The sequence below is a fragment of the Esox lucius genome, chromosome 19, assembly GCF_011004845.1.
Source record: "Esox lucius isolate fEsoLuc1 chromosome 19, fEsoLuc1.pri, whole genome shotgun sequence".
Classification (NCBI taxonomy): Eukaryota; Metazoa; Chordata; class Actinopteri; order Esociformes; family Esocidae; genus Esox; species Esox lucius.
The window spans coordinates 4,640,701-4,712,789 of record NC_047587.1 but is presented as its reverse complement, the minus strand read 5'-3'; the positions used below and the strand labels follow the sequence as shown (position 1 = coordinate 4,712,789).

Below are 72,089 nucleotides of genomic sequence, written 5' to 3'. Positions count from 1 at the left end.
AATTTATGGTGCTGTTAAGAGCAAAACATCACCATCGCATGCACCACATTCAGGTGTGTCAAATGGGGTGAATACTTATGCAATCCAAAAAAAAAAAAAAGATTCACAATTGTAATGAATTCAGAACGATTGACAGATATTTTTTTTCCACTTTGACTTTATGGCCTTTTGTGTGTTGATCAGTGGCAAAATCTCAATGAAATCAATGTTGTAAAGCAATAAAATGTGGAAAAGTTCAGGGGGGGGTGAATACTTTTGAGAGCCACTGTATGAGTGCAGGATTCAAACCCACAACATTTGGTGTTGCAAACATCCCGCTCAACCAACCGTACCACACAAGACCGTACGCAACTGTTCAACTGCCGTTTACAATGATCACCTCAGTCCTACGGAGATTCTGTTTCTATGACCGTCATCCCCAATACCTCTTGAACGTGTGAGGGGTAATCAGCACTAGTGAAGAGCGACGGGTAAGGACCAAGCTATGAGCGATTTATTTCAGACAAAGCCCTGTTCTCAGCAGCCAGGCTGCCACCCACTTAAACTGGATATCTGAAGTGTAAAATCTCCAGCTCCTGGACGTGGCACTAACACATCCGGTTATTGATTCCTGAAAAATTTTGTTAGCAGGCGAGGAAATGGCTGGGGCATTTTAGCTCCATCTGCTGAGAGTGAAAGCCACATTTTCACCAATGACTCCTAGGACTTATACACAGGAAGCTCCAGGATACAATTGCCTCACGTCAATTCCCCCACCAGGCACTGAGAGTGTAGACACAGGCCAAGAAGAATAACCTCTGCATCAGATTGATCCAGGTGAATAAACTCTAGACAGTCTAGATGGCAGGGAAGATCACCTCTATGTCCTTCAACACTTCCTCATGGTAAGTGAGAAATAATAAAAATGTCCGAATAACAACAGAGCAATTCCTGGGTAACAAAAGGTATGCTTTTGGCTTTTTAAATCTTTGCCAAATAAAAAAAGACATTTCAACATTAACCATAAAACCCATACCAAAATCTCCCTGTAATGTTTATGCATGGTCTCTTTAGCAACAAATAAAAATCCAGGTGCATCCTGAAGTGGAAGATGCAACACACCACCCAAGCAAAGCCAAGAAAAGACTGTCCCTCAAAACTCAGCACTCAAACATGAAAGTGACTTGTCAGAGAACCCACAGAGGCGAAAAATGACTTTACAGAAGCACTTGGCTGGGAGTGGAGCACCGGTAAACCACATTAACAGCACTGCATGAAATTGGCCTGTATTGGAGGGTGGCAAGAAAGAAGCTGTTACTCAAACTGTCATCTTAATGTACGAGTGACCCAGCTGCAATGATGGAAAAAATGTTGTGGTCAGATGAGTCCAAGATACAGCTTTTTACGCAAACCTCAGTTCTATGTGTGACAGGGAGATAACACTACAACTGCCTCAACGCACACCATCGCTAGACTGAAATATGGTGGTGGCAGCATCAAGATGTGGGGAAGCTTTTCATCAGCAGAGCCAAGAAAGAATGGATGGGAGAGAGAACAGAACCTTCAGTTTGCCCAAAAATGAAAGCTTGGGAAGAAATTCACCATACATCAGGACAATGGCACTAAGCACAATGATAGGTCAGCATAGGAGTGGTGCGATAACCTGATAAAGGTTGTAGAGGGGGCCGGTCGAAGTCCTGATCTCAAACAAAATGAGAATCTGTGGCACAATTTGAAAAGTGTCATGCAACAAACCTGAACCTGGAGCCAATCTGTCAAGAAGAATGGCCTAAATCACTCTGACATTATGTACATACCGTGGCGTGGGCACGTACAGGCCAGCACCACATTTCACTCTGAATCAGCATCACATTAAAAAGCCCCAGTGGAGAAACCCGTCAGGTTCCGGAATCTTTCGGAGGCAGCCAGCAGCACCAGCCTCGCCCCGTCCCTACACAGCTGCCCCCCACCAGGACCTGGTCAGTGGAGCGCCATGACCAGCTCATTGCTGAGGCCAAAACAGAAGTAGAAGCTGGCGAAAGACGCTGTTCATGACAATGAAGCAGATGGGACTGAAAGAAGGGGAAGACACTGAGCCAAGTAACGACAACCAGGAGGAGAAGGGTGGAGGAGCCAACGGAGCAACCCATTCCTTCCAAACTGCCACTGGGAGGCCACCCCAGAGACGATGCAGCCACCCCAGGAGAGTGGTTAGTGTCGTGATTTTGATTTCCCCCTCACTTCCTTTGTCACTTCATTTAATAAAACACCCAAGGGCCCCAAGCAGCTGATATGTATCGGTTCTCTCTTCCACCCCATTACAATATCAAAAGATTTAAAACTATTTCACAAAATAAAGGCAATGTCACATTGAAGTAATTCATTTTGAGATTGTGTTTTAAAATAGATTAGCAAACAGAATGAAACAATGTAATGTTTGCAGGCGTAATTCTGTAAAGGTTGAGAATTGGTTAGGATTTTTGCAAGTATGTATATATATAGGTAGAGACATACAAAAAAGGCATAGCCAATTGTGATGCTGGGTGGCTACAATGTTCTTATGGCTTTACACCTTCAGAATGTGGATGAATCAAAGGCATAGAAAATGCAAAATGGCATACTAGTTCTTAATCACAAACGGGCAAAACAATTCTGATGAAAAACACACATTTATTTTTCTATTAAATTATATTAAAATTCCCTGTTTCATCAACTTATCAGGTCCAAGAAAACTGTCCCGTCTTCAGCAGTCAACTTGTTGAATTAATGAAAGATTCATGACATACAGAGGTGGAACATGGAAATGCATTTGTGGTGAAGACAAATCCCTAAGAAAATAAAGGAAAGCTACAAAGGTATAGGCTGCACACCTGTCTTATGGCTCACACAAAGAGTGAACTTTACTCAGTATTAAAATCCTTTGGTTGAGCACTATATGTTGAAATATATATACACACACACACACACACACACACACACACACACACACACATTTTATTTTTAATAGCCAACAATAGAAAAGGCAACACAATATCTTCAATTAAAACATGATGAAATGGTCAAAAATAAAACTTTTCATGCTAGTAGTAAAGTAAGAAAAACAAAGGTAAAGTAAAAAGGAATGTCACTATAGCTTGTGAGAATAAGGCCCCTCATAAAGTGAAAGCACAAAAAGGAGAGAGACAGAGAAAAGGTTACAGCAACTGCAGTGACTCAGCTCGGCAGGGAGAACAGTCCATATCACCAAGGGCAAAAGCAGCCCAAAACTACTATCTTCCATTAAAAAGCTTGCCGAGGGTACATTACTAGCACCAGGAAGCAAACAGAAAAAGTCAAATTAAAATGGAAAAACTTTGCTTTAGAGAATGTCCCAAGTGGAGGACAAATATCCTGATCACATCGCGAACAGGGATTTTGAGACCAAAGTTGTTTCTTTTACAGCAAAAGAAAAATAACTTCTACTAGCATAAACCTGTAGTCAAGATCAGTGACTTCCCGAGAAGAGTATTGAGTCCCCCCCAATGAGCTGGCAGGCAGTGTTAAAACATCTGCGTGCTGTGGTAATTCTCTGGGTGCAGAGGGAGTCATGAGTGTTGTTGTGGGAGCATGCACCGAGGACGGCCTGCTAGGCCCTAAAGGCAGAGAGTCAGTCGTCTCAAAAACAGAACCAATCAGAGAGATGCAGTGTAGCCACCCCCCCCCCCCAGCTGTCACCGCCACTTCTTGCCACCAGGCACTGGCTCTGAGGTGTGTATCAACCCTGTGCTGGGTTCTTGGATCCGGAACCCTGCCAAAGATCCATGTGGTGGCAAAACCCCCGGTGCAGGCCAGACATGAGTCTTAATACGCGGTCAGTGGTGCTGGGTTAGGCATCAATCACTGAATGTCTGGCTGCCAGGTAGCGTTCAACTTTTCAACACACACCGCATTCAAAATGAACATCACCGAAACATAGTGAAAATGTTCTTTGCCCGGTTCTCAAAAAAAGTGACCAAACATGGAACAAATACAAAGCAATTAAATCGTCTTAATCTTTTCTTGGCCGTCTTCTCCCCACCCCCCCCCCCCCCCACACCATCTACAGTAAAGACAACATTCTCATTCAGTCCACTCATATTTCAGAAACAACATTACACACAAAGACAGGTAGGGCAGCCCCAGGTCACATGATACAAGACTGATGTGTAGACACTCACTGATCAGAGCTAAGAGCCCTCCAAGGAAAGTAACTACAAAACAACTTTGCTGGGTTCCTCCAGGCCCCGTCCACACGGTCAACGGAAACAACGAGCGCGAGGCTCACAACGGCACCGCCAGTCCTTTCCTCAGTCAGACTTGTCCTTCTTCTTGCCCCCTCCAATAGGAACTTTACTGGCCACCGCAGAGCCTACTGCGGACACGCCTCCAGCTACAGCACACACCCCCCCTTTCACCAGACCCACACCGATGCCTGGTGCAGCAGCCACCGAGGTGACGGCGGATTTGGTCAGGTCGAAGCTTTTCCCTCCTATCCAAGCCACGCCCCCCACAGTGGCCCCCACAGCACCTTTAGTGACACTGTAGAGGCCCCCGGTCACTCTGGAGAACATGCCTGGCTGGGGGGCTGGGTGGTCCTTGCTGCTGTCTGAGGAGAGACAATAGGTTCAGTTGGTTAAGCACAGGAAGATAGTGGTAGATTCTCAATTGGGCTAAAGTCCATCCTCTCCTCAGCGTCTATATATATATATATATATATATATATATATATATATATATATATATATATATATATATATATATATATATATATATATATATATATATATATATATATATATATATATATATATATATATCTCTCTCTCTCCTCTCTTCTGAAATCAAGAAAAGGTTGAGTGATTCAGAAGTATACATTTGTGGGAAAATGGAGGAGTCTGCACCAATCCTTGATAACCTCCCTCAGACACACACACAGAGAAGGGTTTTAAAATGTACCACAGCCCCTTTGAATCAGCTGTTGTGTCCTCAAAAGTTCACATTTAAAATGGCTCCGCTTGTCTCACTACACCTTCACCAATGCAAACACAACTTCCCTTCTGATCCGTGAGTGATCCCGATTATTTCCACTGCTTAATTACCTTTGAACGTTTCCAAAAAAACATGATGATAGAATTGAAAAGACGCAAATCAACTGATTCTCCCTTTTTTAATTTCCCCAGCTTAGGGAAAATGCATTCCATTCCATTCCGACAGTGCAGCCATAGAACAATCTATGGAGCCATTGAAAAATAATCTAGGCTACTAGATGAACATTAGATTCAAATCATGCCGTCTGTTTGAAATTATTCATTATGACCACATCATAGTATCCCCGCTAGTAAGATAAAGCTAAATATAGTATCAACGGCCCTCAATAGTTCTCATTGTTTCTAAAGACAAATGATTCAGTGTGTGACAGGCTGGACTGTCTAGCCAACAAGAAGTGAATGGAACTGTAATGCCACCTAGTGGTGCAAAGAAACAATGCTGCAAACATAAAGCATTTTTTAATTGTTCAAGCTAACTTTGCAATCTTTAGTAATAGGCTGGCATTTAATTTCTTAGTACAAAAAAAACAACATATCATCAAAAAATATATTTTTTAAACCCCATCTGACATAAATGTGTAAAAAAAATCTGTGTTTCACCTGGAAAGACCACAGGTTTGTATGTGACCTCAGTGGGGTTCAAACCCACAACCTTGGGGGGGCCACAAAAGACCACTGCTTTGCCAATGTACAATACAATACTGTCAAAAACAAGACATGGCTGCTATACATCGTAGTAACCACAACTGGTAACCATACAAACACTGGTAATGTCTTTCAGAATGGTCCAGGATAGACTGCAAGACACAACCATGTGTGCAGCCATACTGTATCCGAAGATGGGGAGGTAGGACATGAGCCCTTCTTGGATCTTACAACGCTGGAGCTGCACACCTCATTGAGGTCCTCAATAAAATCGTGTGGGATAATGTTATATTCCACCCTAGTTTTGGGACCAACCCCGATTCCTGACTCCAGACCTAGCCCCATAATCACATTTTCATTATGGAGGTTGAAGGTCTATGACGGCCATCCTTGTGAACGTCACCCTCCTGCAGTAAATGAAAAATTAAGGTATAGCCTTTATCACGGCCAAATGCCAAAGGCAGAATTGAAACAAATTAGGGTAGTGTTTGCTAAACATTGGCGTTTCTGTGATTTCTTTCTGATAGTCATTGTTAAAACTGATTAGACCAAAAAAATATATGTTTTGCAACAATGCATCAATTGTAAATTGTCTTCATTGATCACACTTTGGATAATGGGATAGAAATTATTTTCATTTTGAAACAGAAGTTTTATATTGTTTGGTTGTGGACCAACTGACTGTTAAAATGGCTAAACTGAGAAAATTGGACCATTGTGTTTTGATGACTTACAGTCATTAAATTTCACCAAAACATCAACAGTTGAAGCAATGATCGTGCGATTAAAAAAAACAAAAACTGTAAAATGGACAAAACAATATGTTCTGTAACAATTAACAGAAAACACGATGCAGATGTAACTTTATAGGAGGAAAAAACATTTATATTCATGTAAATGCCATTGTCTTTTCTTTTATGCCATAAATAAAAATAATGATACTGGTATTGTCACAGCCCTGCAGCTTGTCAGTGTACAACCATTAAGAACATCACTGACCATTCAATGTTAATCAGCTTGTAACTGGCCACTAGGGAGACGGAACTGACCTGCTGGAGGCTCGTCTTTGAGGTAAGCTGGGATTTCATCATGAGGCTGCTCGCTTTGACTCATCTTCCCTACAGGCAGGAGAGGAAAAAGGAGAAGTCAACCAATTGGTCAGCTCATCAGGTTATTTCTTTACTTTCCAAATGAAGCAACAGAGTTTTCAAAGGACTAATGCCCAACTGCCATCTAGCAGTTGGACATTATATAGGCCAGCACATTAAAAACAAGGTGTAAAAGATTTTCTCATGGGCCAGAACATTCCTGTCTTAGACTAAGGGTGTGCAACCTGTTTTGACAGTAAACAAGGAAGACCAGTTTACTATGGAACTGTAGAGCATCAGAAAAAGTAGAACAGTCAGAGGAAGAATACCAATTTTGATTCAGACAGACATTGTTGACTAGTCTCTGTTTATTTGACAGACTTGTGTCTGTCAAACACTCATCAAGACCAGATTAGCAAATCATATAACTACACCAAAGAGAAGAGAAGCATATTAATGCAAGGCATTATATTGGCATAGCATTATTCTTAGAAGAGCAGAATATACATTATTAACATAGCCTACTGGCTGAGGTCCTTTGAACATTCTCTTCGGCTGTTCTGACAGGCAGCTTTTATGTTTTATATGAAGACAAAAACAAAAGGGATCAAGCACTTTTTTCTAAACCAAGCGTGTGTACCGATCAGACTTTTTCATACCAAACAACAAGCAAAAAGGGTCAGATCTTTTTGGTCTGAAGATGGACTAACTATCCAGAAAAGGCAGAATCCTCAGCCAAACCCCCAAAGGTAGCCAGCCTTTAGTCAATCCCTGGATACAATGTTTTTTTTTTAATAACACAATTGTTTCCAATAGGGCATTAGAATGAGGACAACATTCTGCGGTTCAAAATACAGTTTAGTACGTGTTAGGATGGTTTTCCGTTAAGGGTATCAGACTGAAAAGTAAATTGTAATATGCAACTTTTATTGGCTTGAAACCTATTATGGGTGAATGTTTGTTAAGTGTCAGACCGTCTCTGTCCACAACTACACCTTTTGGTCAACAATCTCCAGTACTGGGCGTTGGGCCAACTGTTGTTGGCTGAAGGCCTTGGCTGGGTATGCATTCAGGTGTGACATCTGATGATTATTCATTATACATGACTCAACACAATATGATTGCTTGTATCACTGTATAAAAGAGCTGATTTTAGGACACATGGCTATGCAGGCTAAGGCACTATCCTGAAGAGAAGTAAATACCATTAGGCCACTAAAACCTTGATAGCTGGTAATTCATCAATCACATTTTTCATTCAATCACTTTCAATTAAGAAATGCTGAGGCACAACATTTTGAAATTCTAGTCTATATTGTATGTTGAACTATTCTGGTTTATGTAGGTTCAACCCACCAAACTATTACACAGTGGGGAATTGATCAAAGTGTTATAAAAAAAAAAAGGGGGTGTGGGGCCAGTTGCTCTTCGCCTCAGTAGAGGATCAGAGAATTGCAAAAGAGATTGACAATTCAAAAACATTCTTTCTGATCTGGTGGGTCACTTTGATCGGCTTATTGCATCCCGTCCTGGGGAAGGGGTGACCCAGAGAACGACATGGTCATTTTTGTTACGAACATAGCATTAGCCCTAATTAGTTTTTGTAAAAATATATCTGCATCTCAACAGCCCTATAGGTAAATAAGCATCAATCTGTATTCTATACAAGTCAACCTGACACATTTATATGAAATTCTTCGTGGAAAGCAAAGTTAAATAAAAAAATAAAGTTTGTCACGATTCTATGTCCAGTAACGGCAATTTGTGGTAGACTGCAACACCACTCAGGCTCTCGTTCTTTACGTTGTAGATTGAGTCAAATCTGTAAATTAGCTTAATGTCTGCATACTTTGCTACGTTTAAGGGCTAACGGTACCAAATGAAAAATAGTTTTGTAAGCAAATAAACATTAAAAAAAGAGGTTCTATCTATACCCAGTCGTTAGCTAGCTACTATACTGGGTATGGATGGATTACTGACGTGGCAACCGCTGCCCATGATTCGGTTTAAAAGGACATGTAGTAGATTTGAAAGCAATAACTACTGCACAGCAGTACGGTAGTAAAATGTCCCATTTGAGAGAAAAAAAAACATGAGATGACTATAGATTAGGTACAGTATTTGATGAATACAAAACATATTTCAACAAACAGTACCTATAGCTATAATACATACAGTAATATTTCAACTGCACTAAAGTACAGTAGTAGTTTTACGTTTTAACAGTAATTGTGGACTAGCATGCTAGCTAGTAACTACAAGTTAGGCCAGCACGTAGGATGTCAATCCTGTTCCCTTACTATAAACTCGATTAATATTTTTTTATAGCCACATAGTTTAATTTGATCTACAATGGCAAGAACAAAAGCAAAATTACGAAACTTCCGGAAAAATCGCCAATCTTGACTGAAGTTGAAGATAAACAAATGGTTTTCTAACTTTGTGTAGCCACAAATATACAACAAGCAAACTTTGCGTATTCAGTTCTACTGTACAGTACTTTCTTTGTCGTGGCACAACCTCGTGGCTAACAACTTTAGAATTGACACGTGATGAATGTCTTCTTTCCATTTCAATAATCCTAAACGAAACAGTTTCAGTTGTACCCAGCGACATCGACTGAAAAGCTACAGAAATAATTTTTGGCGTAACCCAAACAATTCACATAGCTACCTTTTCGGCTTCCCTGTTCTGACGTTGCAGCTATCCAGCTGTCAGCAACTTCTTTCTTAGTACTGCTAGTCGATTGCTTCGGTACAGTAGCCAGTACAATAACAGCTAACTATTTTGTCTCCACCCCCAGACAGGATCCTCACGAAGTGCATTTATATTTGCCAAAATATACCTATTTTGGTTTATTTATATGAATGTTGTTCAGAGGCGTTGCTAGGATCACAATTCATTCGGGGCTCAGCCCCTTCCGACTACGACCGAACGACCCCCCCCCCCCCCCCCCCCCATATTTTAACTCGGTCTGAATGGGGTCGATTCAGACAGAGTTAAAATAATGGTTTGTATTCCTTGGGGAGATAGGGTGTGCATAATGAATTTAGACTGATTTAGACCCTCGCTGAAGCTGACCCATACTCCAACGCAGTAGTTGGCGCCAATGCCCCAATAGTGTTGGATGCCAACTGCATGTAAAACCCACAGAAGATGAACCTCTTCGCACGGCTATGATTTCAAATGCCCACACTGTAACAACAATGACAATAACAAGTTAATCGATGTTATTGTTTGCGATACGTCGATTATTTACAGGCATCAACAGGGACATAAAGGGTAGAACGAAACTTCGAAATATATGGGGAAACAAGACGGGAGAGTGTGATTATTGCCAGGAGAGGGAGTCGGCGTGACATTATCATAAGGAGAGGGATGGGGTGCAAAAGATCAAGGGTAGTCACGGCCAAACGCAATCATTAGCGTTATTTTAGCCGCAGGATATTAGGATGGCAGCACTCATATTTTGTTCATCACAATAAAAGTTATCTTTGAAATGTATACGGCAATATGGCTAACAATATAGTCAGTAAAAAAGACAGACACGAACAATATTGGAACGGACATTAAACATAACATGTACAGACTAGATTGCTAACTATATTGCCTTATATAGTTCAATGGTGGCTTTTATTTTGAAAAAATAATCAGAGTTAACGCTGCTAGCATAATATCCGGCTGCATAATATTTTTTATCGCACTGTTATGGTTGAGTGTGATGCTCTATTTTTAGGGTAGTGTGCAACTAACCCCAGAGTATTAGGGTTTGAATCCAGTAGTAATCAATATATATTAGGTAACTTTTGGAAAAATCCCTATTGATTTGTTGAGTGCAAACTTTTCCATTGGCTGACAGAAATTGTGTCCCTTTTTTATTAAATTGAACTACTTTAGAATGACATGTAACTGCTAAATGGATTGGTGAGCAACAGAAACAAAACAGTGTAAGTTGAGTAATGTTTGGATGAATCAATGTTGATTGGCAGTTGGCTGCCAGAATCCATGGCCCCCATAACATTCAATAAAAATCTACTCTATTTCTTCACACCTCCTCGAGACTGTGCAGTTCAGTTTGTTGTCCCGAGAGTTACTCCCAGCGGTTGCATGTTCAAATCACACAGGGGTCTGCATAAGTTCATTTGAAAAAAAATACCTTTTGATTAATTGTAGTGCACATATTGTGCAAATGGCTGACAGAAATGGTGTCCCTTTTTTATTAAATTAAACTACTCTAGAATGAAATTAGACTTTGGTTTTGGTTAGGGGGTGTAAGTTGATCAATTTCTGGATAAACCACTGTTGATCAATAGGGACACAGATATGGTCAGCTGGCTGCTGGAATCTGTCCTCAGTTAAATTGAAGGAATATCTTCCCAGTACATTTCAGGCAGGGTAACTGTCACCTGTGTAGCTCAGTTTGTAGATTGGTGTGCTCCTACTTATAGCAGTTGAGGGATACAATCCCCAATGGAGGATTAGTTTCTTTCTGAATAATCCATTTTGATTTACTGTAGATCATAAATATTGCCAGCGGATGAAATAAAAAGGGTGTACGTTTTTTAAATAAATTCAACTCTACTCTAGAATAAAATGATACTCTTGAAAGTGTTGGTTAGGGAGTGAAACAAACTAGTATTAGAAATGTCAGGAAGAAAACACAATTGATTGACAGGGGACATGGATTTTGTCAATAGACCAATTACTGGTTGGCTTAGTATTTAAAGCAGCATTATTTTACTGCGACATGTTGGTTCAAATTCTGCATGAGGCTGTTGAACATTTCCCTCAATAGGCAGGCAAAGTCATTCCCTGTTGTTGACAGGCTTAGTAAACCTTTTTTAGTTTATTAAAATATAATCTAAAAAGAAAGTACCCAGATGATTGTGTTGGTGAGAGAGCGACAAAATCTAAGAAGTTTTTCTTGGGAAAAAACTGTCGATTGAATGGGGACACAGATTCCGTGTCTCATATTTCCCCCGTATATTCGTCATATACTGTAATAACAAAATATTAAATGATGTCTGGATAGCTCAGTTTGTAAAGCCATGTTCTTTTACTGCCACATGTTCTTGGTTCAAATCCCACATGAGGCAGTCCATTTCTAGTTAACCTGTTGATTGTGTTGGGAGGGAGACGCAGATAGTGCAAGACATTTTCCGTGCCCCCTATGTTCTGTTGACTGAATGGGGACACAGATACGGCGGTCAGTGGTTGCCTTATTCCGTGCCCCCTATGTTCTATTGACTGAATGGGGACACAGATACAGCGGTCAGTGGTTGCCTTATTCCGTGCCCCCTATGTTCTATTGACTGAATGGGGACACAGATACGGCGGTCAGTGGTTGCCTTATTCCGTGCCACCTATGTTCTATTGACTGAATGGGGACACAGATACGGCGGTCAGTGGTTGCCTTATTCCGTGCCCCCTATGTTCTATTGACTGAATGGGGACACAGATACGGCGGTCAGTGGTTGCCTTATTCCGTGCCCCCTATGTTCTATTGACTGAATGGGGACACAGATACGGCGGTCAGTGGTTGCCTTATTCCGTGCCCCCTATGTTCTATTGACTGAATGGGGACACAGTTACGGCGGTCAGTGGTTGCCTTATTCCGTGCCCCCTATGTTCTCCATATAAAAGCCATATATTGCCTGCTCCTTTGACTTTGACAGGTAGCTGACCGGGTTAAGCTGTGTGCGTGTGTGATGGAGGTTGACAGCAATCTCCCCGATCAGGAGAAATATGAAGAGGACGGACGTGGTTGATGGGACGAAATGCTGCCAAGTTAATTTCACGGACACGGTTAAATCACTACCAGAATCGGTAAGGTTTTATACAAACAGAGCGTGCAAGTTATTTCCAGGTAGTCCACAGCAATCAGGTGAAGGTCTGTAGGCTATGTATCCAACCGGGGAACCTCTTGAAAGAGTGCCCATTGTTTACATGCAACAGATGTGCTCAACAACGATATTATGCCAGAGAGTTTGAGCGTGGGCGCTGTGTGGGGCAGCCCAAAGAAGATGCACCTGTGGAATGGACTGAGATGGGGAATGCTTCTAGGTGCTCACTCCGATCCCAACTTCTGAAGAGGGTGAGGGGAATGTGGTGGTGGAGGAGAGCGACATGGAGAGTGCTGAGCAGATACTGGAGAGCTGGAAGGTGGAAGAAATGACATTAGCGCTGGGCATATTTCTGTAAATAGTTACAATGATTAAGATCGCATCCTTTAATGGAAACGGTCTGAGGAACATGAGGAAATTTGAACAGGTGTTAGTGTTCATTAGGGCAGACATATATTGTTTACAAGAGATGCATTGGCCAGTTGCTAAATTGCAGGATGTTATGGGCAAATGGCCATGAAGGACGAGATACAACATGTGGTGTGGCTATTTTGGTAAACACTGATGTGGTGCTAAATGTAAGGCAGATATATACAGACAGGCAAGGTAGGATTATTGTTTCGCTTGATTAATGTTTATGCACCATGCAGTGAAAAGGAAAGGAGGGATATGTTCTGCACCTCAGTCTTTGTGCACAGATACCTGTTTAATGGTGTAGGTTTTAATGTGTGGTGTAGTCGACTTGATTTTTCTACACGTTCTAAATTCAGGTGGGACTCTTCTATGACTAAATTATGGAAACTTATGGAAGAAGATCTAGTGGATGTATGGAGGGCGGGCCATCGGGACAGTAGGGAGTTTAAACGATCGGTGGTTTGGAATAAGTTGAAACAAAGTAGAACTGAGTCATGCTTGGCGAAAGTGGGAGTTTTAAAATACATAAAGTTGACATATACATCTACAGCATACAGTGATCGTACTGGAATGTCGTTTCAAGTGGGGTTTGGGGTGGACCCACGGGGTGGGGGTGCCTGGTGATTGAATGCTGGTCGGTTAAAGGAAGAGAATTATAGACAGGTTATTGATAAGTGCATTACTGAAGAAATGTCGAATGACTTGTTTAAGGAAAATGTGTGTTTATGGTGGGAAGGGGTGAAGGTCAAAGTTAAAATGAAGAGTAGTAGACATGCAAAGCACTGGGCTTTTCTGGTCCAGCAAAAAGAAAAGCTGCTAAGACGCAAAATGTTGTTGGAACTGCAAAAGGCGAATGATGATTATGATGAGTCACATTATTTCAATACATGTGGAGCTGGGGTGTTACGAGAAAAACACATTTTTGGGTGTGATTGTTAGAAGTAGGGCACAGTATGCATTGGAGGGGGAGAAGTGCACATCTTTTTTTTGGGGGGTGGAGAACAGGAAGTAAAGTCGGGAGTAGATTGTGGAACTAAAGAATGAAAGGGGTGTGAAGGTAACAGATTTTGTAGAAATTCTGGACACAGTTGAGTTGAAAGCTTTATAAAAAGAGGGATGCTGATCAAGTGTGTGTATTGACATGGTGTTGAATGGGGTCAGTGCTAGGCTGTCACCAGAGGATGGCCTTGTGTGTGATGGGGAGATTGCCCTATAAATAGAAGAATTTGAAGACACGATTGGGAAAACGCAGGGTAATAGGAGTCCAGGTTTAGATGACAATGGAATTTCATAAAAGCTTGGTAGATATTTTGGCACACATTTTATTGAAGGTTATTCACTACATGGAAGAGCACAGGGTATTACCAGAGTCTATGTCGACTGGCATGATTAAAATATTGTTCAGAAATAAGGGTAGTAGGTTGGAGTTTGCTAATTACAGGCCAATTAGTCTTCTGAATTCTGATTATAAGATTCTCACAAAAGTTCTGGCAAATAGGATGAAAAGGGTGGTATTACTACATCAACACAAGCCTATGGTGTTCAGCGGAAGGATATTGCAGATGTTATTTGTACGATTAGAGATGTGGTTCATCACATGACCGGCGTGGGAGGTGTGGTGTTGAGTTTGGATTTTAATAAAGCCTTCGATAGGGTGTGGCAAGGCTACCTGTTGCAGACTATGAAGCAGTTTGGGTTTGGGCGGAAGTTTGTGGAGTGGATTAACCTTCTGTATAGTGGGGCTAAAAGCTGTGTCAAATGTAGTGGGATCTTGACTGATATGTTTCCTGTATAGCGGTCGGTGAGGCAGGGATGTCCATTTTCGGCACTATTGTATAGTGTTTCAACAGAACCATTGGCCGCACTACAAGAGGATACTGAAGGGACGAAGGGGCTTGAATTACCAGCAGAGGGTGTCAGTATTCTACATCAGTGTGCTGATGACACGACTTGTACCGTGAAGTGATGTAGAAAGCATTGGAAGAAAATGATTTACATACCGAATAAGTATATAAGGGTTACAACAAGATGTCTTAGCGAGCCAAGGTCATGGCCTACGATAATACAGCAGGATCGCACCCAACAAACCTCTCACGCTCACACCCTTACGAACAAAGACAACCTCTCTCCAGAACCACCTTGCACACACCACCATCTCTCTCTCTCTACCGCCATCGTTGCAGTTTTATATACCCCCCCGAAGCTTCGACCGATCGGCTGCTGGACGGGAGCGGTTTAGGGAGTGGCTGGGCCTGTAACCAAAACGTAGGTCACCCGCAGTGGGGATAGGCGGGGAACAAGAGAACATGCATACATAACCCAAACCGCCCTGGCGTCAGCCCGAGGACAGAGCAGACACAGGAAGAGAATTCTGAAGATGTTGTGAAGAAGCAGAGATTGTGATGAAGGGTCCAAGGCGATTGGAAGGACAGGCACATCCAGCGGCGGGAAAAGGAAAGGCAAGAAGACAGCTATGGAGAGGATGTTGAAAAGGAGAACTGTAACGGTAACAGTCTGACCCATGATCCTGCTTCTTTATTCATTGGTACGCATTGCATCATTGAATGTGAATGGGCTACAAAGCATCTAATGTATCTGATATTCTGGCGATAGGAGAGATGTTTTTGATGCTTGGACCCCTGTGTACAGAGTTGTATTCTTGTCGGGGACTTTAATGTATAGTGTGATAGACTGGATGCTACAAGCAGTGCTAGGTTTAAGCCTGATGGGTCTAGAACAGTGCTTTTACAGATGATGATGACATCTTGGTGGATGCATGCACGGATCTTACCAGCCAAATCAGTCAGTTCTTCAGAGTTATCAGGCAGAGTTATCAGGCAGAGTTATCAGGCAGAGTTATCAGGCAGAGTTATCAGGCAAGTTATCAGGTACAACACAGTTCCTATCACTGCACAGGATTCCCCCGAGCTGACAACAGGTAATCAAGAGCAAGTCTATTTTGCATTGCCAAAGTATGAAGGGCAACAATTTCAACTGACTGCAATTTCAGACTTCCAGAGGTCATATTAGCCAAATCGTCCAAATAGCTAGTCACACTAATAACGTCTCTCGCCATCATGGCGGTGCGGATGTCATCCACAAAAACATTCAGTTTCAGTAATGGCTCAAGTATGTCATGTCTTAAAGGGAGAATCTGTAAAGGGAGTTTCACATGCGGGATTACATAAACCAAATAACATGATCCTCGCCATTAAGGTGGGAGCCATGGATAGGCATTGGGGCCAGAAATGAAGTGTGTTCCATTAGGAGCAATCATGCCTGTAGTTATTAGGTGGCCTAAGGTGTAAGCATAAAATAGTTTCAGTGCCATTACTGAGGGATATATTGGCATACATCAAACACTCAGGGATAGTAGTACCATCTCAAATAGAGAGGTCTGCTGTTTGGTTGCAATAACTTCGGCCTAAAAACACAGAATATTGTTTTGTCAGACTTTTGGGTTGGTCTCTCTGAATACACAACCTAGGTGGATTAGGAACGACTATATGTGGCGGACGAATCCATAAATCAGGGCTAGTCCTATTGAAGGGTGGCATATAACTATGACGCCATGATTTCACAGGCACACCTAAAGATGTTACATGATCCTGGGCGTAAAATGCATCCAGATCGATTAGGTTCCCTCCAGCAGGGATCAAAAGCATTTGGTCCGCGAGAGTGCAAGTAGCTGTCATTAACACTCCAATTATAGCATGTAGAACATTTGACGCAATTGAGGTCTCTCCAGACCTCTAACATCTCAGACTGATTGAATAGAATGACTCCTAAGGGAATACCTCCGTTATCGGCACAAATCCAACAACCACTCTGGTTAATCATCCTGGCAAATTGTAGGGAGGGCCAAAAATGTATTTATACCATGATGACCATCCTCGTGTCTATCTGCGTCTATGTTTGTGACTAGAGCACCACCACACTATACCAGCAGGAAGCACACAGAAACAAGTACCATGAACATAGTGATATATATACACTCACCTAAAGGATTATTAGGAACACCTGTAAAATTTCTCATTAATGCAATTATCTAATCAACCAATCACATGGCAGTTGCTTCAATGCATTTAGGGGTGTGGTCCTGGTCAAGACAATCTCCTGAACTCCAAACTAAATGTCAGAATGGGAAAGAAAGGTGATTTAAGCTATTTTGAACATGGCATGGTTGTTGGTGCCAGACGGGCCGGTCTGAGTACTTCACAATCTGCTCAAATCCTGGGATTTTCACGCGCAACCATTTCTAGGGTTTACAAAGAATGGTGTGAAAAGGGAAAAACTTCCAGTAAGCGGCAGTCCTGTGGGCGAAAATGCCTTGTTGATGCTAGAGGTCAGAGGAGAACCGGGCCGACTGATTCAAGCTGATAGAAGAGCAACTTTGACTGAAATAACCACTCGTTACAGCCGAAGTATGCATCAAAGCATTTGTGAAGCCACAACACGCACAACCTTGAGGCAGAAGACCCCACCGGGTACCACTCATCTCCACTACAAATAGGAAAAAGAGGCTACAATTTGCACGAGCTCACCAAAATTGGACAGAAGAATGTTGCCTGGTCTGATGAGTCTCGATATCTGTTGAGACATTCAGATGGTAGAGTCAGAATTTGGCGTAAACAGATTGAGAACATGGATCCGTCATGCCTTGTTACCACTGTGCAGGCTGGTGGTGGTGGTGTAATGGTGTGGGGGATGTTTTCTTGGCACAATTTAGACCCCTTAGTGCCAATTGGGCATCGTTTAAATGCCACGGCCTACCTGAGCATTGTTTCTGACCATGTCCATCCCTTTTTGACCACCATGTACCCATCCTCTGATGGCTACTTCCAGCAGGATAATGCACCATGTCACAAAGCTCGAATCATTTCAAATTGGTTTCTTGAACATGACAATGAGTTCACTGTACTGAAATGGCCCCCACAGTCACCAGATCTCAACCCAATAGAGCATCTTTGGGATGTGGTGGAACGGGAGCTTCGTGCCATGGATGTGCATCCTACAAATCTCCATCAACTGCAAGATGCCATCCGATCAATATGGGCCAACATTTCTAAAGAATGCTTTCAGCACCTTGTTGAATCAATGCCACGTAGAATGAAGGCAGTTCTGAAGGTGAAAGGGGGTCAAACACAGTATTAGTAATAATCCTTTAGGTGAGTGTATGTCTCAACATTGTAAGAATCTACCATCCCAGTGGCTAACTATTTCTTAATTGGTATTTAGTCCAACACAAATAATCATAACTGACAAAAATAGTGAAGAACTCGTCTTCCTGTTCAATGGCCAATTAGGTTGGTCTTGACGCTGGTCCTGTACGTCACTTTATATTTGTTCAGTCAAAAAGACCAGGATACAGTTTGTGTTGTCATAGTGTCGGGGACGATCTGCATGACCTGCAACAAAAATAGAGTAAGTGAGAGTATGGGTGTTTATATTTAAAGGTAGATACACTGCCTCAATTTTGCTAAATGACGATTGCAGTGGTTGCATAAAAATGTATCAGATTCTGATCCCTTTCTATGCATCTTCACCCGAGATGGGCCCCCGGTTGCCAATTCCGACCGGTTCTGTAGTCTCAAGGCTCTGCTCTTCGTCATGTTGTACCACTTTGCAATGAGTAACATGTATCCACCTTGGTTTACCCTGTACCTTCACTGCTGATCTAGTGACAAGTAAAACGTGGTAAGGGCCTCCTCATTTTGTCTCCTAATGTCTATGTAGCGTGTTTCTTTATCATTACATGTTGTCCTGGCACTACATCATGTCCCCCCTCGGGGGTTGTTCCCCACGCTTCCTTGACCTGTCTGCGTCTGCTACTGATTCTGACAGTTGCATACAGTAATTAAGCATAGTATCACTCACAGTGTGTATATCTGCTTTTTCTCAGGTCTAGCGTGCCTGGTAGTGACATAGGCCTGCCTGTGACAACCTCAAATGCACTTAACCCTGTAGTCTTGTGTGCAGTTCTTATACTGTATAAGACTGTGTGCAGTGCATCAGGCCATCCTATACTTTTTTGCTAATCTGCTCTTCACAACCTGGTTTTGGCATTCCACATAAGCATTTGATCGGGGATGGTAAGGGCACTGTAGTTGCCAATCTATACCCAGTAGACGAGCTACCTCCCGAAACACTTTCCCAGTAAAGTGGGTTCCTTGATCAGAGTCCAATTGTTCCGGTAATCCCATTCTGGGAATTATTTCACAAATCAAAACTTTCACTGTGTGCTGTGCTGTCCCTTTCTTTGTAGGATAAGCCTCCACCCATTGTGAGAAACGATCAACAATTACCAACACGTCTTCAAATCCTTTACTCTTAGGAGGAGTGATGTAGTCAAGCTGTAAGTGTCTGAAGGTTCCTGGCGGGGAAGCGGATGAGGGACAAATATGTAAGAATAAAGAAGAAATTGAAGAGTAAAAGTGGAGATGCAGGAGGGAAAAAAGTACCTCAGTTTTATATAATGCTTTCTTAGCTGTCCGGGCACATAAAACACAGTGAAACCAACTTCAGATTCGTATTAGCAACACGAAACAAAAACAAAACTCAGTTGAAGTTTTTCTCAATAAACTTGAGTTATCCCTATGGACTTGGAGTAAACAAAAATGTTTGTCTCGTTGTCTGAAAAACTAAACTTCATCCTAAAATGCAAGTCCTAAAAGTGTATACTCCAGTGATTCTGTTGCTTTCATTTTACCAGTTGTTTGTTTGGATGGCTGCGTTAATTAGCTAACTACTCAGTTAAATGTAGTTAATATTTACTATCAATATTGCTGCCAAAATTGTATCTGTAGAAACAGATGTTTTATGTAAAGCAAGTTTAGCTAGCTAACAATAATAGAACTAAATGGACATGCTACCCAGTAGTTCATCCAACATTAAATGCAAAGTAAATGTGTAAATTTTTCTTCAGATTAGTAAATAGTTTACTTTAAAGGTGCTTGACATTTGAACCTGAATAACCTTAGTAATTATGAGAAAATGATTACTACCATCTTGTAAAGGTTATACTTCATGCTTTTTATAAGTGTATGCATTACATCCATAGACTGTAAAAATAATGGACGACGCCCTTTCGCTCTTTTCCATTGGTGAAAAATGAAGCCACCAGTGTCCTGATACGGCGCTGACATCTTGGACTTGCGTCTGCGCAGATAGCGATCTTGGGACCAGTTCTGCGCAGTAGTTATGTGCAGTAGCGAGAAGGAAGTAAAGCCGTAAAGCCGCAAAATCAACGGCCCCACCCCTGTGCCCCGCCCTCACTCTCCCTCGCAGAATGCGCATACCGTAATCAATCGCAAGTCCAAGTACAGTACAACCTTTGCTTGTTAAACCTAGACGATATGTTATAGCCTAACTTACATCATGTTTAACCTTAATTTAGAATAGGCCTAATACAAAAATAATTGGTAACTTCTAGCTAACGATCACCTGCTAGCTATTAACATGGCTATTAACGAGGCTTGTTGTCTTTTAGCTAACGTTAGCTAGCCCATTACATTTATTTACTAATTAAATAGCTTATAAATTTAACTTACCGAAAAAAATTCAAAGATCGATTGGAAATGCCAGATCGGTGAGCACAATGTACTGCAGAACAACCCATTATGTCCATGTGAAATTATATCAATTATAGAAATTTAGAGATTAAATGTAAAGTTCCAATCTCCTCAGTCCTCCGAAGATTCAGTGGCTCCTCGGCTCAGATAGCTGTCAATCACAGCTGTGAATCACGATGTCACACCACCGTTTTTAGAGCATTAAATAACTAACTAAAAACAAACTTATTTTAAAAACAAACTCTTGAATTTACATTAGCGTGATACAAACTACAGTAAATGACAGAAACCAGCTTCGGAAAAAATATATTTGAAGGGTAATTTAATTGTTTAGTTGGTCTCGCGTCCCATTGAATAACATGGGGAGGGCGGGGTTTATGACCTATACTGGGACCACTCACCAGGGGGCGATCGAGACGTTTTGGCTTCACTTTTCAGGGCTTGTGCGACACTCTTGATTACATCAGTAGGCAGGGAAGAGACGAGTGTTGATAGTGAGGGACAGAATGGTACAGAGAGCCAACAGGGGACGTGGAAGGAGGAGAGAGTAGACCACAGTGGAACCGAGTACAGGAGACAGCAGCAAGAAGAGATGGAGAAAATGATAAATAAAAAAAAGAGATTACTTTTAGGATTACTGTCAGTGACAGTGATATTGTGGCATGTACTGCAGGCTCATGTTATGCCCCTCTCCCCACTTCAGGTTGAGTAGCCCTGTTCAATAGCAAAATGTTTTGTCATTGCAGATGGAGTAAAGCAGCAGCTCATCAATCCTACAGTCACCAGCTGCATCAGTTGATCCCAGGACGATGACCTGACAGCTCAATTTAACCTTCTTATAAACTTATAAAATAAAAAAGAACGCAAGTTAACAAAAATACATAAAATGCCCGGATGTGTACTTGATCCGCCTCTTATCGAGGATGCTTGGGTTGGTGACTTGTTCAGCGAGAACGCATCTGATATCCCAGAAGTCATTGCAAGATGTCAGGAGAGCAGGAAAAACTCCACAACTGTAATAAGTTTTAACTTCTCATATTTCAGGTAAACAGTACCTGTAAATCAGCATCTGAAAAAAAAAATGAAACGAGCAATGGGCATTGTAGTGGCTGAATATTTGCTTATTTTATTTTAAAAAATGGCTAATTTATAAATTTGCTCCGACTTTTCGATCAGCTAGCTAACTTTATTCAGTGCAGTGGAGTTAGTTAACGTTAGCTAAGTTAAGTAATTACAGTACCGGTAGAGAGGGGCAGCTTTTTTAGAATTGCAGTTGATTTTCACTTTCAAAAAAGATTAATATACAAATGTCATATCATATGATTATGGCTATAGTCTCCATACAACCTTCTGCCGTTCATCTTAACATTCATATTTTATTCAGGGCCTACTGAGCAGGTTACAGCCCTCATAGAGTGGAGGGGTATTGCGCAATAGCCAAGTACACATGCATCTCAATCCAGATAGGCGCGTTCTCTGTCCTCGCGATCTTGCAAGACCGTTCTCGCAAGGAAGTTTGGCAAGAACGTTCTTCTCAAGGACACAAGTACGTTCTTATAGCGTACCTCGAATTGATAAACAGCCATACTTCTGTTTCGTCACTCCTCGCAATTTCAAACTGTTGAACCTTGAGTAACCTTTGGACAGTTCCACTGTTGTCTACTTTCATAATGTCCTTTATACCTAACTCTTGCTAAAAGTAGCATGTTAAAACCATTATACCTTACATACGGCGGCACGATTAAGCTAATTATAATTGAATATGCGATACTGGCAAATTCCAATTTACTCTGATTTCAGCTCCAAAAAAATTAATGAGATGCGTTTCACGCGAGGCAATGGGCACGAATTTTACCCACCTAAACATGTATTCTGCTGGTGCTGTAGGTTTTTTGGAGATAATTTAAATACTTATGCTTGATGGCTTTTCAATGTTAGTTGGAGTTAACACTGCAACTACTGGTAAAGACGTATGCTTCAAGCTAACGAGTGGCACAAATAGCGTGGTTCTATGTAGGCACTATGATCTCTATTTCAAATATGTTTAAATATTCTAAAAACACCTGACACTTTGACAGTTTATTTCACAAACATCCTGATCCTTTTTCAGAATACCTGTAAGGCCTCAATCAAGTAAAGATGCCATTAATTCAGTCCCCTAATGACAATCCCATGATTAAGAGTATTATGTATAGGGTATTTTTTTGGGTAATCAATGCTATTTTAAGTGTGAAATCACTACTGCAATAATTTTGCTCAAAGCTAACGTAAACCTGTAACTACCTACATAACCTTTGTTATAAACAATGTATAGCGACAGTACAATAGGTAGCTACAATAGCTATAGCTACTGTATAGCTACAGTAGCATACTTGAAGAAGTGGCCAGGTTTACAAGTGACCTGACACAGTACCTTGAAAACAAAGTGCTACTAACTAGCTAGCTAGCTATTTTGACAGATAGAACATGTTTATGTATTTGAATACTTAGACCAGGGGCGTAGGTTTCATTATACATGAGTGGGACATGTCCCCCCCCACTTTTTGAACAAGGCATTTGCCCCCCCCCCCCCCCCCCCCCCAAAGTTTGGTAACCTAGCTGCCATTACCTCTAACTAATTACCTCCCGTAATGTATGAATTAGGTAAATATTTATCTTATCAGAGTGTTTTTCTAAAACCGGTAAGGTATAGTTAGGCTAATGTTATATATGAATGATATTGATAGGTGCAAAATATACAGGTCTGGAAAAAATTAAGCCACCACTGCACCTTTACCGGTTTTAGAAAAACACTCTGATAAGATAAATATTTTTTCCGCACCAGTATATTAGCTTGCCAGCTAACATTATGTTGCTAGCTAGCAAACAGTCTACATTACACTACTGTAGGTTCACCTCACTCACAGCTAGCACCGAATGACACCAGCAAAGAAAAGACTGAAGTTAGACAAACAGGTGTTTTTTTTATGCAAAGACAAAGTGAGTGGTACAGCTAGCTAGCTATGAGACATTAGAAGATCTAGCTAACGAACTAATTTAATAGTTGATCTCTAAAAAAGTTGGCTAACAATGCAGTTCCCTACATAAGTGGCTGCATTTGAAATTTCAACCTAATGTGGGTCTTATAGATCAAACGTTGTCATCTGGTTCTGCAGGTGTCAATGTAGCTCAAATTGTTCATGTCATATTATGTCCTGAATTTTAGCAGGATCAGATGGTGACCGTGAGAAGGTTGAAAAAAGTCATATTAGGATCAGACAGCCAGGGAGAAAAGGTCAACTGTGGAGCTTAGGTGAAATGTTGTCTTTATAGGTGGACAACTTAAATAAAATCAGTAATGTGTAGCCCATATCTTGAATGTTCATATTGATTAGCAGAACCAGAAGGATGTTGAGTCAACCAGTGTAGTCATGTATAAGAGCTTGGGAGGTGAGGTTGTGAAATTCAAGTACAGTACTGGCAAAATGTACAAGTAGATCACATCGACCACACACACTGAAATACAGAGGTCTGTAGTAGCTCTTCACTAAAAGCACAAATCATAGAAAATATGTCAACTAAGGAATATTAAATGAAATGGCTGAAGGCTGTGTTTGCGTGTTTGTTGTAAGCAGAATCAATGAGATGTTGTGTCTATCCCGTTCCAAAACCATGGGCCTTTGAAAAAACATTTGTCCCCACTGGCGTAGCGATCCTGGGTGCAGTTGCACCAGGGCTCGCAGTGGGTGAGGGGCCCATGCTTGACCTCCATAAAAATGTTTTTTGTAATTCTATTTTATATTGTGTTTCTATGTGGTTATCATAGTCAGACCTGAGGATCAGCTCTCCATGCATCTATACCGCTTCACAATTTTTCATCCCGGGGGTGTCCATGTAGGACAGATTGCAGGACAGATTTTGTTGTCTCCGCCTGGCCTCTGTTTCTTTCAGTGTGTCTGTTTCTGTCTGTCTAAATCGTTGTCTCTGTCCATCTGTCTCTGTGTCTCTTTTGAATGTGTCTTGGTTTCCTCTCCGTCTGTCTGTGTGGTGAGCCTCTCCATGTGTCGTCTCTGTCTCTGCCCTATGTACATATCAAAAAGAAAATTTGGGTGGCTGATAGATAGGAAGATAATATCTCATGAAATACCTCATTGCGATATTACAGTGTGAGACAAGTTCTCACACTTAGACCCTTATAATCTTATCTCTTAGTAAATTACATTTTAAATATCTATACCTCTTACCATAATTAAAACCAATTATCCAACATTGTTAATATCTGATTTATTTTTTATTCATAGACACGCTTACAGATGTAAGGACGGACCCTCCATTCTATCATACATGTTTACATTCACTTTGATGACAATCATTAGAGTAAAACAAGCTGATTGGTGGAATCCTACAAGTCCCCTCATTGCAATACATTTTCCTGAACACTGGTAAATATCTCGGAAAACTGTAATGACACAGTCCACCACCTGAGAGAGCCAAACTGATTCCTATGTGACAGAGAAGCATCTGCTGCACATGGACTCATCTATTATAATATATTACTTCTGCAATATAACACAGTATTGTCCTTAAGCGTTAAGAGATTTGACTAACCACCTAAAGAAAGATGTGTTAGCCCACCACAAAAACTAAAAGTCTACAGGTGCTGGTCATAAAATTAGAATATCATCAAAAAGTTGATTTATTTCAGTAAATCCATTCAAAAAGTGAAACTTGTATAATGTATACATTCATTCCACACAGACTGATATATTTCAAATGTTTATTTCTTTTAATTTTGGTGATTATAACTGACAACTTGTGAAAATCCCTAATTCAGTATCTCAGAAAATTAGAATTGTGAAAAGGTTCAATATAGAAGACACCTGGTACCACACTCTAATCAGCTAATTAACCCAAAACACCTGCAAAGGCCTTTAAATGGTCTCTCAGTCTAGTTCTGTAGGCAACACAATCATGGGAAAGACTGCTGACTTGACAGCTGTCCAAAAGACGACCATTGACACCTTGCACAAGGAGGGAAAGACACAAAAGGTCATAGCTAAAGAGGCTGGCTGTTCACAGAGCTCTGTGTCCAAGCACATTAATAGAGAGTTGAAGGGAAGGAAAAGATGTGGTAGAAAAAAGTGCACAAGCAATAGGGATAACCACACCCTGGAGAGGATTGTGAAACAAAACCCATTCAAAAATGTGGGGGAGATTCACAAAGCAGCTGGAGTCAGTGCTTCAAGAACCACAACGCACAGAAGTACGCAGGACATGGGTTTCAGCTGTCGCATTCCTTGTGTCAAGCCACTTTTGAACAAGACACAGCATCAGAAGTGTCTCACCTGGGCTTAAGACAAAAAGGACTGGACTGCTGCTGGGTTATGTTCTCTGATGAAAGTACATTTTGCATTTCCTTCGGAAATCAAGGTCCCAGAGTCTGGAGGAAGAGAGGAGAGGCACAGAATCCACATTGCTTGAAGTCCAGTGTAAAGTTTCCACAGTCAGTGATGGTTTGGGGTGCAATGTCATCTGCTGGTGTTGGTCCATTGTGTTTTCTGAGGTCCAAGGTCAACGCAGCCGTCTACCAGGAAGTTTTAGAGCACTTCATGCTTCCTGCTTCTGACCAACTTTATGGAGATGCCGATTTTTGTGCGCGCACGTGCACATGTGTGTTTGTTTGTGTGTGCGCGCGCGCAAGGTGGAATTCAGTAAACATTTCAAATATCACTACTTTTTCTTCTTACATTACAAAATGCACAGTTTTGTACTGTAATGGCAGTGAGATAAAAAAGTGTTTTTAATGGAAGTCAATGGGACATTTTTGTCCACGAAGGTGTCAAGAGGGTGCAAAATTCATAAAGAGTATGAAAGACATGTAAGATTTAAAGACATTGGATTTAAAAAATTTAACTCTGCCAAAAAAATCATGCCCTAAGTTGCAACACAGACAAAATGATCACCAAATCAACAAAACAAAATGGAGCAAAAAGGACAGTGTCAGAGGGTGGCATAAGGGTTAAAGACCATGGTATCCCTGTTCTTAATTGGCCAGCAAACTCGCCTGACCTTAACCCTATGGAAAATCTATGGGGTATTGTGAAGAGGAAGATGCGATACGCCAGACCCAACAATGCAGAAGAGCTGAAGGCCACTATCAGAGCAATCTGGGCTCTCACAACACCTGAGCAGTGCCAAAGACTGATCGACTCCATGCCACACCGCATTGCTGCAGTAATTCAGGCAAAAGGAGCCCCGACTAAGTATTGAGTGATGTACATGCTCATACTTTATGTTCATACTTTTCCTTTTTTTGTATTGGTCTTAAGTAATATTCATATTTTCTGAGATACTGAATTTGGGATTTTCATAAGTTGTCAGTTATAATCATCACAATTAAAAGAAATAAACATTTGAAATATCAGTCTGTGTGTAATGAATGAATACAATATAATATATAAGTTTCACTTTTTGAATGGAATTACTGAAATAAACAACTTTTTGATGATATTCTAATTATATGACCAGCACCTGTATCAAGGTTATTATAGTTTTGCATTTTTTTATTAGTTTTTATTTTTATTTCGTTTTGACTTTTTGTTTTCAAATTCAGTTTAGTTTTAATTCGTTTTTAAAGTGGGTTTGCTAGTTTAGTTTTTAGTTTTTGTAAATGCTTAGTATATGGGCTATTTGTCAGGGGCAAGATTCAAAAAGGTCAGAAAAAGTATTGTGTAATAATAACTCAACAAAAACTATGTTGTTAAGTGTTATATGTATATTTGGAGCAAGGCACAGATTCACAGATGTTAGCACTCAAAACCTGTGATAACCATTGATCATCATACATTTATATGTCTAGCACTAGTTTTGTTATGACCTTTGCCAACAGCATAAATAGATAGAACTCAAAATGCAGATGAAGTTTTTAGCCATCTGATCGCTATTTAATAGATTTGCTTTAATGTTTTGAAAAAAGTATCTGAAAGGGATAGTTAAAATAATTCCTTTGTTCATAATGTTACACAGAACTTTATTATATTAAATATGATTCACGCTTTCACAAAATATACACATTTAACACCCTAGAGGCCTACCAAATTCACACCCCATGGAAATTCCTTTAACGTTACCTCTTACAAAATCCACACGCCGTACCAAAAATCTAACGTTACACAACTTCTAAACAGAATTCACACTCTATACAAATACCACAGCTGTACAATTTTCACATCCTATTCTAAATTTATACAATAGCCTTCTGCCTACTCATCTGGATTGAAGCAGCAAACATTCAGTGTAAAAGTAAAAAAAAATAATATTTGAATCACAGCTTATAGTGTTTTGACATCGACAACCCAAGTGCATTTTACCTCAAACTTGCGACTTAACTTTCTAAAGAAGGAGCAATCGCTTCTCGGGTAGACATTAACACACTGACGAAATTATATTCAGAATGTAAAATATGTTTATACCACTTTTTAATGTGTGATTGTGTTCATGAGATACCAACCTTTCGCGAACTTCAACGTCGAACACTCGTTCTCATGGAGACGCGGTGTGCACGGAGGGGAAGTGTGTGTGTGTGTGTGTGTGTGTGTGTGTGTGTGTGTGTGTGTGTGTGTGTGTGTGTGTGTGTGTGTGTGTGTGTGTGTGTGACAGAGAGAGAGCAGGGAAGGGAAACACAGCTGAGCGAATACTCTGCGTATTTTAAATAGCGTTAAAAAAGGAAAGACATTGACCAAGACGAAAACTAAGAACATTTACTCTATCATTTTATCTTAGTTAGTTTTGTCAACCACACATTACAGTTTTAGTTATCGTTTTTTTGTAATGCCTCGTTTTAATTTTTATTTCAGTTAACGACAATGTTTTTTCACCACCTAGTTTTCGTTCGTTTTCGTTAACGATTATACCCTTGACCTGTATATGCTAGTCTCAGGTTCTAGTGTTGATTGCTCTGCCAGATGTCTGATTCTGGTCTGTGGTTCTCATCTTTGTGAATAAACGTAACTAGAGGGAGCTACGTAATGCAGATCTCCTGCAATTAAACCCTAATTGCGTTTGCATAGTATACCACAAATGTCTGTTTAGCCTTAGAAGTAAATTATGTGGAGGACTACATTTTACTTGGTCTTGTAGTAAATCCAAGCTTTAAGGAAACTGAGTGAATCTGGTGCAGAGTTCCTTGATTGACAGAGTCCTACGCACAGAGCAAAGATGGAGGAATGAGGAGAAGGTACATTAAGGGTACAAAAGTATTGAAGACAGAAGGCTACTACTGCATCTCTGGTAGTAAATAGGAAGTGTATGTATGAATGTTCCAAAAATATCTGAGTGTCAGATGTCATCGATAACCCTTTTTTCACAAATCCAGTTAAGTTTTGTCTCACAATTGAAGTCATTCCATGTCTCTACAAGGTCACGTTGTATATAGTAGATCTCAGCACAATCCTCATGCTCATAATCATTATCAGGCTGTTGGTTATACCAGTACCTAGAGGGTTAACACACAGAACCAGACAGACACTGGTGGTGAACAAATACAAAATGATTCCTCTCAAGGTATTTCCGTATGTTAATTATATATGGTTGCTATAGATACATGTCTAGAGCATATGGAACGAAAGGAAACATTTTAAAGAACATGATTTAAAGAAACACATTTGTTATTATAAAAAGTTTCCTTATAACATATGCATCATCTCTCACCCTCTGGTCAGTATTGTACCATCTACCCATTTCCAGGTCCCCTCTTCATCTTTGTCAGTCAGACCAATCCAGGATCTCTTTTGAAGGCCACTGAGAAATTTCTGTGGAGAAACATATGTGTTACATCTTAAGGGAGGCGGAGGCAAATGCAGGGTCAAAGGCGCTTTCGATATGAACAAAAAGAGAACCAACATGGAACGCTTCAAACACAATGACTGACAAGGACGGGGAGAATTAAATACACGGACTAACAAGGTTAACAGAAACAGGTGGGGGCTAAACACTGGTGAAAGGAATAAACCGATTAACTGAAATGAGAACAGGAAAGACCAAACAAGAACATGACAAACCAAGGACACACAGAAAACACGTAGGGGAACAGTCCTGTCCGGCCGGGACCGGCACAATTTGTATTTATTTACCTTAATTTATACAGTAATTTACCATATTTCTTTTAACACAGCCTATGTACAATACATATTAAGTCATACAATTATGCAATTGTTGATTTTTCTGTACTTAAATGTATTTTATTTTAGCCTTTTTTTAATCTGTCATTAAAGGTTTATTGTTACCAATTCCATATGTTGGTTTGAAAGAAATCATGTGTGTAGTGGAAAAACTAATTGATAAGGAATTACTGCAGGAGCAAAAATAAGAACCTATTTATTCAATAGCTTGTGGCACCTCCACTTGCAACAGTAAACATCTCCTATAGCCACTAATCAGCCTCAGACTGATTAGTACCTCAGACTGATCTTTTTTTTTGAATGGTTTTGTCCATTCCTCCTTACAGAACTCAGCCAATTGAATAATGTTTGAGGGGTGTTAACGTGTACTGCCACGGCATCTCCTGTTGGAATAAGGTCAGGACTCAAACATGGTCAATCCAAAACACAAATCTTTTTTCTGAGTGGTTGTCTTTCGGCCCAGCTCCAGGTCCTTGACTGATGGCCTGCGTTCTGTTCAAGAATTTCCTGGTATACCTCAAAATTCAAGGTTCCTGTAATGATGTGCAGTCGACAAGGTAGGCAGCATCATGATTTCACCAAACATACGGATTGTGATCAAAATGCAAATTTTTGACTCAACTGTAGAGAAATGGACCTGACATTTTCAAGTTTGTCCAAGTGGTTTCTGGTGAAGTTAAGAGTAGGATGGGCTAGAAAAGCTTCTCAGTAACATACTTTTAAGAACTGTACAATAATAAACCTTCTGACATCAAGGTATCAACTCCAAAACCCCTGACCAAAAACAAAAAACAAGGTGTACAATTTCTTGTGCCTGAAACCAACCAGCAGTACCACAAAAAAGCAATGAAAAAGAGACTACAAGTATAATGTAACACTCTTACTGCAACTACATTGTTGCAGTGGTTCCCTTGCAAGCTAGCTGTGGTTGTTTGTGAATCATGGCAACGATGCTCTGCTCTGCACCAATGACAATGATGCTCTGCTCTGCACCAATGACAACGATGCTCTGCTCTGCACCAATGACAACGATGCTCTGCTCTGCACCAATGACAACGATGCTCTGCTCTGCACCAATGACAACGATGACAGGGAATGTCTAAGGAATTAACTAAGAAGTACATGTATTTTACTGGGTATTTAGTTAAGAACACCTTGTTTTTACCGCAACAACATGGAAGAAATGATGGTCTATTGTCTTGCCCAAGGACAGAACCGAGGGATTTCATTGCGCATGTCTGCTGTAGTTTGTTTTGAGGAGAGTTGATCACATGACTTATTGACGTCAACAGAGGAGGAGGGTGCAGTATTTCCAGAGAGAATTGATGCAAATATGTTAAGAAATGTCACTTGGGCATTACATAATTATCAAAAAGATGAGGTGGGGAAATTATAAACTTAAAACACAGACCTTATCTGAAGTGGATCTAAACATTCCCTGTTTTTCTCTCTCTCTCTTTGATCCTCCCCCATCTCTCCCTCTCACCTGTTCCTCTTCACTGTTGATGATCACCAGGTCGGCTTCTGTCTTCTGACAGTCCTCTCTGCTCTCCTTCCAAGATTTCTTCTCAGTAGAGAGAAAGTACAAACTGGATCCAAAGTATCTCCATCCCAAATGTTGCAAATGTTTCTCTGTCGAAGAGTAAATGTGAAAACATTGAGATAAGTAGCCAGTATCGTAAAACTTTTAATCTTATGTCTTCCTTGAATTCCTAAATGTATACCAAAGCTCAACTATTTCTTTGACATCTCTATCTGGCACTCGCAAGACCCAAAAATAGAGTAGTGGTTGGAGATCCAATCTGAAATATGTTTAAGGTGAGAGGTAATCAAATCTAAACTGTCAAATGTGTCTGAACTACACAAAATGGCTGCTGGTAGCGTGAATCTGCCAAAAGGCTTTGAGTTGTCTGTCAGTAAATTATAAAAATCCCCATGCATTTTCTGCAGAGGCAGAGCTTCAATGGGTGGGAAGAGTGGGCACACATGGCAGCCAATCAGAGGGCCCCGCAACAAGTTTAGCTTTTGACAAAAAAAATTTTTGCAAGCAGAATAAAATGATATTATGTTTTTTTGCTAGACACAATTTAGTTGATATGGAAGTAATAAACACCTATACTTGTTTTGTTTTTCCATAATGTATTTGTATGATCGACCAGAATGTGACCGTGGGGCTGTAACAAGTATTGCCAGATTCAAAGCTTTCCAGATAGGGTTGTGTAGAAGAAATAGCATTTGTACTGGTTTTATGTGGAGTTCGCAGGTGATTGGGTAGTATCATGTCAGTTAGATATGGGCATTCTGACTCATTTCAGTAAGCCAGCTCATTCGGGTCAGCTCACCAAAAAGAGCAGGCCCTTTTGGCTCCCAAACGCCTCTTTAAAAAAATATGTTTTGTATTTTTTCAAGTCATACACTTTGACTGTGATTGGTGTTCAAACAATTCTAAGTGAATTATCAAATGAATCTACCTTAACCACAGTGTATTTAAAAATGCACTTGTTTGTTATTCAAAATAATGCCATTAAAACATTAAAGTATAACGTTTTAATGTATATAAATAAAGTGCATATAAATGTAACCATTCAAAACGAATACAATCTGAACAGCATAATCTGAATGCTTTTGTATCTTTGAACTGTGTGATTGTGGGTGTGGTGCCCCATAAAGGATAGACCTTTTGGTGAGGCAACTTGGACTTTAGGGAGCACATATTGAACAGTATGGTCATTTTATGCATATAGTACATTCAACGGTACGCACAATATACACTCAATCAGGCCTATTTATCTATGAGAATAAAATTGACCGCTGATTCATTACAAACCCGTCAGTGAGTGAACTTTCCTCCATGATTTTTGACAGTGTGTAATTGGTTATTGAAGCATTTTGCCCAGCTGCTTTAGATAAGTGCCCAACAGCCTGTACAAATGATGTCCGTGGTTGTTTGTGTTTTTTTTTTTTCCAGAAACGAATTAATTCAAACATTTTATTGAAGACTGATTGATATCAGCCTGCGTGGTCAGCCCTTAGTACTTTTAAACTACAACAACTTTGTCTGTTTTGTGCCAAATGTCACTTTTGTTTTGCTGTTTTGAACACCACTTGATTACCTTCTATAAATTAGGATGTATTGCAATGAATTTCTTTATTTTCTGTGAAGTTTAAACAAATGACTAATGATAATGAGACCTCTGCTCTCTGTCCGTGATGCTGAAATATGCGCCAAAATAGATACAATGAAAGGTGTTTTCACCACTCTCTCTAAGTTGCGCATTACATGCATTAGGCATTGTGAATGTGACAGAGCATTGTAGGTCCTTGACATCATGTCACTGTACTATACCTTGGCTTTTGCTGGAAAAACAACCTTGAATGTATGTACGAGTCGTAATTTTTGAGTCGGAAAATTTGGTTTATATATGGGTGCAGGTAATACTTGGGTTTTTATACATACAAAGCTACAGCTCCGGAAAGAATTGCGACCACTGCACCATTTTGAGAATTGCAACCATTTTCATACACAGTCCCCTTATCTCAGGGTCTCAAATGTAATTGGACTAATTTTCACAATCATGAATACAATTTTCATTTTTAATACTTTTTCGAGAATCCTTTGCAGGCAATGACTGGTTGGAGTCTGGAATGGATGGACATCACCAAATGCAGGATGGCCTGTTTCACTTGTATTGAGAGCTCCTTTGACCGCATGTTGTGGGTTCACACCAACAGCTTAAAAATGCAAAAGCCCCATCTGGAATCAACTCTAGACCTTTCACCTGCTTAATTGATGAAGAAATACAAAGGAATAGCCCACATCTTTTGAGTCAATTATCCAATTACATTTTGTCCCTTGAAAAAAAGGGGTCTACATATTAAAGAGCTGTAATTCCTAAACCCTTCCTCCAATTTGGATGTGAATACCCTCAAATTAAAGGTGAGAGACTGCACCTTCATGAGCTCATATGAATTAGTTAACTGTGACTTGAATATGTTTTGGTAAACAGACAAAATAACAAAACTTGCATCAATGTCCAATAATTTCCTGTAGCCTATTCTATTGGCTACCTACAACAATACTTCTCTGGCGCAAAGCAGTTGGCCTGTGTTAGTTCAATGAAATTGTATCTCCCAGCAGACAAAGAGAGGTTAACAGGCAGAGGAGAAAGATACGTGTTGAAATAACCTGTCTTAAACCAACTGGAATGAGTTGCCCATACTACTTTTATTACTTTTTTATTACACTTAATATCTCACCAAACACAAAGAGTTTTGCCTGTAGCTGGTCTCTCTCTTTACTCAGGTTGTTGTAGCTACTCTGTAGCTGGTCTCTCTCTTTAGTCAGGTTGTTATTGCAGGTCTGTAGCTGGTCTCTCTCTGCAGTTGCGTTTTTCGACTCAGAATCTTTGATGGTTTTATTATCTGCAAAGTATAAACACATTGTTACCAACTAAAACACCAGGTACATTGTCCTGTAAAACCACATTTTAAAACTTGGTGATAATCAATGACCATATGACAGGAACTCACAGTACACAGACAGGACTATGATCCCAGTCAGTAGAACACAAAGCAGCGCCAGACACACTGTAGTAACTCTGAATATCTTCACTGATGTGTGAGACTCTGTGGACACATAAAATTATGTTTATTCATATTGTGAATTCATACTGAGGACCCGAATAGACTATAGTTATGCCCCATTTAGCAACACTTCAGCAATCATATTAGCCATCCGGGCTAATACCGTTGCTATGCAAACAAAATTACCAAAATGTCAGTTACCGCCATTGAGTTTTACACCTGCTGTTTGTAGGCTGGACAATAGAAATTCACCCTAGTCTCAAAAACGGCAAAAAAACGCTGGCAGAGATGGCAAGTGAATTGAATCGAACCTTCGTTGAGCCTCTTCTGACCTGAATGAAGCTTAAAATTCCATTGCCTCAAAATGGTACCAAAACAGGTCTCCTCTTTTATTTTACTACTTTAACCTCATTTCACAGCTCAACACCCCAGTTGTCCCCTTAGTTCTTAGCTGCACTGAGCTGCATAGTTAGTCTGTACATGGATATAAATCATACATTTTTAAAGATACCATCACGCATGCACAACATCAGTGTCTAAACAATTCTCCCATTTCATTTAAATAGGGTGTGAAACCGGGCCAAGTAGACAAAATGACCATCATCTCAACCAAACTAAAACAGAAAACAATGGCTGATGGAATAAAGTAAGAGCTGAAATAGAAATCACACAGAAACAACAGCTAGTGGAAAATATTTCATTAATATTACTAATTACGTTTTACATAGTAGCACACTATACAAAAGACTCCAAGAAGAACTTCCCAATCTTTCCATTCTGTGTATCTCTGAGATTAACAAGGACATTCCAATTGAAATGGCATCATTGATTACCACAATGGGTATCACCAGCGAGGGCCCTTTGGTTGACTCTGCTTTTGGGAAAGTCCAGTCAGGAAGTCCCCTGTCATTTCGGCAACCTGTGGCAGTAAGCAGCCACATTGTATCCCACCCATCACAATGCCCCTCCTTGGATGATTACCGATTGGAACTATCCCCCTTTTGCCGCCAAAACAGCCCTTATCCGTCGAGGCATGGGCTCCACTTGACCTCTGAAGGTGTGGTATCTGGATAGTCCTGTAAGTTGCGAGGTAGGGCCTCCATGGATCGGACTTTGTCCTGCACATCCCACAGATGCTCGATTGGATTGAGATCTGGGGAATTTGGAGGCCAAGTCAACACCTTGAACTCGTTGTTGTGTTCCTCAAACCATTCTTGAACCATTTTTGCTTTGTGGCAGGGTGCATTATCCTGCTGAAAGAGGCCAATGCTATCAGGGAATCCCATTGGCTTGAAAGGGTGCATATGGTCTGCAACAATGCTTAGTTAGGTGGTACATGTCAAAGTAACATCGGCATTAATGGCAGGACCCACGGTTTCCCAGCAGAACATTGCCCAAAGCATCAAACTGCCACAGCCAGCTTGCTTTCTTCCCACAGTGCATCCTGGTGCCATGTGTTCTCCAGGTAAGCAATGCACACACACCTGGCCATCCACTTGATGGAAATGAATGTGTGCTTCATCAGACCAAGTGTTATTCACTTCACCTGTCAGTGGTCATAATGTTATGGCTGATCGGTGTATATTTGAGCAGCTCGGGCTAGCTAACCATTCACAACGTTCTTGATGAAATAACCGATTTGTGTCAAATTTGGTGAGTTTTATATTTCTCCACACCAGAAAAGCTGAGGCATTTAAATGCATTACAATATCCATTCCAAATGTACAGTATCAGTCAAAAGTCTCTCAACCAGCTACACGATACACTGGAACAGTTGTTTTAATTTAGGCATTGTAAAAGGCTATGAAAAACAGTGAAAACTTCAATTTATTTAGAAATAAAACACTTATAAAATTTTGGAATTAATGAATTTTTCATTAAAGCAAGTGTGACACTGACTGTAAAGTGTAAACCATACGAATAATAATGGATAATTAACATTTATAGAGTCTTACAAACATATATAGTCATACAGATTACACATTACAATATGGGTCATAAATGCCTTTAATTAATGCTTTACAGTATTCAGTAATGCAAATGAAGACTCTACCAACTTAAATATGCAAGTAAGTTAAATCCGCATAGTATTTGACCTAGCTTTTTGCAGACTATCATTAACAAATGTTTACTTAAACATGAACAATAACTTATTAAATGTAGTAAATGTTAATACATTTTAACTAATACATTTACCTACATATATAACAGCTTTAGTTAATATTAACAAAAACATATTTATTATGGTCTATAATTCATGTTTGTTCATATTTAATACATCACTGACTAATGTCAATGAATGTACCCTAACGTACATTGTACATTAACGGAAAAGACATGGTGGTCACAAATAATCAGTTCCAGATAAAGTACAGTATTTCGGTCTTTCTTAGGTTTAAGTGTGGAATTGAAAATTAGTTTTGAGTTTAGGGTTAGGGATGGGATTTTATGACTACAGTTTCAGTTATGTGTAAGAGAGAATTTTTAAATGAAAATTGGTTGTTGATTCCCAAAAAAGGTCCTCACAACTATTAAGCTGTGTGTTACCTGAGTGCTGGTGTCCTGGTCCATTATGTGGGTCAGTGTCTCCTTTCTTGTGTGTTTGGGTTCTGGTGTCTCTATCTCTCTGGTGTTCTGTGTTGCTGTAGGTATTCACCATCTTCTCCATCTTTCTTCTGTCAATCCTAACCTTCTTGTTAATATGTGTGTTGGTATAAATGGGCTCCGACATTTTCAATGATGCCTGATGCTTTCTTTTTAATGTAGGTAGTGTAGTGTTTCTGTCTAACTGCTGTAGGTGTTAACCATACAGGAAGCTGAGAAAATACTTTCCGTTGTGGCTGCAGTGTTTTATCTTTTTTAAATGTGTGTGTTGCTTAATATGTATATGGACTCTACTGTACTAATACAATGGTGTGTCTGATTTTCTGGGAAACAGGTACATAGAATAGTAACAAATTGTAAAATGGCACACTACATCTACGCAGCAAGCATTAAGAAATATATAAAGCAAAAATATACATAATGTAAACTAGCAGCAATTCCAAAGAGTGTAGAATGGGAACTATGGAAAGTATGGCTAGAAATATGAAATATTATAAACAGAAGTGTAATATGTCAAACCATTAAATACATTTGACATGGTTAAAATTATGTATATAGACTCCACTGACCCTCCAGACTCCAGCCACCTAGAACACAAACAGATGGAGGTTCAAAAACCCTTCTAAAATCGCTTTGATTCAACCAGTAAAACCCCTGGTCAACAGTTAGGACAATTAGGCAGAACTGTAACACAGGTGCGTCTTCAAGTTTGTTAACCACGCATGGAGTAGATGCATGGTCAACCTTTACAATGTAACAATATTAAACAGTATAGGAAATTATACTTATACAAAAAAACGGATTTAATAAGAACGTAGTTCAGTAGTTTAGAGACAGCACTGAAACCCCTTCTATCCTCACCCACACATCCAGTAACAGCCCCCACAACCTCTTCACACACACCTTACACAGAAGATACACCACCGCACGAGAAATACACGACACAACACCAACCAATACACAACACTACACCAAATGTCAGGTTTTATGATTCTGAGGAACCTAACAAACCTCTTCAATTCGAGCTGTGGTTTTACCCACACAGGTTATAGTCACAGATGTTGAGGGGTTTGCATGGTGACAATACTGGAACTTCAGCTACCAGCAAACATAGAAAAAAACAACAATGTGTGTCATCTGGCAGGCCTAAGTTTTAATTACAAAGAAATAAGGCTTAAAGTTATTAGTAAGTGGAATTGTTGAATTATATTAGTCCTACTCAAATGGCCTTGACATCTGTTCACTCACCACCAACGTTTGTCAACACTGTTTCCACTATATGTGTCTTTCACTGTGTTTCTCATGAATGAAAGTTGAAACGTTTTATTCAAGTCCTTTATGGAGCATTACTTATGGTGATATTATTGTTACTGTTATATTTGTAATTAATATAAATGCTTTTTTATGGGCCAGCATTCTGTCACTTGCAGACCAATGTCTAATCTAATCTGTAGTTAAATCATGGTCTTTCCCTGTTCTGTCTGTCTGCCGTCTCTGTCTCTCTCTGTGTTGAATGGGTCTTTGTTTCGTCTGTCTCTGTCTGAGTGGTTAACTCTAGCCTGTCTTTATGTTTGCACAACACATATATCGAAAGAGGAGGCTGACCAACAACTGGATTTCTCAGAAAATTGCTATCAGAAATTGGTCACCCAAAATGTTACAAGCATTCCCATTTTAACTTTTGGGTCCTTTGTCTCCTAATAAATTGTGTATATTTGGTATATACTACTTTAACAATTATTCAACTTAGTTTTATTCGATATCAGCTCGAATAAAATGCTTATTGCAGTTTCACGTCTGGAATAATGGAATGTCGATATAAACATAACTGAATAAAAGTGCAATACAAATTAAAGCTGCAAGTAGCATTTAGCGGGTATCAACATTAAAGGGATAGTTCATCCAAAAACCACATTTGTTTTACAATTCACTGGCCAAAAGGTATTCCCGGAAGGCACAAAGTCATTTTTTCCAACCATGCACTATTCTGCTCTGTCCCAGGCTGTAATTAGCATTCTTAGCATTGTCCAAATTAATTAATGGAAACGGTTTGTCCCAATACAGCAAAGCTGCATTGCAAGCGGAAAACTACTCCAAAACACAAACTACGTTCAGTTATCTGTCACAGTAGCACAGACTGACCAAAGAACTGTTGGAATTTGGTACAAACTGGCACTAGCAGACAATTTCCTGTAGCCACTGAACACAGCTTCTGTCCTACAGCAGTGACATCATCAGGGTGGGAGTGAACTTTAACCTCCAGAAGCTACGTTAGGTGAGAGTTTCCCTGGCTGGCTCCTTATCTTGAATATCGTTGGTGGAAAATGCCGCAATCGTGTTTTGTGTGCAAAGAAAGTTAAGAGCCTCCCATTGGTCCTGACGAGAGGCCGGTGTAAAAGGGTGGTGCTTTGCTTTTCCTGCTGCCTCTCGCTGGGTCCTTCTGACCTCCGTTCTCTGCTCGGTGGTCCTCTCCTGGAGGTTGCTGACCAAGGTGCTGTTCTTCCGGGGCCCACAGCTGCTGGTTTCCTCACACTATGTAAATGTAAACCATAGACATGCCTGTAGATGTAAAGGACCACCCATTATATTATATATGTTAACATTTACTGTTCTGACAAACACTGGATTAGAACTAGGTGACATTTTGTATACTGATTAGAAACAGCAGTTCCTCCAATTATCCTCCAAGAATCTGTCGATAGATATAATAGAGTTATTTATCCATTGATGCATACAGCAACTCCAATAAAGAGTTTTCATTATTTATTGCAAAATGTATTAGTGTATTTACAACTGTCTCAATGCCGCCTCATTGCGATCCTTACAACAAGCACCGCCCACTGGAAAGTTTAAATCTGAAGCCTGTAATGACGTAGTCGACCACCTGAGGGAGACAAAGTGATGCCTCTGATGCACACAAAACTGGTATATTGCACTTTGTACCTTTTGTATTTTAACTCTCTAGGTACTGGTATTAACCACAGACAGACATTAATGAAGATGGTGGGAAGGAGGAGGTCCATGTCGACATCTACTGTGGAATATAAAACATAGAACGATTTCAATTATGAGACAAAACTTTGTTGGATTTGCAGTGAAGCGGTGTAATAATAACCTTTCTTGTGTTTTTGTTACAAACATATTAAGGAATAAATACACTTCCTGTGTACTTCCATGAGATGCAGTAGTAGCCTCCAGTGTTCAGTAGTTATCATTGCTGTACATCACCAGACACAGACAACACTCAAACATAGATCTCTTTGAGCCCTGCAGCAACAACCAGACATGGTCAGGAGGAAGAGGAATCCCAAAGGAACCAGTAAACTCCTCTACTGAGAGGCCAAGGAAAAGCTGGGAGTCTGGAAATGGAATTACAAGTGTTTGGATTCAGGTTGGAGAAGTAGTTCACCAGTAACAATGCCTCTTTTGTTAATAAAGGTGTTAGGCAGATGGCCAATCAACAATCTTGGCCCCCTGATGTTGCTGTGGATCCAGCTCAGGCAAAACGAGTAAATGGTACATCAGACACTAAAAGTCTGTCAGATTTTCTGTCAAACAAAACCCAAAATGTAGGGACGTATTCTGTTATTTGTGATTTTTAAAAAACATTGCTGAAAACAAATTCTCTATGAAGGTATTTACATAAAAAGACAAAGATATCTGTGTTTTCACACGTTTCCAAATTTGCATGTGTGATGTTTTGCCACACAACCATCAGCATTGTTAAAGGCTTGCCGAAACCACTGTCACAAGCATGCACATGCGTAAACATGGACTCAAATACGTACGATTTACCTGCGCAAATGTCACCTACGTTTCTTAGGGACACCAGCGATGTTCCAAAATGTAAGAAATGCTGAAATAAACAACGATTTTCACCTGAATTCTTCAGCAGCCAATGACTACCAATGATAACACTTCTCTGAGGTCCAGCACAGAATCACATGTTGGAATCAAATGGAAATCATGACTCGTCACATCTGGACAGAGTGCTTACGTTTTCTTCACACACATCGTTTTAAATTTCATATGAAGTGTCTCCTTAAGGCAGTGCCATGTCACCCATCTGGTTATGTGTGCCCATGTTAAATTAGTCTCAGGTTATGGTTATGTTGTTGGTTCTGTCTGACACTTTATCTGTGACCGTGTGAGTAAGGACTACCAGGCATGCCGGTTGATTGGTTCCAAATGTGGAGAACGAAGTACTTTATTTAGAGGGAGCAGGCAAAAAGAGTGGTGAATGGGACCAACGAAAGTCCAGTAATGCTAAAAGCACACAGACGAAGATACACAAGGGCTAAAACCAAACTAATCGACTAAGGACTATGAAAAACACAATGTCAAACACGGAAAATCAGAAATACTACAAAAAACCTCAGTTACAAAGATTCAGTATGCAGTGAAAACATACAAAAGGTGCAGTGAACAGAACTAAATAGTGGGGACTGATGAGAAGGTGAGTGAACAGGTGACTAGAATTCCTGTGATTGTGATCTGAGGAGTGAGGTACATTTAGGTGGGGTGCGTTCGCGGGATTGGGGAAGTGAGGTGCGTTCGCGGGATTTGGGAAGTGAGGTGCGTTCGCGGGATTGGGGAAGTGAGGTGCGTTCGCGGGATTGGGGAAGTGAGGTGCGTTCGCAGGATTGGGGAAATGAGGTGCGTTCGCGGGATTGGGGAAGTGAGCTGGGTGCAGGGGCTGGGGAAGGGGCGTGCTGCGCTTAGGAGGTCCTGGAACATGGAGAGACCGAGACCTGACTGCAGGCCTCACACCGTGCTCATTTCAAACATGCTAAGTAGTATTTGTCACCTTTCTATTATCTTCTCAGGAGAGGACTGTTCTAAAATAATTCACTGTGTTTCTGTTTTGGTGCAACTGTGTACTTTAAATGTTGTTGTGCCTCATTCATTGTCTGTGGCTGGTGATTAGTTTATTATAGAACTACTGAAGACAGGAAGCTACTACTGCATCACAGGAAGTGAATAGGAAGTGTGTTTATTCATTTGTTTGCAGAAAACTGGAGATGTCATTTTCCACCACTTTCACACAAATCCATTTGAATTTTCCTCCACATTTATTATCATTTATGATGATAGTTTATCTCAACACAGTCCTCCCTCAGTCCAACTCCACTGGTGCCATGTGTTCTCCAGGTAAGCGACCCACATGCACTCGGCCATCCACCTGATGTGAAAGGAAACATAAGACCAGGCCACCTTCCATTGCTCCATTGTCCAGTTCTGATAGCAAAGGCCCGGTTCCCTTTAGTTTTCAATCTAGTCTCCAGAAGTCCTTTTACAGCTGATCTGAGAGGCCTAACAGTGCAGTATGGGTTTAGCATGTCACTAATGTAATCGGGTGCCAGACCATGTAGTGCCTTAAAAGCCTGAATTGTGCACAACTTGGAGTTTACCTAGGGTCTTATTGTTGAGTCATGTAAACAAAGCATTACAGTAGTCTAGGCGAGATGAAATAAAAGCATGTATAATTTTTTTCCTTCAAAGATAAAACAGATCTTATTTTGGCAAGATGTCTAAGTTTGTAAAAGCATGACTGCACCAGTTTTTTTGTGTTATATTTAAATTCTGGATCAAAGAAACCCCCCAAATTTCAGCCCACATGCACAATATTTTTTTGCTAGCAATCCTAGAGCCAACTAAACTTCATCCGAAATAGGGGGTCCAATAATTAAAACTTCGGTTTTATCAAAGTTTTACTGAAGAAAATAAATGGACTTCCAGTTTAGCATCAATGACAGCATGCAGTCTTTTGTAATAGTTGTCTATGTGGCCCCGAATTCTTGCATGTGGTATTCGTCTTGGCAAAATGCCTCCAGATCATGCAAGGTCTTTGGTCGTCTTACATTGACCAAACGTTTGAGATCTCCCCACGGTGGGAGGCGTGTCAAGATGTGGTCGGGCAAATTGTTTGTGGCACTGGCGCAGTAAAGGCTTCTTTCTGGCAACTCAACCATGCAGCTCATTTTTGTTCAAGTAGCATCGTACTGTGCTCCATGAAACAACCACACCGTCTTTTTCCAGAGCAGCCTGTATTTCTCCTGAGGTGACCTGTGGGTTTTTCTTTGTCTCCCGAAAAATTCTTCTGGCAGTTTTGGCTGAAATCTTTCTTGGTCTACCTGATCTTGGCTTGGTATCAAGAGATCCTTAGAATTTTCCACTTTTTAATAAGTGATTGAACAGAACTGACTAGCATTTGCAAGGCTTTTGATATCTTTTTATATCCTTTTCCATCTATATACATTTCCATTACCTTGTTATGCAGGTCTTTTGATAGTTCTTTTCTGCTCCCCAGGGCTCTGTATTTATCCTGCTCAGTGCAGTCAAATGAGAGATAACAAACTCATTGACTATTTATACACAGACACTAATTGCAATTTAAAAAGCCAAAGGTTTAGGAAATTCACCTTTAATTGCCATTTTCTGTAGCAAGGCCAAACATTCAAGGGTATGTAAACTTTAGATCAGGGCCATTTGGGTGATTTCTGTTATCATTATGATTTTAAAAGGAGCCAAACAACTATGTGATAATAAATGTCTTCATATGATCACTATCCTCAAATAAAAGACTGATGGTTGCGTGATTCATGATCAGTCACATTTTCAAAATCAATACAAACCTATCCTTCCCTTTTCATCAGAGAAACATGTTCAAGAGGAATGGAGATATTTTGAGTCCAGTTTGTACTTCCTCTCTACTGAGCAGAAAACCTGGGATGAGAGCAGACAGGACTGTCAGAACAGAGAAGCAGACCTGGTGATAATAAACAGTGAAGAGGAACAGGTGAGATTCAGAGAGAGAAAGAGAACAGTGTGTGTTAGCAGTACACTTCATGAACCTACTTTATACATTGGTTAATAATATTATAAAATGTTGTTTTTATTTTCTTGGCTCTTCTGTGCTGTTCTACTGATACGATCATAATACATGAATAAATGAATGAATGTTATTTCCTGAATATGTTTTGCCTATGTGTTCATTATTGCATCATGCCAATAAAGTAATTTTAATGAAGTTGCAAGTGAACTGGAGAGAGGTCTGGGGAGAAAGACAGGAGGGTGGAACAAAAATAATGTCCTCTTTTAAAACAGAGATTTCTCTACAAACTTAATATGAGAGTCTGGATTGGACTTACTGACAAAGATGAAGAGAGAACCTGGAAATGGGTGGATGGTACAGTACTGACCACAGGGTGAGAGATTATACCCTCCTGTTAGGATAAGGAAACTTAATTAGAACAATGAGAATCATATTTTCTACAGAAACTAAATAAAAGGAAAATAGGATTTATTAAGAATAATGATTTTAACACCACAATGTTTGACTGCCTCATTCTGTGTGATTAACCCTCTAGGTACTGGGGTTCTGGACAGCCTGACAACTCTGGTAGTCATGAGGACTGCGCTGAGATATTCATTTGGGGAAAAAAACCTTTAGAGTCATGGAATGACTTAAATTGTGAGACAAAACTTAACTGGATTTGTGAGAAAATGCTGAACAACCCCTAACTCACTCTCACTGATCCTCACTTTTCAACTCTTTTGGTTTTGTCACTCCCCCTCTATCTGTCCATCAGTCGCCTGTGTTTGTGTTCCAAACTTATTAACTAATTAATAAACGTCCTGAGATGCAGTAGTAGCTTCCTATCTTCATTACTGATATAATAGACACCACAAGACACAGCCCACTGTCGGGTTAATGTTGTGTGGGGGCAGAGGGAGATGTTTGTTTCAGGTCCAGTGTAGAGGATTGGGACAGATTGTCTGAAGGTCTGCCAGAGGGATTCTCATGGGGAGAGGAGAGAGGAGCTGGGCCAAGTGGTAGTTTTGCAGAGTAGGTGTTCCACATTTTTGCAATATTATCACCATGTGCATTGATTTACCTTGTGTGGTACAAACCAGTCCCGTGCACAGATCTAATAATAATAACAATACATTGTATATATAATAAATTGTATAGTGCTTTTCTGGGTACCAAAGACGCTTTACATCAGGTACACAACAAACAACATCCGAGGAGATTGATTGGAAAATACACAGACAGGTGTAAAGAAAAGGACTCAGACATGACACTGGACGAAGGGAAAGGGCAGGGCCTAGGGGTAGGCTTGTTTGAACAGATGAGGCTTGAGGCGGTGGATGAAGATGGTAACAGATTCAGAGTCACAGATTGATTGTGGTAGTGAGTTCCAATGCCTTGAAGAACCCCTAGAGAAGGCCCTGTCTCCAAAGCCTTGAAGAACCCCTAGAGAAAGCCCTGTCTCCAAAGCCTTGAAGAACCCCTAGAGAAAGCCCTGTCTCCAAAGCCTTGAAGAACCCCTAGAGAAAGCCCTGTCTCCAAAGCCTTGAAGAACCCCTAGAGAAAGCCCTGTCTCCAAAGCCTTGAAGAACCCCTAGAGAAAGCCCTGTCTCCAAAGCCTTGAAGAACCCCTAGAGAAAGCCCTGTCTCCAAAGCCTTGAAGAACCCCTAGAGAAAGCCCTGTCTCCAAAGCCTTGAAGAACCCCTAGAGAAAGCCCTGTCTCCAAAGCTGATGATGAGGTGACCAGCTGTAGCAGAGCGGAGTGACCAAGAGAGTTGGTAATGGACAGTAAGATCAGACAGGTATTGTGGGGCAAGCTGATGGAGGGCTTTATAGGGGAGCAGAAGAATTTTATAATTAATGTGCTGAGAGACGGGAAGCCAGTGGAGTTCCTGGAGGATGAGGTGATGTGATGCCAGGACTTGATGTGGGTGAGAAGTCTGGCTACTGGGTTTTAGACCATTTGTAGCTTATGGATAGTAGAAGAGTTGATGCCAGAAAGAAGAGAGTTGCAGTAGTCTAGGTGGGAGGAGATTAATGCATGTATTAAGGTTTCAGAGGCGGTAAAGAAGAGGGAGGACTTTAGTTTGGCGATATTGTGGATGTGAAAAAATGAGGATTTGACTGTCTGAGAGAGAACAGTGTCATCGATGGTGAGAGTGAAGGTGCCAGCTTTGGTGAGCGTTGTCACGTTTTAGAAAGGGAGGCGGAAGCAGGCGCAGAATGTCGGTGTGTTTCCTTTTTAATAAACAAAAACAAAGAAAGCAAAGCGGAGTGGCGGGCACTACAAGACGTTCAGGAGTTCCAGGTGTACAGAAAACATGACACGGCTCGAGCCACTCCTTTTCGAGCTCAGGCGGCTGGGCCACTCCTCTTCGGGCTCAGGCGGCTCGGGCTGCCGCTTGTGGCAGGTAGGAGGCACAGGCTGCTGCTTCTGGCAGGTAGGAGGCACGGGCAGGCAAGGGCAGGCCGCTCCAAGGCAGCAGGGACCAGGGCAGGCCGCTCCAAGGCAGCAGGGACTGGGGCAGGGGCGGCGGAAGGCCGCGGAGCAGGGACAGGGGCGGCGGAAGCAGGCGCAGAATGTATACAGATTAACTGAAACAAGAACAGGAAAGACCATACAAGGACAAGACAAGTCAAGGACAAAGGAAAACACGAAGTGGAACAATCCCCTCAGGCTGGGACCGTTAAAAGCGTGGATTTAGTGCCTATGAATAGTTGTTCCGTTTTAACACTTTTGTTGCCTCCATGATTTCATTGTTGACAGGCAGGATTTGATGTGGACCAAAGGTGAGTTGGTGAGAGATTTGGTACTAAGGTACATTTGAGTGTCTTCAGCATAGCGGTGGAAGTTAAGTTTGAAGTGACGGAGGATCTGACCAAGGTGCTGATGATGAAGAGCAAGGGGCCAAGAACAGAGCCCTGGGGGTTAGACTTTTCAAAAAGCATCTAAAAAATCCATCCCAGTTCTGGAACAGCATGAAACTATGATCAACCTGTACCAGAATGATGGGAAGAAAAAAGTATGGAGAAGGCTTGGAATGGCTCATGATTCAAAGCATACCACATCATCTGTAAAACATGGTGGAGGGAGTTTGATGGGCCATGGCTTCAACTGCTGCAGACTGTGAAAAGTTCTTAACCTTTTTTAATCCGAAAATTGCTAATATTAGATCTATGATAAACCATACCCTGTTCCATATTGAAGTTCCTTACCCCGGTCAAAACTTATTTAGCTCTTACTGCAATTGTTTTAGAAGAACTTTTAGGTCATCCTACTTCCTTCTCATTTAAACCCCTCCTTTTGCTCTCTAGACATGATATCACCCAGACTGCTTATTTAGTCTGCCCTTCTTATCCAAAATCCTTCAGAAAGTTGTAGCAAAGCAACTTCAACAGGCAGGGGAACACACATTTATTTTTCAAGAAATTCCAGTCAGGCTTTTGTCAGAAACACAGTACTGAAACTGCTCTTGTTAAGGTTACAAATGATTGTTGAATGCTGAATGCTCAATCTTGTTGTTATTGGATGTTAGTGCAGCTTTCGACACTATCAACCATAACATTTTAATTGACCGGCTTAGAAATTGGGTTGGGATCTCAGGGATTGCACGAGATTGGTTCAAATTGTATCTGTGCCTGTCAAATGTGGTGTTCCGCAGGGTTCTATCCTGGGGCCAATCCAGTTCTCTCTGTATATGCTTCCATTAGGTAGTATAATTTGGCAGCATTACATTTCTTTTCATCTTTATGCAGTAGTATTTGTCAGTTAAGCCAAATGACTTGAGCAAGTTGTGTGTTCTGTATAATTGCCTGGAAGCCATTAAAACCCATACGGAAATGTAATATATGTAGATATATGATATTTACATATATTAAATATATCCACATTGAAAGTGAAAACATATATGTACATATATGTCTGCCCATATATAAAACCTAATCGAAAATGGAACAATTTCATATACTGACATATAAAACTAGCCCATGTATTTTATATATGTATAATAGTGATTTTTTTAATATGTCACATATATGATTATCAATATACCTGACATATATTACTTTGTGTATATACACATCATATATATGTGCAATATACAAACTACACATATATGCATAACATATTGCCTACATATATGTGACATATGTTTTTATATAGTATATGTATTTTATATTTAAATTAAATATATAAAATATATTTTTGATAAATGTATGAAAAAATGTTGTGTAGACATATATTTTGAATACATGTTATGTTTGAATTAATGTATGATGTAAACTAACGTAAAAAAAAAAGCTTTAATTCCATACATATTTTTAAATATAGGTTATGGACATGAACTTAAACACTTGCAATGCAATGAACATGACATGCCTAAGCCTTAAATGTTAAATGGTGCAGTTAGCAAAAAAAAAACAACAGTAAAACAGATAAAATATTTATTAAAACAGTTTAAGAAATTAAGCTTGGCAAAATTAGAAAACTACTAAACACGCAACTTTATTATACAAATACAACAAAAACAAGAACAGGAAAATCCACCAACAGGTACAATACAGCCAGTTCATTTAAGTGCAAGTCTTTTGGGACTTTCGCAGTTCAGTCACCTTTTGATTAATAGCCACTCCTAGTTGGCCCCTGGTGGTTCCAGGAAACTTCTGGATCACTGCATCTGTATAAAAGACAAAGAAAAGCATTTAGTTTTATAACATTTATCTAAGAACAGCCAAATTATAATAACCTAAAACACTAAATTAACTTAAATTGTTGATAGATAAACTTGTGTTACTGAAATTTAAGAATTATTGAGAACCCAGTGCAAGTGTCATCACACTGAAACTGATCAATTCTGATGGTTTGACGGTCACATTTGGTTTTACACAATTCAGGCCCAATTAACCAAGTAATATACATACTCATTATTGCATCAATCTTTATCCTGTCCAATGGCTCTTTGGTTTCCCCAGGGCTCACATTTTTGGACTTGCCACCTAAGAAAGAGCAACAAAATAGAGATTAGAACGAAATCAGAATTAACTCCACTCCTATCTAACTACTCAACCATACAGTACATTACATTATTCATTCTGCTTTAGTAAAATGGGGATAATGTAAATAGACCAACTCAAATGATTTATAAAGCTTCATATTTCAATGTAAATGTGAATGAGTATACATATCTATAAATATGCAAGAATTACTATAATGGAGCAGTTTTATTTGTTGACTTTGACCCCTTACCCAAAGACTTCAGATATGATGTTTAATCTACATAATTACCAAAAAAAGTTAATTATAGGCTACAGACACTTGCACATGGTATGACCAATTACGTACCTCTAAGATTGCTCTTTAAAAGGGTTTCGATATCAAACACTCCCAGTAAGAGCATCCGTGCCATAGTAGTGGGGGTGTTTGCATGGCTAGCTGACCACAACACGTTTTTGGGAACATAAACTCCTGAGCCCGGGTGAATTTCAAGCTGTGGGGAGAGGACAAACATGCATTAATATTAGAGTTATATTACAAAATAAAACATTGTGTCACAGTGTGGTTTAGATTAAAGAAGAGTGAGTCAAAGAACTCCAATATAAACATTTACTCACAATGTTACATAAAAGATGCAAAAGGATAACACACCAATAAACAACAAGAACGAATAAAGACTGACTGAACTCAAGGAACTAAATACAAACACTGATGAACTGAAAACAGGTGATGATAATTAACTGAACACAGGTGGAAGAAGGTAAACTATTCAAGGATAATGAGAACAGGTGCAAACACGACAGATCAGAATGTGACACCTAGGGTGCTTCTCAATATCCCTTCTCGCTCCTCTGTCCTCCATCCTATGACCAGAAAACCGATCGAGCTCAGCCATATTGAAGGACATCTCAGTTCTCTAATTGCACTGCGAAGAGTCAAGGATCGAGGAGTGAGGAGGCTTTCTGAGGAGTCATAAGCGAGGAAACACAGGTGTATCCTATGCAGAAGTTTTTTCTTGCCTAAACGTGACGCACGTATCAATTCTCCTCCCCCTTCATAAGTCTTTACTGTCGTACCTTGCTGTTATAGCTGTTACTACAGTAGTGGTTTGGAAAACAGCATACTCACAGTTTCCTGTATGCTGGAAGGTGATAGCAGTTCCTGTGGGGTCTGCTCTTTCTCGTCAAGCCATTTTTCCAGCTTGCCCATCGTCATAAGAAGTTTTGGCATTTCTAGGAAGCAAAACAGTAAAGAAAAATTAGATTTTCAGTAGGGCAAACTTGTATGGGTTTCTAAATGATAATATTTATAATCAACCACTTTATAAAATATTTGGAGTTTTCTTAACACTTACAACTGACAACATTTGTTTTAATGTTTTCTAATTCAATTTTGAGGGCTTCATTCTCTGCCTTTAATTGTGCAACGATGGATCGAGGATCAGGAGAAGGTGAGGTAGGTGAAAGTGAACCAGGTGATGATGAGGCAGGTGAAGGTGGAGCTGAGGGTGATGCTGGTGGACAGTTAGAAACCGGTGGTGGAGAATGCGGCAAGGCAGAAGATGGTGAGGTAGGTGAAGCAACTGAATTTGTGGCAGAAGATAATCGAGGTCCATGGTGTAATTTAATTTTTTCCAAAATCTCCCTGTCCAAATTTCCATCAGTTTGCCGCTAAATAAAACATGACAAAAATATTAGTACAAAACATTAAAAACAAAGAGCTGAATTTTTTTTATGATATCAAACTCTCTCTTAAAGGGATACTTCAGGATTTAGCAATAAGCTTTGTATCAGTAGAAAACCTGTAGCATTTTCAAATTACCCTGCTTTCCCCCTCATATCCCCCTGAGATGAGAGATTTATGTATTTTTTTGTCTGGAAAAACAAATCTACTTTTTTAATTCGTTTTATTCTTTCAATTTTCAACACGCCCATAGAGGATGCAATCACACTCACAGAATGTACAAATAGTGTCAGCTATCTTTTTTTGGAAGCTAAGCTAACTGGTTCTTATTCTGTGGAGAAATCTGAGTATTAGGGGTTACCATCCTATTTTTCCCGGACATGTCCGGCCATCGAGATTGTCCAAAATTTCCAGGATAACTACAGTTACTCTTTATTGTCAGAACATATCATGACAAACACTTGCCAAACAGGTGAACAATTCACAGAGTAAACGCATTGGTTGTAGTGAGCTCGCGCTGTGCTGCCGTCATTGACAGTATATAGAAGTGGACAGAGTCTTCTCATTGGATCTCAATTGAGACAAGTGAAGCACACTTTTAGCGATTTGCTTTGCACTTCCATTCCTGACGCGCAGACTCAAACTAAGCTTGATGACGTGAGCATCCTGACTGACAGATGTAAATATTCTAGTAGCGGACTAACGTAAATCTTGCCAAGACTAACGTAAATCTTGCAGATACGGCGAGCGTGAGCAAAGAGTATAGAAGACAGTCAATATAAGTAAGTTATTTGGCATGAGTGAGCAGGAATAAGTATTTTGATTAATTATTTTGTAATGCCTGTGAGCTTCTCCTCCTGTCTCTACGGTAATCTCTCTACTGTGCGACTGAGAGTCACGTGGTTATGACGCAATAGTTAGCCTATCTTTACAAAAACGGTTTCTACGGGGTCATAATGTAACATAGGTAATGCGCCTTTTATACATTGTCGTGTTTCTTTAGAAATAAATAATGGACAATTGGAGTCTTTAAACGCCTCAGATGTAAAGTTATTCGCTGTCAAAGTGACGCCAAAATGAATGGGAGTCAATGGGAATACTAACGCAGGTGAAGTTCTGCTACAAGATGGCGGCACTGGGCCGGCTTCAACTTCCGGTTGATGTATTTGGGGCTTGGCTGCCGTTTGGCTGCCCGTTTCAAATGAGCGTTCCGCTTTTGGCGCATTTAACCTGTGCATTTAACATTATTCCGCCAGTGCATGGCAATGGCAGAACCAATGAATGAACGAGCATATCAATTTAAGACGTGGCTGAATGAAATTTATGACCTTTTATGGAAAATCTGGACGTTTTTATGACTTTTTATGGCGTAAAATTCTTAGTAGTAAATTTAAGACATTTAATGACTTTTTATGACTCCGCATAAACCCTGCTAATATAAGCTTGTTCAGAAATGGTGAAAAATAAAAAATTATAACTTAAAAAAAGGATCCTGTCAAGATCTAGTGAAATTTTTTTGATTATTAGGTACTCCTAATTTTGGATGATTCATTTTAAGTATTTAATTTAAATTACTATTTAAATGTAGTCATTTATTTGCAAAGTTATGAATAATAATGATTTTGTTTAATTTTATTCTTAAGCAAAAACTATATTATAGCCATTTTTTTCGCAATGCAGATGCGAGTTTTGGGTCTCAGTAAATATATATATATTGTTACCTTTTTAGGGCTAGATGGTCCATGATCACTGGTCTCCTCTTCAACAAACTTAGGATTTGTCTTGCATTTTCGTTTGGTAAGAGGTTTTGAACTGGACTGGTGATGTGTCCTCTCGTGTTGTAGTTTTTCTAGGGTGGACTGTCTCTCTGTGGGGGAAAAAGGGAATACAAATTGTAGAATCTAAAACAAAAGAGACAACTAACAACAATGAGGCTATAACAACATAGCCTGACCACATATATGCACCCACAATAAGTATTGATGTCATAATGGGATACAGTGTTCAATATATTAGCACACATTCTGACAAGGATTTAATATCCTGCAAGTTTACTGGCATACATTTGAAATATTTTTAACTTGATTTTTATTGTGTTCGTTCTAGACTCTTTTTATTTTATTTTTTTCACTAAATGTGTCTGACAGCTGAAATCGTATTTTTTTTTAAATATATTTCTCACATAACAAACAAAGATATTCAAATGATGCACTGTAATATTCTGGGCCTACTGGTAGTTAGCTCTTAAAAATGAACATTAAAATGCAACGCACACAAGCAGTATTAATAGTAACGTTACATGTCGTAGTAAAAAAAATATATTACTAATAAAAAACCTACAGTTAAACACGGTGAATATCTGCTCAATTATATGTACTAGCTTCGAAGTTCGATCTGATCAGTAGCTTATAAATAGATCATGCAGTTCAGCCATTATTTAAATTATGTATTATCTGTGCAATAAAAATGTGTGAATTATAATAAAAGGTCAGAAATTAACTTACCTGCAACTTTTACCTGCAACGTTGCCTCGTACAAAGGCCATCCGCCTTTAGGTTTTTTTTTCAGTCCACCTCTCCACTCAATTATATGAACAGAACTTTCATCAAGTCCGTCTAAAAAATCATTACAATTGAAATTTTTTATATGTGACGTTGGAACAATGCTCCAGCTTTCCTTTTCAGTCTCATCTTTCCACTCAACAAGGGCGAACATTCTTGATCCGTTGGTCTATCTATACTGAATGAGCGTACCGGTATTTGGCGGTCTTTTGACTGTTTGAATTTTGGCGCGCCTAAAGATAGGCTACAGTCTAAAGTATCACGAGATTCAGTCTGCAATCGCGGTACTTTGATTCTCACAATGCTTGAGCGCTAGTTGTTCTGTCTTGATTGCTCGATGAATTTGAACATTTTGAGTTTCCAAAGATCATATATGTCGGTTCGCGCCCGTTCACCTTTTGCTACGTGATATGAGATGAAGTACAAGAAGTATCTCTTGGAGAACAAAGACATTCCACGAACAACACAGCATCGCTGGAGAAGGTATGTAATGTTAAATTGTATCAATATTATTACTCAATGCGGATAGCAGAGGGACTTGATGGGTCTGTGGCAAATGGCAATAGCCAAAAAAAATGTTAATTTGAAATCTACAGAATTTTTGAGATGGAATCATATTGCAAAGTAATATTAACACCATCAGTTTGAGTAATTTGAACAGTGTTAGGCTAAAGCTACGTTTTTTTCCTCTGTATGCTAATTGCATGGTCGATGTCATCAGATCAGGAATTTGGGAAAATCACCCCTTATTAATTTAAGTTAATTTAATTGTATTAGTTTTCGATTTTTTTTAAATTTTAGTGTCAATTATTACAAAATTTTTTGTTATATAACTCTTGATTTATGCTTTGCAGACGAACCCACCATGTTGGAGTCCGTGGACCTCAAAATGCTGTCGTTGATATGTTACAGGTAAGGATTAAAGACCACGGGCCTGTACCTTGATGGTAGTTGAACAAACTCAGGGCTGCAGGATTAGATTACAAAAGAGTTTTATTCTAAATTAGCATTACTAAAAGCCAGACTATTTTGTCTTTAAAAAAAATCATCAGTTGAATTCCCTATTGCCACAATAAGCTTTTTAACATTTAAACTTCAATCACTCCATGGTTGTCAAAATTTAGTTTTTTCTCTTTGGAATTTATGGTAAATAATTTCCGTTGTATGTCTTGGGTATTACTTTAGTTACCATGTTATTTTTATTTGCCTTTTAGCAAGACCCAGCTTTTTTTGACATGCGTATCAAGCACATGAGCGATACTTTGCAGGTATGGATAATTTTATTACAAATTACTCTCTAATGTGTTGTAGGTTATACATCTGTTCTTAGTCATAAATGTTACAAAGTATTGCTTGAAAATGATTATTAAAATGATTATTTATCCCCCTAAAACATTGCAATACATTTTCAATAAAACAAAATATGTATCATATTGCAACACAGCAGAATCAGACTTCAGAAGACCAGAATCCAGTTTTGACCATCAGCCCTGTACAGACATCCAGTCAGGTGAGGAACAACAATGAACACAATGTCCAAACAAATTATGTCCGATGAGCTTAATCCTGGATTAAGTGCTTCCTACTGTTGGCTGTAGGGGGAGAGTGGGGCACAACCTAATGCTTTTGGGTTAGGCTTAATTACACAAAAAAATTTTGAGTTTGATTAATAAAGCAGTCATGGTTTTTTACAGTGATAATATAACAGCTAAGAAGTGTTAGGCATGACGCAAAAAAAGAAATAGTCAAACACTTACAAGTACTAGACATATTTTCCAGCACTTCAAAACTTTAATATTACCATATTTAAATGTATGACCAAAACATTATTTGTTCATCCTTTAAAGATAGTTCCTATTTATAAAACGAAAAGTTTCAAGATGTAGGAAAACTCACTTATTTAAAAATAAAAACACAGTAAATTACTGTTGTAACACTGGCTACAGAGGAGCGGTTATTAGTTATTTCCACTCCCTAATTACAATTTTTAATAGTTTTGATTTGAATTAATATTAAGACATTATGAATGATGATAAAGTTAATTGTATCTACAACTCAAGCACAGTACTTTAGCGTCAGCCCCCAGTGCTACCAAATGCTTTCTGTAAAACTGAGTTGTTAGTGTTTGTCTGGAGCCCTGGGAACTTCATATAAAACTGCACATTGTAATGTCTTTAATTTTTTTAATATGAAAAACTGTGTTGCAGGTTGATTTAAGGTGTGGCCATAAATGTTCTGCTTGTGCTCCTAAAATGTTTAGTTAGTTAGTTTGGAGCCCTGCCTTATGTGTAGGGCTTCTTGTATTTTGTTTGAGAATTGATTTGTTAAATTGTTGACTTTAACTTTCAGCAAGAAGTTGCAAAGGATTCAACTACACCTCATGGTTCAAGCATCCTACACAATAAAGTGGAAGTCAATGTGCAGGTAAGGATACGGTGCCATACAAACATTACATTTTCTGTTATGCTTTCAGGTTTTAACTGATGTTTTTAAATAAATTCCTTTTGTATAGGTACTCTTTCATGAGAAACAGAAAACGGCTGACTACCAAGAAGAATCAAGTGACGGCAATGATGACATTCAACATGGCACTACAGAGAATGAAATTATGGAGAAAACGCCCAGCAATGAAAGCCATGTATCTCCTTTATGGACAGTGTCAGAATACAGTGAGAAAGCACTACATGAACAAAAAAGAAAAGAGCATGAGTTGCTCCTCCTAGCTCTAAAATTAAAACATGGTTTGACCGATGAAGCACTAGAAGACATGCTTCAAGTCATAAATGCTATCACCGGTAAACACTCAGTGTCAGCTACTAAACATCACTTCTACAAAAACATGACTGATTATAGGGACTATATTATTATCAAGCATTTCTGTTCAGATTGTATGGTCTTAATGGAAACAAAAGATGAAAAAGTAGGTTGCAGAATTTGCGGCAAACAAGTTGATGCAAAGGAGCATGTGAAATCGGGCAACTTTTTTATTGTTCTCCCTCTAGAAGCACAACTACGAAATATTATTGAACAACACAAGTTTTTGCAGTTGACCGTCAATAACAAGGATGACGTAAATGGACACTTGGGTGATGTATGTGATGGTGTGCTCTATAAAAAGACCTTGCAAATCTTCACAACTTTAAATGATTGCCCCAATTTTTCAATCACCTTTAGTTGTGATGGTGTACCTTTATTCAAATCCTCTTCACAGTCCATATGGCCCGTGTTGTGCACTTTAAATGAACTACCTCCCGATCTGAGATCTGACCATATTATGTTAACAGCATTGTGGTTTGGAGCTAAAAAGCCCCCGATGAACATGTATCTTGAACCATTTGTGAATGAGTGCACGGATCTACATGAGCGTGGCTTTGATTGGGTTACATCTGATGGTGTACATGGTACCAGCAAAGTATATGCTTTAATACTTGTAAGTGATTCCGTTGCCCGTCCACTCCTACAGAACTTTAAGCAGTTCAATGGGGAGTTTGGATGTTCTTTTTGTCTTCAGAAGGGAACAGTTGTCGAACGTGGTCGGGGAAAGGCCAGGGTTTACCCATTTGAGGAAAATATAGAACTTAGATGTCAAAGTCAGACTTTGGAGCTAGTTATGAGAGCTGTTGAGACGGGCACACCTTCAGCAGGTGTGAAAGGACCGTCGGTGTTGTCCCTTTTACCTGGATTTGATATAATTGAGGGATGTGTCCCTGATTACATGCACAGTGTCCTCCTTGGAGTTACAAGATCTATCACTTCGCTATGGTGTGACTCTGAAAACCACCAATCTCCTTGGTACTTAGGCAGGTCCATACAACAAATTGACAAACTACTGTTAAAAATAAAGCCCCCAAGTAATGTCTCCAGAACACCTCGATCCATAAAAGAAAGACGTTAGTGGAAAGCCCATGAATGGCTGATGTGGCTACTTTACTACAGTATCCCCATTCTTAAGGGGATTCTACCTGAGAGATACCTTAATCATTGGCTGAAACTTGCAAGTGGCATAGCTTTGCTGCTAACCACATCGATTTCATCTCGGCAGCTTTTAGAAGCACAGGACCTTCTTCATCAGTTTGTATCTGAGATGGAGCCCCTTTATGGTATAGGCAATGTCAGCTTTAATGTTCACCTCTGCCTTCATCTCTCTAGAAGTGTCCAGAATTGGGGGCCATTATGGGCCCATTCTGCCTTTCAATTTGAGGCCTATAACATGGACTTGATCGAAATGGTGAAAAGCACCCAGTCTGTGCCCATCCAAATATGTAAAGTTTTCTGGATGAAAAAAGCACTTCCACTGTATGCCAGTCAAACACTGAAAAATCCCTCCTCAGAGTGTAGTGCTGTTCTTGGGCAGTTATTGAGTGGAAAACGAGAGCGAAAGCATGCAGTGAGGTGTTTGGGAATTACAGCTTTTGGACCACCCAAGAAAAAAATGATGGCACATGATGACTACATTGCTTTGCATAGTGTTGGTGATAGGGTGGAGAAGCAGGTTGTAGAATATTATGATCGAGTGTTTGTCAATGGTGCGATCGTTCACTCCCAGGCATACCACCGTTCAAAGAAGAGAAATTCAACTGTAGTTCGTTTAAAAACTGACAACACATACTTCTCAGTTAAAACATTCATGGTGACAGATGTAGGAAACGGCAGTACTTGTTATGCTATTGGACGCTTTTTTGAGGAGGGGAAGCACAGCTTTTCTGCTTGTGTTCAAAATCCTCTACACTTTCATTCAGTTGAGAAGGTGCTGTCTCACCTAACTGCTGTACATGCCTCAGCAATTGAACACAAATGTGTGTACATGCCTTTAGAACAGCACAGATGTGATTACATTTTGAATTTTCTTAACTATTATGAAGTAACCGTTTAATTTTGGTATTTTTTTGGTCTGGCATCAGTGTCATCAGTTTTTGCAGCTCTGACAAGCTTTGTTGAAAGCACCAAAAGTTTGTTTTCTTTGAATGCTAGTGGAGAACCCAGGGTTTGCATAGCTGCTTAAGTTAAGAGAAATGCGTTTAAATTAAGGACCCTGGATTTTTTAAGACAAACAAAACTGTATATTATTCTGTAATCTGTATGCATCTGCATATGTAGTGCATGTATGTACTTTCTTACATATATTGATGTATGGCTATTCATGAAAAAAATTTAATTTGTTTTCAAATAGAATTTGTGCATTTTTTTTTTTTAGATGAGCCAGTTAAAAAGTGGTAAAATAATAATAAATAATACATTTTATTTATAAAAGATTTGAAAATGGGATAGAAATTGAAATGAATTGTGTAGCCTTGAAGTGTGTAGACTAGGAGTGTGTAGACTTGATAAAAGTTCAAACTGTTCAAAAAAGGAAAACAAGGAATAAGGAAAACATAGGCATGTAAAATGTATGTTTAAATAGTTTTGCATATATAAATTAAACATATCGGTGACATATATGGTCAAAACATACATTATTATATAAATAATAAACATATACATATGCATGTGTCAATTTATAAATTGTCCATATTAAATAAGTATATTGATATATATTAATATGATGTATATGATTATTATTTATATGCTAAATATAAGACAATATATTGCTATCACATATATACTCATATCTCTAGATTTATGTTGATATAGGTTTATAACATATATGCATTTGCCATATTAAATGAGTATATGTTATAAACCTATCAACATCTATCTAGAGATATGTATATATATATATGTGATAGCAATATATTGTCTTATATATAGCATATAAATAATAATCATATACATCATATTAATATATATCAATATACTTATTTAATATGGAAAATGTATATAGGTTATAAACCTATATCAACATATATCTAGAGATATGTATATATGTGATAGCAATATATTGTCTTATATGTAGCATATATGACTGTGTCACTAGCGATATAGGGACATATATGTCATATATTACATTTCCGTATGGGTAAAGGGGGCAATACACAGTATTAAGAACTAATGGTATGCAGACTTAAATCTTTTTCTTTGTTGCCATGTTTTGTTTTATGATTGTGCCATTCTGTTACGACCTACAGTTGAATGTCAAACCCATAAGAAATAAAAGACGTTTTTTGCCTGCTCACTCATGTTTTCTTTACAAATGTACATATATTACCAATTCTCCAAGGGTATGCAAACATTTGAGCACAACTGTATATTTAGGAACACGTATACCTGTTTATTATATATTCTCCATATAATAAACTATTAAAATTATTATTTTACCAGCTAAGTATTCTAAGAACACTTGAGAGTTTTGATCAACTGCCTTGCTCAGAGGCAGAATGACAGAATCTTCAGTAGGCTGGCCTGAGGATTTGAACCAGATACCTTACAGTACTCTCATCTTCCCTGGCATCCCAAACAAATATATTTACACATTAAAACTCACCAATTACAGAGAGCTTTGTCTGTAGCTAGTCTATCTCTGTAGTTGCATTGGTCTTATAAAGAGAAAAACTCTGTAACAAGTTGTTCCATTTCTTCACAGAATCTTTGATGGTTATGTTATCTGCAAAGTACAAACACACTGTTATCAACTGCAACCCCATTTGGACAATAAAATTGGGACGCTGCGTGAAATGTAAATAAAAACAGAATGCAATGATCTGCAAATCCTTTAAACCCTATATTCAACACAAAATAGTACAGATACCACATGTAAAATGTTTATACTGAGACAGTATGTATGCTCACTTTGAATTTGATGCCAGTAACACGTTTTTTAAAAAGTTGGGACAGAGGCAACAAAAGACTGGAAAATGTGTGTAAAAAACTAAACCTGGTGGAATATCAACACACACAACTAATTAGGTCAATTGGCAACAGGTTAGTCACATGATTGAATCCGGAGAATGCATTAAAACAGATACGATTCTGCAGTGGAAATCACTGCATGGGCTCAGGAACACTTCCAAAAAACATTATCTGTGAACACAGTATGTCACTGCATCCACAAATGCAAGTTAAAACTCTACCATGCAAAGGAGAAACCACATATACGAGATCCAGAACCGCCGCCACCTACTCTGGGACCGAGCTCATGGTCTGAGGTGAAATGGATAACTGTCCAGTATATAACCTGTATATAAAACCTGTATATAACTGCTGAACAGTATATACAGGTTTTGGAGCAACATACGCTGCCATCCTGACAACATCTTTTTCAGGGAAGGCCTTGCTTATTTCAACAAGATAATGCCAAACCAGCCCTGCCGGAGTCCAACATGCACAGCGAACACCCTTTGTCACCGGTTCTGTTTGTAATTTTTATGGACAGAATTTCTAGGCGCAGCCAGGGGCCAGAGGGTGTCAGGTTTGGGGACCACACGATTTCGTCTCTGCTCTTTGTGGATTATGTTGTCGTGTTGGCCCCTTCTAACCAGGACCTTCAGCATGCACTGGGACGGTTTGCAGCAGAGTGTGAAGCGGTGGGGATGAAAATCAGTACCTTCAAATCCGAGGCCATGGTCCTCAGTCGGAAAAGGGTGGCTTGCCCACTTCAGGTTGGTGGAGAGTGCCTGCCTCAGGTGGGGGAGTTTAAATATCTAGGGGTCCTGTTCACGAGTGAGGGAAGGATGGAACGGGAGATTGACAAACGGATCGGTGCAGCTTCTGCAGTAATGCGGTCGATGTATCGGTCTGTCGTGGTGAAGAAAGAGCTGAGCCGCAAGGCGAAGCTCTCGATTTACCGGTCAATCTACGTTCCTACTCTCACCTATGGTCATGAGCTTTGGGTCATGACCGAAAGGACAAGATCCCGGATACAGGCGGCCGAAATGAGCTTTCTCCGCAGGGTGGCAGGGCGATCCCTTAGAGATAGGGTGAGAAGCTCGGTCACCCCGGAGGAGCTCAGAGTAGAGCCGCTGCTCCTCCACATCGAGAGGGGTCAGCTGAGGTGGCTTGGGCATCTTTTTCGGATGCCTCCGGAACGCCTTCCTGGGAAGGTGTTCCGGTCCCGTCCCACCGGGAGGAGACCCCGGGGAAGACCTAGGACACGCTGGAGGGACTATGTCTCCCGGCTGGCCTGGGAACGCCTCGGTGTCCCCCCGGAAGAGCTAGAGGAAGTGTCTGGGGAGAGGGAAGTCTGGGCATCCCTGCTTAGACTGCTGCCCCCGCGACCCGGCCCCGGATAAGCGGAAGATGATGTATGTATAATGCCAAACCACTTTCTGCCCATATTACAACAGCATGGCTCCGTAGTAAAATAGTCTGGGTGCTAAACTGGCCTGCCTGCAGTCCAGACCTGTCACCCATTGAAAACATTTGGCGCGTTATGAACGAAAGATATGACGAAAGAGACCCTGAACTGTTGAGCAGCTGTAATCCTATATCATGCAAGAATGTGAATATATTTCACTTTCAAACCAACAGCAATTGGTGTTCTCAGTTCCCACATGTGTATTGTGAAAAGGAGAGGTGATGCAACACAGTGGTTAACATGCCCCTGCCCTACTTTTTTCAAAAGTGTTGCTGGCATCAAATTCAAAATGGTCATGTATTTTTCCAAAAACAATAACATTTCTCAATTTCAACATTTGATATGTAAATATAGGGATAAATGATTTGCACATCATTGCATTCTGTTTTCCTTTGCATTTTACCCAGCGTCACAACTTTTTGGAAATGGCATTGTAAAACAGGTACATTGGCCTTCAACAGCATGTCTGAAATCTTGGTGATAATCAATGACCATATGAGAGGAACTCACAGTAGACAGACTGGACTATGATCGCAGTCAGTAGGAGAACACACAGCAGCCCCAGACACACTGTAGTAACTCTGAATATCTTCCCTGAGTTATCAGACTCTGTGGACACATAACATACACCGATCAAACATAACATTATGAACACTAACAGGTGTAGTGAATAACACTGATAACCTCATTATCATGGCACCTGTCAGTGGGTGGGATATATTAGGCAGCAAGTGAACATTCTGTCCTCAAAGTTTATGTGTTAGAAGCAGGAAAAATGGCCAAGCGTAAGGATCTGAGCGACTTTGACAAGGGCCAAATTGTGATGGCTAGATGACTGGGTCAGAGCATCTCCTAAACTGCAGCCCTTGTGGGTTTTTCCAGTCTGTAGTGGTCAGTACCTATCAAAAGTGGTCCAAGGAAGGAAAAGCGGTGAACCAGCTACAGGGTCACGGCCAAGGCAAGTGGGGAGCGAAGGCTGGCCCGTGTGGTCCAATCCAACAGACAAGCTACTGTTGCTCAAATTTCTGAAAAAGTTAAGGCTGGTTCTGATAGAAAGGTGTCAGAACACACAATGCCTACAATGGCCATGTGAGCATCCGAACTGGACCACAGAGGAATGGAAGAAGGTGGTCTGTTCTGATGTCACGTTTCCTTTTACATCATGTGGATGGCAGAGTGCGTGTGTCGCTTACCTGGAAAACACATGGCACCAGGATGCACTATGGGAAGGAGACAAGCCGGCGGAGGCATTGTGATGCTTTAAGCAATGTTCTACTGGGAAAGTTTGTGTCCTGCCATTCATGTGGATGTTACTTTGAGACGTAGCACCTACCTGAGCATTGTTACAGACCATGTGCACCCTTTCATGGCAACGGTATTCCCTGATGGCATTGGCCTCTTCAGAAGAATAATGTGCCCACAAAGCAAAAATAGTTCAAGAACAGTTTGAGGAACACAACAATGAGTTCAAGGTGTTAACTTGGACTCCAAATTCCCCCGATCTCATTCCAACTGAGCATCTGCAGGATTTGCTGGACAAATCCTGCGAGTATATGTAGTGTGTGTGTATGTGTGGTGTATTTTTGTGATGTGTGTGTATATTTGGTGTGTGTTACCTGAGTTCAGGTCTCCTGGTACATTATGTAGATCAGTGTCTTCTGTCTCTTGTGTTGTGGTTCTGGTGTCTTCATCTCTCAGGGTGTCTGAACTGTCGTAGATATCAACCACCATCTCCTCCATCTCTCCTCTGTCAGTCTCAACCTTGTTGTTCATCTGTGTGTTTGCATAGATGGCCTCAGACATCTTCAACAATATCTGATTCTTCTGATAGATTTACCGTACTTTTCCTTCCACGTTCTAGTGACGTTGTTGTCTCTGCCTGGTGTTCGTCTTTATCTCTGTCTGTTTCTCTGTGACTAGATGTGGTAAATGTTAAAGTTTCTGAACAGGAAGAATCCCCAAATTATCCATACATGTGTAGCGGCACACTTTCCTTCTCCTTTTCTAATGTGTAACTTATTGCTAAATGTGTACAAAAGTGTGAAACATAATTACTGGTAGACTGGTGGCCACAGGAAATAAGGAAGAACAATATAACAGTGATTGTATTTACATGTTATTTGGAAAATATATTCCTGAATACATTTGGTCAATTTTTTTTTAATTGGCCGCTTAAATATATTTATACATTTTTTATTTAATACATTTTTAAAATGTATGTCTAAATATAATGGAGAATCGGCCAGGTGTTGTTTCAAACCTGTTACTTTATGTTCCACAGTCAGGAACACTAACCACTACTACAAACAGGATTAGGTTGCTAAGATAGGCAAGTAGTGTTATTATCAAGTTTACCTTAGTACGTTAGACTATATTTGTGACTAAGATGAAATGTATTTGGTAATATATATCTTTAAAATGTGTTTCAACAACTAAATGTGATATAATCAATATGTTGGTCATTACATTTAATCTTTTTACTTTCACAGGACCTGAAAAATGCGTTTTAATATGGGCTTCAAAATACATTTTGTAATGTATTTTCTATAATACATTGCAATTGTAATGAGAGCATTGTTGACAGTGAAATACATTTGGACAAAACTGAAATTTATTTATACATTTTCAAAAACATTTCAGAATAAAAGGTGAAATACATTTTGTTACCTGAAATGTATTTTGAATGTATACAAACGTATTTTAAATGTATTCAACATATATTCAGCATACATTCTACATACATTTTGCATTGCAAAAATATATTTATTTTCCATATGGGGCAGTCAGACACAGTGGTCTTTAAATATCATCTTAAGTGATTCCACTTTTACAGGTGTCAATCCCCCATTAGGTTGTTGGGGCAGTGCCTTACTTATGATTGGTATATTTGTTTATTGGTTTGAAAACAGTGTATTATTATGTACGTATCAAGATAGTTGACTATAACTGCCTCAAGTTAGTTGCTGTAAAAATAATGTGTTCTTAACATAAATACCCAGTAAAATACATGTACTTTTTAGTTAATGGTGAGTCATTCCCTGTCATCTTGTCATTGGTGTACAGCAGAGCAGGGGTAAGAGCATTCATCCTTGCGTTGCTATAGTGATGCTGTAGTGAAGTCTGTCATCCACTGACAGATGGAGCTGGAAGTGTTCAGGAGAGATTGTGTTTAGCAGTTTTGGGAAGATAATGTTTAACACAGGTAGTCTTGTGAATGAGGGGCCTTAATTAATTATTCAAGTCAAAAGCAAAAGCTAAAACCTGGAAAGTGTTTGACACCAACGCTACAAGCTTTTTCTTGGACTCTCTGAAGAGGAGCTCATACCTGATCATTCCTCTTCCTCCTGAACTGCCAGTGAACCTTGATTTGTCATTGTAACAATAGTAGTGTCAGCTAGCTATCATCTTTGTCATGATTCACAATCAAGCACAGCTAGCTCGCTAGAGTCTAGAGAAATTGTCCACGTTGAGTTTTTTCTGTCAGGGGGCTCGGAATTGTTGTATTGATACTCTGACATCATATACTACATCAGTGAGTGACTTATGTAATTTCTCACCTGGAGTGCTGATGATGAAAAGTTATTGTTAAAAGCATTTTAACAATAACCAGTGGCAAAAGCGTATTTGCCCAGTGGCAAAAGCGGAAAAGGGTCTGAGTTGGACCCAAGAAATGGGCCATAAAGTTTCTATATGCTATTTGTGGTGGAGCACAATGCTTGGTTAACGACACAGTCTTTCACGTGGACGATCCGTGTTCGGTTTTCGAGAGGGAAGCCGCGATTAACACATTTTATTGCGTGCCAGCTGAACTAGGCTTGCCTGTTTTCTTGTTTTAACTGCTGCTAGTGTTATGTATATTGTTTCTTTATTTTATTATTATTTTCTGTCCAGCTATATTTTTGCTTGTATATTCTTCTACTCAACTTTTAATACATAGTTGTTGGGGGTGCCATGTCACTAGAATTTCACTGTGCAGGATGACACTGTGTTGTTGGGTGCATTTGACAACTAAACCCTGAAACTTGATCTTGGAAATGCACGTAACAGCAGCAATGAGGTTCCCGAGGTAGACATGGACATGTAGCAAATGAAATATGTCCTCATCAGACTTTGTAAAGCAGTGTCTGAGTCCAGTAGTACAAAGACAGTAGTGCAACAAGGTCCCTGAGAGGCGGTACTAAGCGGTGGGCGGGTGGGTGTGGTTAGTATCGGGTACAGAGTTCAGCAGGGTTACAGTAGAAACTGTTCCTGAGCCTGCTGGTGTGGGACTGAAGAGACCTGTACCAACTGACTGATGGAAGGAGGGCAAACCGTTTGTGGGATGGATGTGAAGGGTCCCTGATGATGCTGTGCGCCCTGTGGAGACCTTGCTTGTGCTAGAGGTCTACGATGGTTGGGAGATGGGCACCAGTGATGTGCCGGGCGGTGTTCCCCACCTGTTGCAGGGTTTTCCCGTCGGCCACGGAGCATTCACCAAAACCACACTGTGGTGCAGTTAGTCAGTTAATCCCCTGCAACAATAAAAGCACCATCCGGATGGGCAGTTTGCTGTATGATAATTTAAGCCTATAGTTCTTTCGTTGCTAGTTTATCATTAGCATCTGGAGGTATGTAGGCTGCAGTTATAGCAATAAATGTAAATCAATCAATTAATCAAATTTATTTATAAAGCCCATTTTACAACAGCAGTTGTCACAAAGTGCTTTTACAGAAACAACCGGCCTTAAACCCCAAAGAGCAAAGAACAGTAATGTTGAATTTCAGTGGCTAGGAAAGACTCCCTAAGAAACCTAGAGAGGACCCAGGTTCAGAGGGGTGACCAGTCCTCTTCTGGCTGTGTCGGGTGAGATATTAAGAGTCCCATTGGAATAATTAATAAATGCATGTGGGCTAAATCCAGAGTCTATTTAAATTTAGACTAGGTCAGAAGTATGACCAGATGGACAAGGACAGGGACAGCAACGGGCCCCCCAAACCAGGTACTCCGCAGGTGTGGACCAGGACCTCATGTCCTCCTAAAGTTTAAAACAGGAGGAGACTGGGAAAATTCTGAAAATGCATTCCTCATATGAACAACGATTTATAGTAGAGAAGGAGAAATGAGTGAGGAAGGAGAACTCACCCAATCCCCCAGCACAATAGTATAGCAGCGTAGGACCTTGGAACAACAAGCCAGTGAATCTTCCCCCGAAAGGCATTGGAGGGAGGGCATCCTAGTGGCGACGAGAGCCCACCTGGCAAGACAGCAAGGGTGGACAGTATCAAGCCTTCTGGTCACCTTCACACCCTGCTACACCTAATTATAAACCATGCTGTAGAGATTAGTTTTTAGTAGACACTTGAAAGTATGCACTGAGTTTACATTTCTAACCTTAATTGGCAGATCATTCCACAGTAGTGGAGCTCTATGAGAAAAGGCCCTGCCGCCAGCTATTTGTTTAGAAATTCTAGGTAGAATTAAAAGGCCTGCATCTTGCAATCGTAGGTTAAGTGTAGGTGTGTATGGCTGGATCATTTCAGAAAGGTAGGTAGGAGCAAGTCCATGTATTGATTTATAGGTTAACAGTAAAACCTTAAAATCAACCCTAACAGGCAGCCAGTGTAAGGACGCTAGTACAGGAGCAATGTGTTCACATTATTTTGTTCTAGTTAGGATTCTAGCAGCCGTGGGCAGCACTAATTTAAGTTTATTTATTGATTTGTCAGGGTAACCTGAAAGAAGAGCATTGCAGTAATCTTGTCTAGAAGTAATGAATGCATGGATAAATTTTTCTGCATCAGTTTTTGATAGAAAGTTTCTGATATTTGCAATGTTTTGAAGATGAAAATAAGCACCTCTTGAGACATATTTTATATGTTCATCAAAGGAGAGGTCAGGGTCAAGGGTAACGCCAAGGTTTCTTACAGTTTTTTGGGATACGACCATGCACCCGTCGAGGTTCACAGTGAGATCTGCTAACAACGCTCTTTGTTTCTTGGGCCCTAAAACGAGCATTTCTGTTTAGGGAGAACAATAATGGGCCCAGAACCGAGCCTTGAGGAACACCAAAGCATACCTTTGACTTGTCAGAGAATACATCCACACTAACAAACTGATATCTTTCAGATAAATACGATTTAAACCAGGCTAGAACATGTCCACGTAGCCCAATATGGGTTTCCAGTCTCTCTAAGAAAAGGGAGTGATCAATAGTGTCAAAAGCAGCACTAAGATCAAGAAGCAACAGGACGGATGCAGAACCTTTGTCTGAGGCCATTAGAAGGTCATTTGTTACCTTCACGTAAACTCCTGAGGCAAGAAAAATGCCTGAACCAAATCATCAGGTACACCAGCTTAGTTGAGCAGTGACTCCTGGTTATATTAGTGTCTGTAGTGGACACCAGGCTTTGTTTACATAAATGAAAAGCCTGTTCTGGTCTTACCGGAGTCCTTTGCTGTTCGGTCAGGCCTGAAGACGTCGCGGCCTTCTAGCCCAATAGTGTTCTCAGGTATGTTGTTGTGTAGGCACTTTTCTGTGAAAAAAATTATGCTGCAATTAATAATATTTTTCGTGAGACGATTCTTAGTTGTATTTCATCCATTTTGTTTGCCAGTGGCTGTACATTAGCGAGAAAAATGCTAGGTAGTGAAAGCCTTTGGGGGTTAGCTTTAGCCTAGCCAAGGCCTCCTCGCTTGACTAATTGACTAACTTAATGTGGTGTGGCAAGATGCTGCACAGCTGTCTTATATCGAGAATACATGTTCCCCCTCGTTCTATCCATTCCTAGGTATTTACCTAAAGGGCAGGTTGTCCCTCCATTTCTCAGGAAACTACAGCAACATTGTAAAGTATCTTTTCAAGAGCCACACACCTATAAAACCAAAGAACTGTCATGAATCCTGCATCTTGAGTCTGTTTTGCCAGTGTTTTGTTTTTGCTCAAACCAGAAGTTTGTTTTTCCTGAGTTTTCCTGAACACATCCCGGCTGAGTCTCCAACCACTTACACCTGCTGCGATCTGCACACCCGGTCCTGATTACCATTCCCTGCACCATATAAGCCGCGACCAGACATCCATTACCTGCCGGATCGTTAGCGTAACCTGTATGTTTAGCGCTCGTAACATGCTTCTAGTTTTGGAAAGTCTTTTGCTGTTATTGGTCCCTTTGCCTGTTGCTAATCTGCCGCCTGCTCCTCTGTCTACAGTTACTCACCTGGATTGTCACTCACACCTGCCTAGCTGTCTACTCCACTGCAGCACATTTGGATCAGCACAGAAACCTCCCGTCTTCCAGCCTCACTCCCTGCCGTCCAACTGGACCTAATCGTTTTCCACATTCAAATTCCAAGTAAATACTCACCTTGTAATTCCTACTTATGAAAAGAGGACTTAGATTAATGATTTTACCACCACAGTGTCTGACTGACTGGTTCTGTGTGATTAACCCTCTAGGTACTGGCATTCTGGACAGCCTGATAACTTTAAGAATCAGGAGGACTGCGCTGAGATATACTATGGGGAACATAACTCATTTGAGACATGGAATTAGTTGAATTGTGGGACAACACTTAACTGGATTTGTGAGAGAGTGGTTTAAAAATGACCTGTCCCTTTCTGTCTCTCAAGTTGTTATGAATAAATAAATATACCTCCCATTTATATACTTCCCATTTATTTGACAATAAAACTATTGAGCATTTAGTCACAGAGAAAGAGACAGAACCAGGCAAAACCAACAATATAACTAGACCCTGAGAATTAACATCACTACTTACAGTAACAGTCAAATATTCAGACTCACTGTTATAGAATAGAGTGTTGTGCTTCTGATTTGCCTGCATAGCAACAATTATGTTTAAATAGGTTATTGCTTTGCTGATGGAAAAATACAGAATTTGTTCCTGTGAGAAGCGATACATGTTGTTCTAGTAAAGTGTAACAATATAACTTGTGGCTGACAGCTGTACAACCTGTAACCACTGGATGGGCAAAGATGTTAGAAAAACCAGCTAGAACCAGATAAACTTTGTCTAGGTGAAGTGTAACTGTTGTTAAGTATAAATGTTTTTATCACACCATATTAACAGTACAAGAAAATTTCCTTCTTAGCTGTACTTTCTGAGATTTCACTGTCTCTCTGCTTGCAAGTATTGAATAAATTACTCTTGAGTACTGGAGAACTTGTCTTGGTCTTATCTCAAAGAGTTTCAATCTGTGAACCTAAATTTCCACCACACTTACTCATTCACTGACACAGTAGATAAAAAGAAACCTAAAATAAAGTTAGAGTAGTTAAAGTTAGACTACACTATAAAGTTAGACTGCACTATATAACCAAATGTATGTGGACACCCGTACTAATTATTCAGTTGAGGTGTTTCGGTCACACCCATTGTTCACAGTTGTATAAAATCCAGCACATAGCCATGACATTTCCATAGAGAAACATTGGCAGTACAATGAATCGTACTGAAGAGCTCAGTGACTTTAAATGTGGCTCTGTCACAGGATGCCACCTTTGCCACAATTGAGTTTGTGAAACTTCTTATTTTAAATGGCCAGGTGGCTAAACAGGACACGCTTTTATTTTGGATTTTAAATTAAATTAGCACCCCTGCAGCAGTACCTCTTATTTTTTATTTTAAAAATATTATTCTTACCAGCTACTAAACTGTAGTTAGCCCAATTCGCCAATAGGTGCTGCTACAGGATTGTATTAGGCCCTGAGCCAGCTCAGAAATAAATACATGCTCAGAACGAATGCAGTATAAATGTTGCTGTTCCTCTGTTGCTTCCAATCCACAGGCATGTAAAATACACTTCAAAACATGTTAGTTTTGTGTAAAGTTGTGTGTGTTGTTTGAAAACTATTTAGGGAGTATTATGTTATACCCAAATGTGTAACAGTTGAAGTAAAAATTTAATTTATTGAGCTTGAAGTATGAGTTTTTAATTTATTTTACTCTTCATTTAACATGTACAAGTTATGTAACATATTATATCAGAAATGCATTAGTTATGTTTCATAGGCTATACTTGACAAGTTTAAATACCTTTCTGTTTGTCACGAACCTAGTTCATGGGCACTGCCATTTTAAAAACGATTTACTAGCTAACGTTGGTTCACGCATGAGTCAATTTTGACATTATGATGAGGGGTGAAAGTAACAAAAATGTATAAATGATAAATTTGGTAATAAATTAAATAATTTATTAAATGGGACCTAAATTAAAAAATTTATTGATTAAAATGCTCTTGAATAAAAAAATAATTGATAAAAATACACTTGAATTAAATAATTCAAATTTAATATTTACATTTTTATCACTTTTGTTTTTTCATTACAGGTTTAATCCAGGCGATTGGAATGTTATCATTGGATTGAATGGGTGTTATCAGTGGTTATCAGCCTCATAGATATGGGTCAGAAGGGGCCTGCTAGCCTACTGGTAGACTCAGAAGGCTGTTATCATCCATTCGCATGGTTAATTTAGTATTTAGATAATTTAGTATTGACGAAATCATCACAGTTTAAAGGCTCTCATTTTAATGGTCTTACCTGTAGACTTACCCTAACCCTAACCTTAACCCATTTTAATGGTCTTACCTGTAGGCTCACCCTAACCTTAACCCTAACCCATTTTAATGGTCTTACCTGTAGACTCACCCTAACCTTAACCCATTTTAATGGTCTTACCTGTAGACTCACCCTAACCTTAACCCATTTTAATGGTCTTACCTGTAGACTCACCCTAACCTTAACCCATTTTAATGGTCTTACCTGTAGACTCACCCTAACCTTAACCCATTTTAATGGTCTTACCTGTAGACTCACCCTAACCTTAACCCATTTTAATGGTCTTACCTGTAGACAATCCAATGATAACATTCGAACCGGGTGTTTAATCATTACAATTTTTATCATTACACTTATCATTACAATTCTTATCATTAAAATGTTATTCACTTCACTTTTAGCAATACAGGTTTAGTCATTACACTTTTTATCTTTAAACTTTTAATGATTTTATCAAAAACAGAGATTTGTCTTTGGGCTTCAAATGAGAACTTGGACTGCCAAAGATGAAAGAAAGAACCTAAAAATGGGTGGATGGTACAGTACTGACCACAGGGTGAGAAATTATAACATCTGGAAAAGGCAAACTCAACCAGCATAGTTACTTCATGAAGATTGTTCAGAAAATGTGAATTGTGCAAAGGTTTTATCAAGGCAGAGGGTGGCTACATTTTGAAGAATCTAAAATATAAATATATTTTGAATTGTTGAACACTTTTTTCAGTTGCAACATGATTGGGTTGCAACATGAAGTGTTTTGTCCTAGTTTTAATGTATGTTATTATTTACTATTATACTACAATGTGGAACATAGAAAAACAAAAGTTATTTTTTTTGAAGAAGTACCGTAGCTGTGTCCAAACTCTTGACTGATACTGCATGTGGAAACTTCAACTTCATTCTAATTAATCACAGGAACCAATTGTTATTAGCAAAGAAATGCAGTAGGAAATGGGAATAATTTCAGATTATGTTTTAATCACATTGACTGTCTGGTTCTGTGTTGTTAACCCTCTGGGTACTGATAAACTTGAGGAGGACTGTGTTGAGATATACAGTAGAAAGGACAACACTGTAAAGATATGGAATTACTTAAATTGTGGCGTAAACCGTAACTGGATTTGTGAAAAAATTGTGTAACAATTACTCTCTCTTCTTTGCTATCTCTGACCCTCACTTTATGACTCACTCCATCTCTCACTCATTTTGTTAAAAACATTATTATAACAAACTTACTTTCTGAATAAATAATACACACCTTTTTTTTCTGTCTTCAGTAGTTTTATTATAGGCATA

At 39.7% G+C, this 72,089-nt stretch overlaps 2 protein-coding genes and 1 long non-coding RNA gene across 3 annotated transcripts; 1 reads left to right on the top strand and 2 right to left on the bottom strand.

Annotated features, from left to right (window-relative positions):
• Positions 1 to 4,041: 4,041 nt before the first annotated feature.
• On the bottom strand, positions 4,042 to 9,697 carry tmem263 (transmembrane protein 263). Its single transcript, XM_010883378.5, has 3 exons — positions 9,452 to 9,697; positions 6,740 to 6,808; positions 4,042 to 4,603 (listed from the first exon to the last, which is right to left on the bottom strand). Exons 2-3 carry the CDS (start codon positions 6,801 to 6,803, stop codon positions 4,305 to 4,307), a joined length of 363 nt encoding a protein of 120 aa, XP_010881680.1. The 5' UTR covers positions 6,804 to 6,808; positions 9,452 to 9,697; the 3' UTR covers positions 4,042 to 4,304.
• Positions 9,698 to 28,425: 18,728 nt separating this feature from the next.
• LOC105018157 (CD209 antigen-like protein C) lies at positions 28,426 to 37,312 on the bottom strand. The gene is made up of 6 exons (XM_013138780.3): positions 36,896 to 37,312; positions 34,295 to 34,390; positions 34,022 to 34,186; positions 31,251 to 31,396; positions 29,295 to 29,395; positions 28,426 to 29,079 (listed from the first exon to the last, which is right to left on the bottom strand). Exons 1-6 carry the CDS (start codon positions 37,077 to 37,079, stop codon positions 28,923 to 28,925), a joined length of 849 nt encoding a protein of 282 aa, XP_012994234.2. The 5' UTR covers positions 37,080 to 37,312; the 3' UTR covers positions 28,426 to 28,922.
• A 30,562-nt stretch (positions 37,313 to 67,874) lies between these two features.
• LOC117593431 lies at positions 67,875 to 69,357 on the top strand. The gene is made up of 3 exons (XR_004574830.1): positions 67,875 to 68,318; positions 68,421 to 68,563; positions 68,668 to 69,357. It is a non-coding gene; the product is annotated as an uncharacterized LOC117593431 (long non-coding RNA).
• The last annotated feature ends 2,732 nt before the right edge of the window (positions 69,358 to 72,089 follow it).

Excerpts from the sequence above, each read along its gene's own strand:
- tmem263 (XM_010883378.5), bottom strand. The coding sequence starts at position 6,803 with ATGAGTCAAAGCGAGCAGCCTCATGATGAAATCCCAGCTTACCTCAAA. Across the intron at positions 4,604-6,739 it reads CAAAGACGAGCCTCCAGCAG|ACAGCAGCAAGGACCACCCA; the intron begins GTCAGTTCCGTC and ends GTCTCTCCTCAG.
- LOC105018157 (XM_013138780.3), bottom strand. The coding sequence starts at position 37,079 with ATGTCGGAGCCCATTTATACCAACACACATATTAACAAGAAGGTTAGG. Across the intron at positions 34,391-36,895 it reads ACCAGGACACCAGCACTCAG|AGTCTCACACATCAGTGAAG; the intron begins GTAACACACAGC and ends ATGTGTCCACAG. Across the intron at positions 29,396-31,250 it reads TCAACAGTGAAGAGGAACAG|AAATTTCTCAGTGGCCTTCA; the intron begins GTGAGAGGGAGA and ends GTTTCTCCACAG.